This window comes from Mangifera indica, chromosome 6 (genome assembly GCF_011075055.1).
Source record: "Mangifera indica cultivar Alphonso chromosome 6, CATAS_Mindica_2.1, whole genome shotgun sequence".
In the NCBI taxonomy this organism is placed as follows: domain Eukaryota; kingdom Viridiplantae; phylum Streptophyta; class Magnoliopsida; order Sapindales; family Anacardiaceae; genus Mangifera; species Mangifera indica.
In genome coordinates, this window is record NC_058142.1 from 1,257,901 (window position 1) to 1,318,848 (window position 60,948).

The following is a 60,948-nucleotide window of genomic DNA, read 5'->3' on the forward strand; positions in this document are numbered from 1 at the left end:
AATGAGCAAAAAAAGTTAGAAGGCAGCAGAAGTAAAAAGTAAACTTACCTGCATAAGCTCTCAGCTAAAGCACGAGTTTCAGTTGATTCAAAAGAAGGAAGCAGCGGCTTCTGCCTGAAATAGCTAATATCATATTCAGCAAGTTCTCAAATGAATAGGCATTGTTCTAGCAGTTCCATGATTTGGAACAACTATTTTTAAAAAAAAAAAAACATAACAAGTGATAAAAAAATGAAAGTATCATATCTTCTAGTATTAAATCTTAGACTCATTAGACAACAAATAATATGAAACTGATAGCATCAGAAACGACTGGTTGACATTCTAGAATTAGCATGAAGTTTGTGAAGAAAAACTTTTGCAGATTGGTAAGAAGTGTCATAGAATCATACAAAATCAAAATATTAAATCAAGGGTTCTTACAGTATCCCATTACTTTCATTGGAGAAATTTCCATTCAAGTGAGCTGTGTTCCTGGCCTGCAACAAAAATATAAAACAAAAAATGAGCTCCTAAAGTAGTAGACAAGTCTTACCATCATGAAAAGATAAAGCAAACACAATACCTGGTTCTGGTACTGCTCATAAATGGAGATTTCCCTCTGACCATAGCCATTGGATGAGCTCCCATTAGAAACTGGCTTTTCAGTGCTTTGACCGTTTTGAGATGATTCTGTTGGTTTCTTTCTCCCAAACTTGGCATCATAACAAATTTTAAAATCGTATAGATAAACATAGTAGCTTAAAAGAAGCGCACATCGCAGTGTTTCTTTTACAAATTCATCAATTACATCACAATGCACTCAACCAAAAAAAAAAAAAAAATTGTCCAAGAACTTCTTTGACCAGTACACTTGTGCAAAAGCTAGTTAACTACCATCAAATAACTTCTAAGATTTCACATGAATAAAGACATGCATATCAGTTTGTTAATCACAAAGTTAAAAGAGACCAACGATTTTATCAGTCAGATGTTAAGAAATCAGAAAATAAGAAAAAGAATCCGAATTCCATCATCCAGCTCTTAAATTAACGTCATCCTAACTAAGCCAAACAGTCACACTCAGCTCAATATACTAAGACGATCTATTTCAACACTACAGAATTTGACTATCTTTTTCTCCTAAACTGTCGCAGAAACCAAACAAACAGGACAATAACCGATTTGAATCACACACGAACACAACAAAAAGAAACAAATAAAAAAAGGTTTAGAACCTGAAATGACCAGCGAGTGAGGGACGGTTCATCCGCCATTGCTGATAATTATTGAGAGCAAAGCAAAAGAAAGATCTCAAAAAAACTCCCTCTCCTTCGCTTTCCCTCCCGCTCTCTAGTCAGTTGATTGCCAGTGACAACTCGTACGAGATTCTACACAATGCGGAGCACAGAAGATTAATAGTAGAAAAATAAGGTGTTTTTTTTTCTTTTTTTATGTCATAAGTTTCTAAAAATATGCCAATAAAATTGGATACTGAATATGTATATATAGTTAAATAATTTAAATATAAAACTATTAATATGTTTTTATCAATATTGTTTAAATTATTAAAAATCTAACAAACTTTTAAATATTATATTTTAATCATTTTTCAAAGTGTAAAAATATTTTTTTTAAAATTATTAGAAGAAAAATTAAAATTTCAAAAAAATCCATTCAGATATGATTATATAAATGAAAGAAGGGATCTGCATTTCTATAATTTGAAGTCCAGTCAGCTTCTTTTAACTTTTTATTGTTTTTTTAAAATTGAGATGTAGAAGAATCTTACAATGCCAAAAATTGGAAGAAGGAATCTGATTTATTACGTGGATTCCTTTTAAGCTCTGACAAGTCACACCCAAAGATGGATTGCAACAGAACTAAATCCAAATAATATCAAACTTGAGATAGCCTCGAATCTAAATATCTCAATTTTAAATTAAAAAAATAAAATTTAAATTCAATTCATCCAGTCTATATTATAATTTAAATTTAAACGGTTTGAATCACATCAAATTATACTCACATGTCATTATTATTAACTATAGTAAAGATGCAAATTCGAATGTGGGAATTATAGAGTGCATTCTATGAATTTTTTTTTTTGTAAAAGAAAAAAAATCATATAGAAAAAACGCTAATTTCATATTTTACGAAGGAGAAAAAAAATACATTTTAGGTTCAACTTTAACCATAAGAGGGAAATGGGCTTTCGGTGACAGGAGAATCTGTGAGTTCCAATTAAATTTGGGGCGTCAAAGCACATTCAATTATTCGGGCCGCCCGTGACAGAATTGTGGGCTTAAAAAATGGGCTAACAACTTCTTCTTTAAACTCATAAACCATAGATTTTAAACCAGATCAAATCAACCCGTTCGACTAGTCCAACAAAAATTTGAGAGCAAACCCAGTCCAAGCCCCAATTTTGGAACAGGCAATTGAACCAAGGTGAATTGCGGTCGCGGCATCAAAACCATGCCAGTTCAACCATCGGATTAGCTGGGTACACTGATGTCGGAATTTTTTTTTTTCGTAAAATTTTGTAATAATTAGGATTCAAACTTAACACATCGCATGTGAAGATTGAGATGCTTGACCATCAGAATACATTCAAATTTTAAATAAATGTTATTCAAATTTATTTAATGATTATAAAAATAAAATTATTTTAAATATTTAATTAAATAGTGTAGAAATCTGATTGTTAATCAATCAATTCAATAACCAATTAATCAAAATCGGTCCCTTCATTGTATCAATAACAAAATCATGTCTGAAAACATCATTTACATGAATTTAGTCATTTTGTAATGTCAATTTGAGGTGGTCAAAATCCAGACATCGCTATTTGCATAACTGTGAACTATTTTAATGAATTGATAAATATAATTTTAAAAATAGAAAATAGTGAAGAACAAAACATAGAGTGCACTATTGTGTGGTACATAATAAATCGGACACTTGTACGTCCCAAAAGACAGGGCATTTTATATGGAACATTTTGATTCTTATTGATGGTTACCTAACAGCAAAACCAGGTCCCGAGGACCGCTGCCTGCAAAGTATTGTTGCGCTCCATCACAAACACAGCTTGACCCAGTTCTTTCCAGATGACTGGTGTCTTGGTGGGACTGATTGCTTATTTTCTCATTCAACTTTCGTCTTTTTCATTGCTACTTTTTAGCCCTTACTACTTTCTTTCATGAGACAAACTCTAGCCCACATGACACTGATGCATGGCTCCTTTTTCTTCTGCGTCTGCTTCGTCTCCAATGTGGATTGATCCTTTTCTTAGATGTTGTACTGTTTCTAAAAGTTTCTAAAGGTGGATCCTGTATGATAATTTATTCCAACAAACATAATTCAATTTGATCCACATGATCAATGCATTGATTATTAAATTTTGAATTATATTAGGGATTATAGGATTAAATGATTAAGTCATGGAGCTCTTAAAATTTTCATGTGTTAAAGTGATTATCTTCCTCTCCTTAAACATCTATAAATGATAACTTTTAATGAGTGAAATTATTGTGTTATGGTTTCAAAGAGAGACCTAATCAATATATATTAAATTAAACTCATCATTAATGTCATCTAGATCATTATATAAAATATATTGAGTTTATCCTTATTGATAATTTAATTGCGTTCATTTGTAAAACATCATTCAACTATTCAATTAGCTAGATTTATTATACTAAAATTATAATTAATGTTAGTCCATATTATAAAAATTTCTAACATATCTTATTTGAGTTGGCTCTATTCGAACAAATTGATTTCAAGTTAAAGTTTAACTTAGATTATTTTGTTCATTCAATGATACAACTCATTCTACCAAAGACACTTTTTACAATAAAACTATGTGAATTTACTTTTGAGCACCCAATTAAGTATTTAGATGATATGTTATTATGTGATTGAATGATTTTGAATTAAGGACAAAATAATATCTAATCATGTGATAGACATATTATCTAGGTATCTAATCGGGTACACACAACATTATTTCACTTTTTATCCCCCCATGACGTTGTTTATCCACATTAGCTAGCAATCCTCTTGTGACATTGTGATGAATTTAACTAAACTCATAATTGAGTATTATATATTTGATCTGAACTTGAATTGATTTAGACTCTTTTCGAGGCTTGTAATGAATCCACCCCGCAATTTTCACATTGTTTTGACCAAAAGTAAAACTATTATTATTATTATTATTATTATTATTATTATTATTATTATTATTTTGTGTTCACATTGAACTAGCTACCAGTTCAATGAACCTAGCAACCGAAAGAAATGGCAAAATAATCAAAGTGAGAGTGACAGACGTCCAATACGAATAGTTTTAGTCACTTAAGAGAGACCAAATCTTGGAAGAATGCCGAGTAACCTGATTTATATATAAAGAATGCCAAAAAGTCTTGTGTGACGATACGAACTGCAGGGATCAATGTGTTTTTTAGGCAGAAGATAAATATTTGCCATTGAAAACAACCGTCCATTTTCATCATCAGAATATATATACATGGCGCAATCTCTTGCGTACGCACCAACTTATTGACGGAGGACGTGATGGGCTGGGTGGCATCTCTCGGGTTGCTTTCAGCCAATAACAAACTGCCCAAACCAGTGCGATATATCTTTTTTTTTAATTTCCTTAAAATAAGAAAAAAAAAAAAGAAGGTAAATTGGAAAGTTCCTTTCTTTGATTTGATGTTTCTCGAGAAGGGAATTTTTCTTTCTAGTGATTTCTGACTAAGACTAATGCTGGGAAAGTGACATTTCTAATAGAAAACGGAACTCCATCCTTTTAATCTGTCTACAATTTGCCTTATTATTTTATTTCTTATATAAATTGACACCGGTGAAAAAGAATCGTATTGATATGGGTAGCAAATGAGAAGAGTGTAGAAAGTGATCGGTTTCATTGTGAGATCAGGAGTAGAAAGTTGTTCCACGAGCCATATGCGTTATCGAGGGAGAATTAGGTCATCCACACACAGACCGATCGGGAATTGAAGTCCCTCTTTCGATGAGCTCAAAAAAGAAAAACCATCGACCTTAAACGAACGTCAGGCTAACGCTCTCAAGAAGGAGTCGGGAGTGCCGCACGGACAGTTTCACTGTATCAAACCTTTGAACCCTCATAAAATTCACTGGAGGATTCTATATTCTAAGACCACTGACATATATATAATATTGCCCTTTTTATTTATTTGGAGCAAAGAGAATTTCAAAGGCAGCAATGGCATTTGTCCTTATCATATGTCGATGCTTTTCATTCTGATAAAATTATTGCTTTAGGGCTCGCGGGCAATTCTTCATCATAGTAAACCAGCCTCCAATCCAAACGAAGTAGAAAACTTTATGGAAATGGTGTTAATATGTTTACAAACATGTTCCATCTGGAGGGTCCAGAATCAGTCAAGTTTACCTGCAGAAATGTATACATAAAATCACTCCACGTGAACTTGCATAAACCCTACTGCATCTGCAAAAGATATTCTGTAATGTCGCTGTTTATAAATTGTTCCCAGCATCCTGGGAACAATTCAACTGTTTTCTCTTTGTATCTTCATAACTGTGCTTCCATTTAGGTAAAAGAGGCTCATCAGATAATTAATAAATAGGGTACCTGTGAAGGGTTAGGTTTCGTGTTCCCTGATTCTGAACTGACATGACATATTGGGTACCAAATCTTCAATTATTTTATGAACATGAGGGCATTGATCAGACGCCTGTTTATCAGTTTTTGTCTGTGCTTCCATGCCTTGGCACTTACTATCATCTAGTTTTAACCATGTTTGAATGAAAGCTTTTGAACTTTGGAGTTCAATATCATATTATCGGGTCAATTCTGCTCCCCATCTAGATAGATTCTAGTAGATTTCTTAATAATTTTGATCTATTGTTCAATCAACAATTTTGATAAATAGATTTGAGTATATATATTTATATCTTCTTATGTAATCGTATTAAAGTAAAAAATAGTACGATTAGTCTCTCCAAATTTACGAAATTGATTATTGATTCTATCTCAAACGAGTGATTAAGCTTTACAAGTGACTCATTTTAAAAAAAACTAAAAGTTTCAAATTTTAAATTACACTTGTGATAATTTTTGTGTGATTATTTTGACAAATCCCTTGAACTATATTGATTCAAGGGTTTCAAATAAATCATCATCACAATTTTTTTATTGAAGGTTAACTTTCTCTTCTCTAATCAAATGTTGTAAAAATTTCTACTTAATCATGCATAATAATCTATAAACATCAATCTTGATATAAATCACATGATCATGAAATGATTATCACACAAAGAAATTTAAGTTAATTTGGGATACAAAAAAAATATGTTTGAATCTTAATATGAAAATTTTGAATCTTTAAACTAAAACTTGAATATGTAGACGGATAATGAACTCTTGATGAGTCTTCCTCTCTAAAAACTTTTATTGTATATCGGCTTTCAATAATTAAAGTTGCTTATATGAGTTTCTCATAAGAGAGAAAGTGGATACATTAATATTTAAACCCATAAAACTAACAATAAAATTATATGTATAAATAATATGTACAAACAATAATGATATATTTTTATGTGATTTAGTATTGTTTTATTTCTAATTTAAAATCATCAAATCATATGATAATATATCAATATTTGTGCATATGGTTTGTGTGTATAACATTACTCTAAAACTAATAAGGGATAGGTGAATTACAATGTTAAAGGAAAAAAGGGAGAAAAAATGAAATCATAGAAATATCCAAATTCGGAGCTGAAAAATGTAACGGAAGGTCATTCATGTCTCAAGAGGTGCTTCCTACCACCCAAACAATATCTTATAATAAAACATTTATGGACAAGGATAAGAGATTCATGGACAACAACAGAATGACCATGAATCGAAGGCCCGCACCCGAACTCATCGACACCTTCTTCATCAACACCAGACATTTTTTTTTTACAGATTTTCTATAATTGTCCAAGCATACTTGCTAACTCAAACCGACGAAGTACGTACTTTCAATTTTCAAATATACAACTATAAATAACCTCCTGTTCTTCTGCTACCCCCCTGCATTCTCCTTGAGCCCGAAGGGTATTTGAGTGCTAAAAGTTGAGACATCCATTCAACAAACTCAAAATGTGATATATAAAATTAAACTCTTGAATTTTTTGATGAAGATAGTCATGGACTGTTGACCAATCTCACTTGACTCAGCCTTTCACGTGTTTGGCATAACTGGTTAAAGTCTAATTAAGTCAAAAATGTATCTCCTGACTGCACATAAAGAGAATGGACCGACTCAAAGTAAGATTTGTTTTTAAAAAAATCAATGAACAATAGAAAAAGTTGAATGAATGTCTCTACTGTTTTTTAAGGAAAATTTGCAAAGTGGCCCACCACAGATAGAAGGATTAATTAATTCATGAAATTTCAAAGAGGTCTGGTCGTGGAAAGGCCAAAGGACTATTTTCCACCCAAAATATTTGCTTATCTCAGGTATTTATTCTTTAATTTTAAAAATTTTATTTTTCATTAATAAAAGTTAAAATTAATAAAACTCTAACTCTTTAAAATTTTATTTATTTTTTCTTTCTTAAATCCTAAAAACTAATTATTTCTCCTATAAACCAAGTTTTAAAAAATAATTTTTCTCCTCTACAATTTAATTTTCAAACTCTAGTGCTATTCTAATGGCTTCTCCCCCCCAAAGCTTTCTCTTTCTCTGGTGATCTCTCTCCTCTCAATTGGATGTTCGATCGGTGTCAAATGAGCTGAGAAGATGAAGAACTTTGACAGAAAGATGAAGTTCTTTATTTTTCCAAAAGAATACGTCTAGGAAGGTGAAAAACTTCATCTCTCGACAAAGTTTTTCATTTTTTTAGACAAGATCTTTATTGATTGGTATTCCAAAGGAGAGGAGAGAGACTGTTGGAATATAGTGATGAGACAGAGAATCTTCGTCAATGGCGATGGCGTCGGATTTGTCGCCAAGAATTGAATATTAAACCCTATGGGGGGAATGTCATCTTTTAAACTTGTTTAGAAGACAAATTTTTAGTTTTTAAGATTTTAAGGGAGAGAAAAGAAATTAAATTTTAATTTATTTTTAATATTACATGTAAAAAGATGATTTTGTATTTAAAATTAACAAATTTAAACTTTCATGATAGATGTTTGAGATTTTTATAGTTAAATGATAAAAACTTGAGAAAATAAAGTACTTTGGTGGGAATAAGTCCTTTGGCCTCAGGGAAATATTTTGCAGAGAAAATGAATTTAAAGCTATTAATGGTGAAGGGTGCAATTTGCAAACTTTGAATTGACATAATAGTTTTATGTAAATTTAAAATTAAAAGGATTTTTAAAGATTATGAAAGTCGATGTAATAGACAGAAAAGAACGTTGAAGTGACATGTGAGAATTGGAACGGTCGTGATGAAATGCTGAGAGAAGAAGAGATGGTAATGGAAGTTGGTGGGTCAAAGCAGACTCTTTATGAGACTGACTTTAGTTGAACTGGCTGGCTGCTCAACTCCAAGTAAAAAATGAAAAAAAGCTTTCCCTTTCAGAAATTTCTGTGGGAGCTGCCTTACCTTACCATCAAAACCATGAGACCCCCTCAATTGCTCCCTCTTTTTATTAAGTTTTTCTTTCACACCCACAACAAGTGCCAATTTGTGTTGACACAGTCTAAAGCGTGACCGACCAGCATTATCACTTTTTTTAAAAAGCATATCGGTCAATATCGATAATTTTATTTTATGTATCATATTGTTCTAATATGCATATGATTTTTCGTCTGTTTTGTACATTTAATAGCCATGGATGAATACATTTTCACCCTGATATATCATAAAAGGACAATTCCACCCATGGTTTCAGAAATACCCTAAGTAATTGTCCTTTATTTGTGAAAGGGTGTAATCTGGTCAATTCATAAAGTTACTTAAGGCTTTCAGTCTCTACAATTTATATATGTGAGTTGACTTGACAACATTGCCTTTTCATGAGTATGTTTAAAACATGAATTTGAAAAATAGAGCAATTTTGGACGTTTCCAAAACTAAAGGGGAAAAGTTTCATTGTGATAGATCGGGGGCTAGAATGTTAGTTGGCCTTAATGTGGAAAATTTGCAACTCTTAAAATTAGCAATACTGACCCCCACCCCACTAAGCCTATTTCTTTTCATTGCATTTTCCGTCGGAAACTTTGGTTAAAATGTGAAGAAAATCAATCAAATTGGAATAAAATTATGAGGTCTAGTGGGCAATACAATTCAATATGTAGAGGGCATTTAAGCAATTTCACATATAAAGAGGAAGAAGTAGACTTAAAAAAGAGAAAGTACAGGCTATATTATATTCCATCCCAGCTACGGCAAACTGAGTCAACTATTAAACCCTAATTTTTGCTAAAATGGGGAAATTTGGTTTTGGTCAAACCAACATTTTTCTCAAACTGGCCAAGCCTATAATCAGCCAATTTGGACTTATAGGCTGAATATTTGTATTCACTCCAAGTAAATTCCTTGTACAAGCAATCTTCTTCCTTTGAAACCAGAGATGGCAAAGGCACTATCTTTTCATTCAAAGGCGGCCCTCCAAAAAAAATCATTGAAATCCTTGATTTCATCGAGTCATCAGCCAACACTCTGTGTTTAACACTTTGGAATCTCCCATTAGTCATTACCTACATCAAAATTTACAGAACTTTTTCATTTTTCAGTGGTGAAAAAGATTGAACTATAAAATTTTTTACCAGTCAAATCATGTTTACCTGCAGAGCATCACCAACAATGAGGAAAAAGGAAGAGTGATCAGGTGGGACAGAAACCCAGGTGTCATCTCTTAAACAGATTTGAAATCCTGCAGTGTTGTTGGATCTTAGCACAGAAATTATCTGAGGGTCTGTGTGTTCCCCAAAGCCAATCAAATTTGTTCCAGTTAAAGTTTGCAATTCTGGGCATGGTGGGTAGTGGTTTAGCCTGAAACAGGAGTCACTTTTTTCATCCCTTATTAGCTTACTCAACACAGTCCTTGGCTCTATTTTTAGCCCATCAGCCATTAATTCCAACACTTCATATGCCATTTTCTTCACTTCCGCTATGTACTTCTCCACAGCATTCCTATACCAAATACAATAAAAATACTTATATTTCAATACTTGCTTGATACAATTTTATGAAAAGAAAGCAAATTTGCAGGTTTTACCGGAAATTTGGTGGGCTATGTTGGAAAACGGCGAGTGTTTTCCGGGAAGTGATTTGGGGATTGGTGTTGAGGAGGAGAAATTCAATCCAGCCAACATCACCATTGAGGCCGATTCTTTTGTTGCCATAGCCAAAAGGGTCAGCAGGTCCGGCTTGGTCTTTGTCAGATTGAGGGAGGTTAAAGAAGTTAACAGCTTCGTCTTCTAAAGTGTCGATGAACTCCGATGGAACATCGTGATTAATGAGCTTGAAGAAGCCGTATTCTTCACAGGCTTTTATTATATGGGACTTGGCTTCAGGGTGCTTGATGTCTATCACTGGAATTCCAGGGAATAAGCAGCTTGAAGACTTGTAAGTTTTGATTACAGGGAAATGTTCTAATGCTGATTGTGACAGAACCACCATGGTTGGATTTAGTTCTTGTTAACACAACACAGACGAATACACAGAGAGAGGAGAGGAGAAGAGAAGCTCAGAAGTGAGGATGATTTGCCGAGATTGAAGGGTTTAAATGGGCAAATGGGAGAGGATTTGGCAATGCATGAGAGAGAGAACAGAGGCGTTGGTAACTATAATGAAGCTTTGTGCTTATGCTTGGCATTTATGCAATCGAGAAAGGGAAGAAATTGCTTCGACTTTTCCTAATTTAAATTAATATTTTGTAAAAAGAATCAATAAAAGAGCTACTTTAAAATATTAATTTATACTTACCAAATTTGATTTTTAATTAGAAATAAAATAAAATTTAATTTAATTATATAATAATATATTCTCATTACTATAATTATTATTATTTATATATACAATATCATTTATTTTTAAATTATTATTATTAAAAATATAAATTTCTTATTTTTTGTTTTAATAGAATCGGTTATATATAGATAGTTTGATTATTCTATAAAAAAATATTGATAGTTTACTAATAAAATTTTGAGACCCTTAAGAGATTTTTGATTCGACATCTCTAAGAAAGTTGTAAGTTAGTTTTTCTTTTATTTTTTTGTGTTTGAGCTTCCTAACGAGGTATAATCATGTTAAGCTAATATCGTTTAACAATTATAATAGCAATCATCCTTTTGATGATAAGCAAAGGCTGAATGTCATAACAACACAAGTTAATAGGGTTTTCGTTCAAGATATACTAAAATCAATACTTCATTCGTTTAATAGAACAAAAATTATTGATAATGAAAATTTGAATAGAAAAATATAGAAGAGCAAAGGGGACCATAACTCATTAATTATCCAATGTCAAAGAGATCAATTCTTGATTCCAATCAAAGGACCCATAGAAAAAGAGTCACAATCATTGAAAATTTAACCACAAGTGATATGCATATTCTCCTATTTTCTTAAAATTTCTTATCACATATGTATTTACCTCATTTTTCCTATATCACATTAGCTAGGCTTATCATAATCGAACTATTTATATTATTTAACACTAGAAGATACGTATATATGTATTTGTATACTTTAAGGATTTTAGGTTATGGGAAAGGAGAGGTTAGTGCAGAGGATAAAAAGTGTAGAATGGAATCGTAATGGGAAACTGTGAGTAGTCTTTTCCCAACTATATTTATATATGAATTAACGATTATGCCTGGAAACTTCTTTCATCATTTTTATTTTTCTTCTATTGTTATTTTATTTGTTTAAGGGCCCTAGAAGCTTTTTGAAAATTCTTTCTAGATCTTGTAGGTCGTTCAGAAATGAGAGTTGATTTTAAATGTTACCAACTTTAACAATTAAAAAGAAAAAATATTTCTCTTAAACCAATGTTATATGTATACATTTTTAATACATAATTTAAATATATATATAATATATAATTATATGATTACGTGTTATCTTAACTTTAATTCAAAATAATCTAATCATATAATAATATATCATCAGTATAAATAAATTATATACCAAAAGCGTGTACGTATATTTTTATTATTCAAAAAATATTTTATCAAATACATAGTTTTCATACTTGAGTTGAATATTGACATAATATAATGGTTGATCATGGTTAAGTAACACTTGAATCGTGAATTGCTTAAATTATAATTTTAATTATTTAATCATTAAATATGAAATTCGAATGATATTTACATAAAAGTAAATTAGGTTTTTTGGCACACACTATCTCGATTGATAAGGTGTTGGTTTGAGTCCCAATAATTGTTAAAAGAATTTACTAATTTGATAAAAGTTTGATTGAGATAAACAATTGATTAAACCATAAATTAATGGATTTATGATGGTTCGACCTTGGTTCATCTAAGTTCAAAGTTCTTATTGAGTTTAAAACACTCCCAAACCGTATCAACTCTTGGTTTTCTATCAAATCACCTGGTCTGGTTCAAGTTTAAACAACCATGATCAAATATGTCAAATTTTAGGGTATGAGAGCAGCCATTGATTCACAAAAAATGAAGTGCATTTAAGTTATCACCGTTCTTATTGCTACTGCCTTTCAAAGGTGATGCAGACCTCATTTTGAATGGTCATTCTCAACCCCTCATAATCAAGTGTTATCAATGAAAATTTTAAAAATGAATATGATTTGATGATATAGAAGAACCCTCAAAGCGAATCGACAGATATCACCACCTCTGTGAATTTTTTAATAATGTTATGCGTAAGCAGTTTTAGTACTTATTTAAGTGTTTATACGATATATTATAATGCGATTGAACGTTACTTATTTTTATTTCAAAATAATATAATCATATTATAACATATTATTTAAATATGCAATTAGACACATATAATTTTATTAATTTTTTCAGCAAAATTATATATACATATTTTTTAGTATACAATTGGATATATAAATAATATGTTATTAAATTATAGATAAAATAACACACAATTATACGATAACACATCATTACCTAATTGTGTATACATAACATTTGTTTTTTCTTCTCTTTTCTATCTCCAATTGAAATTGATTTTCAAGCTATTTGATGATATATAATTCCTGTTAATAGTTATAATATTGGTAATTAATAATTGCATGATAATTAAAATGGAAGATAAACCATATATGAAATCCGTAAAGTAAGATAAAATAACCTAATTATCTCACTTAGAATGATTACCACAAGAGTTAAGGTATATGGAGATTAGCAATGTCATTATAGGACTGAGCTTTCAAAGATACAAAACTTTGAAAGAATGGTCGATAAAATGTCACATTAATAAGGACAAATGGTCAAATTTACTAGGATTATACTTCTTTAATTTCTCCTGACAAAGATTTTCACTTATCCATCCACATAGTATACAACTTGGAAACCTGATTCACACCTTATATAATAGTTGCCAAGCTTAATCCTGATAATGACATTATTAATAAGATATATTATATGTTCATATTCATTATCCTCTTTCTTCTTTTTCTAATTTTATTTACTATGGTTTTTTTTTTAACAAACATAGTAATAAATGGCATCGAATTATTTGTTAAACCTGATAAACCTACAAAAAGTTATCCGAAAGTATCTATTCTAAAAACAAATAAGAGTTCTGGTTTTTTAAACTTCTGCCTATGTAAATTTTTTTTTTTTTTTTTGCATGTAAATAAAGTAAAATTATAACTAGTTGATAAAATTACTGTTACAGTTAAAATTTGATAATGATATTATCCTAATTATTCTTTTTTTTTTCCCCTCACTTTATTACTATGAGAATTATTTTTTCAAACCAACTAATAAATCATGACAAGTTATCCAAAGGACTTTATTCAAAAGATGGGTATGAGTTCATGGTTTTTAGACTTGCGTCATGTAAAATTCGGTTTTTGCGAATATACGGGGTAAAATTTTTACTAGTTGGTAAAATAATTACGGCAAGTTGTACAAATTGATCATAGAGAAGGAGAAATTTTTACTTATCCAGCATCATCGAAAAGACTTATTTAGATTCTATAATTGACTTCTTTTTTTTTGGGTAAGGACAATTTTTATAAAATAATGTTGTAAAATATTTAGATAAAGTGTCTTTAGAAAGTTATTAAAATGCACAACATTAAAAAGAATAAGTTGCTTCCTTAGATAGATATGAATTTCTCTAAAGTCATTTTCCTTAGACGATATTCTTGCCAGGTAATCTATATATGCTTTGTCCAATTTAATTAGCATTTAAAAAAAATCAACTAAGTGATCTCCTAGTCAAATTAAGATCAAGAGACCCTTATGAATCAGCATGCTAGTGCGGCCTAAAATCATACATGACGAAGGCCAAAAATATATTAATCGATTAAGAAAAAGCCAATTGGGACACCCATTGCTTGCCCCCCTCGAAAACAAATTCAATGATTTGTAGATTCATATCTTTGAATCATTTCGTCAAAGTGCAATATTTTGAGAGACTATTATTTAACTTGGATACTTTTTTAACTTAGTTATATATGAATTAATCTAACTAAATAAGTAAAAATCTTAGGTTTCTTTCACGTTTAATTGAAATTATCTTTTTAGATATAGTTTGACATAAATAAATTATATCCAACAGGTGAAAACCTTAAGCCTATTATTACATCTATTATACCAATTTGTTAGAAATATTTATTTATTTCTTATATTAGACCTACATATAAATAAAGATATAAATTGTATGTTATCAACGTAATGGGTAATGTCATTAACACCCATTTAGTTGCAATCAAATAGTGTAATAAAATTATTGGGCTTTAGACATATATTATTAATATTATTTTGATACCAGTTTTATAATGTGTAGAGATTATATATATTTTATTATTTGCAATAAAGTAATATAAAATATAATAAATATAATATAAATAAGCTGAAGTCCTCAGTTTAAACCCTAATTTTTATTTACATCATATTTATATCTCATAACTTAATAATACTAATATATTTTCTATGCAAATAGGCTGTAGGCGTGGAAGATGGTCAACCACATAATTTTATGTTACAATAAATTTAAATATGCTTCTGTAAATATGGTTTTTTTTATTGATTTGACTTAAGAGCTTAATTTAGTGAATTTAAATTTATCTCATCATTAAATCTCTCACACAAATGAGCCAGAATTTTGATTTTCATATGTTTCCAATAAATTTTAAACACATATGTCCTCTTGCTTGGATGTCTCAACATTCATCACTCAGGCTATCTCTTGGGACTCAATTTCATCTGTTGGAGTATATAAGGTCGAAGTTATGAGATTATCCATGCAACATTTTTTCAATTAAAAGACTTTAATTTTAATAGGTTTAGTAATGTTTCATGCATATATTTACACACGATATCAGCTCAGCAAGCAAGGTTTCTTGCTTCAGTGGTCACCTCAAGAAGGAAAATACGACTACAAATTACAGCAAAAACAGCTAGAAAGTATATACACTACTAAAACAAGAGAAGGGTCGGTCTGGAAAGCCAATGCTTAAGGTTCCAAACCTGGTGAATAGCTAGAATTATTCTTCTTCATTTTCAAAGTACACAATAATTTCTGGCATTGCAGATGAAACGTGCTCCCTTCCTAACTGATGTGTAAAGATGTGCACGTAACACTGACAGTCCCTCTTCTCTGAAATAAAGGTTGAAGTGTTGCGTCAACATCAGAGTGGTTTGCAGAGATAAATCAATAAAAGTGAAACTGCAAATTCTGCTGCTTGCTGGCTGTATCTTGAGTGGTCACTAATACAAAACAAACTGCGTGAGATGTGACTGACTCTCCAGCCTCAGCAGACCAGACCTTTCTCTTTCAGACTCAGAATCTTTAAGACCATTTTACGCATAATAAAATCAACATGATGCACTCCAAAATTTCACCTGTTTGAGATAAAATTAAAAAAAAACATACATGCACTTCCATCTTCATCTTCTCCATTCTATGAGAAAATTATCACTAAATGGCTCAGAATTCCTTACATTCAAATGGGTAAGGGGCTGTGAATGTATGTGTAATATTGTAATCTATTATTTTACATCAAAGAATTTTGACCAAGAAATAAAATTATTATAAAAAATAAAGACGAAAGCAAGGAAGCCTCAGGATTCAGGAAGGCCACTTTCAGGCCCTTTTCTCCGTGGTCCCTGTAATTGACTAGTCAGCCTCACGTTATAATTCATTGAATTATCTAGTACAAACCTATTCAATTTTCATTTCTATTTTATTTATTTATTAGGTTAATCATTATTAAGATTGCGAAGAAAATCAATGTGGTTGAGGGTGATGACAGATTCAGTATTTGAGTTTGGATTTATATTTAATTTAAATAAATTAAATTCAAATTAAAGTTTTAATACAATAATAATCCATATTATAGATTTTTTAATAATATTATACACTAATATAATTAAAGTCACTTTAATTCAAATCTGTATCAACTAAAATCTTTAAATTCCTTATAATTTTAAAAATTAAATCAAATCGATTAGTTTGACCATCATCTAAAAAAAAGTAGTTGCATTTTATGGAAAAATTATTTTTAGAGTTAGAATAAATTGAATTGGTAATTCTAACAGTTAGACAAAATAAAACCCAGGTTTGAGCCTGTAAAAAAAAATTTATTTTTTAAAAATTATTCAAATTATATATTTAATAATGAATTAAACAAAACTGTTTTAAATATTATTTTTACATATGTAGTTAGTTTGAATACTGGTTTAAATTATTCTACCCTTGATTAGATTAAATATCTGTCTCTTTCAATAGATCGATATCTAATTCAGGAGCCTAAGATATATGAGCGTCAATAAAATTATGTATATTTATTTTAATTATATAAATATATATATATATTTATATGTGTTATTATGTAATTGAATAATTTTAAATTTAAAATAAAATAATATATAATTATATAATAATAAATATAAATAGGTATATATTTGTGTATATAAAATAAGTAAATATAGAGGCATAATACACGTGCTGAATAATTAAGCCGTTGGACCAGGGCATGGCCATACACGCGTTCGAGGGATGAAGAAACGTGGATGCTGAGGGCGCGTCGCTTTCACAAGGGTCTTGTTAGATAGTGACGTGGTCGCTTCTGATTCATTGCTTTCATTGTCGGTAATATAATATTATTGTTGTTACAACTGTTTCTCCTTTCCAGGCCAGGTTGGCCGATGGCCTTGATTTGGACGGAAATATATTCTCCCATGAAACGCAGCTGTCTGGCCCTGTGCTTCTCATCTCTATCACACTCCATCCACCTTTCACCAAAATTGAATATTGGACCCACCAAATGTTTGATATCATGATGGTGATGACGCGATTGACGAGTCCAGATGGTCCGGTTCGGCGTTGGAGATGAATAATCAATCATAATTGCGTATGTACTATAAATGTTGTGATGGAGGCGTATCATGTTAAAGCTGTTCTTCTTTTCTCTTCCGAGGTCCGGTCCGGTCCAGTCCAGTCCAGTTTCCCTCCATGGATGGACGAGATATGGTAGCTGGGTTTAAGACACTTGTTAAGAGTCAGCTCGAGTTCAGTTTATAAATATGAAACAATTAGCTTGATTTAATTGGAATGATAAACAGTAATAACAAAAAAACCAACAAATTATCAATAAAAAAAAGAAAGAGAATCATTTAAAAAGAAGCTAAATAAGAAGAAGATTAGTCAGATTTAAAAACTTTGATAAATGATTGTGGATGAGCCCTTGAATTTGAATCTAAGTTATCGAAGTTAGAGTTATAATTCGAATTCAATTCATTTGAGACGAATATTCATTTGGGTTCTACTAGTTATCAAGTCGTTAAACTGACAAGTCTTGCCCTGCCTGTGTCTCTTCTGACGACTACTACTTGAGCAGTTCAGCCCTTTTGGAGATCAATCTCCATTCTTGATCAATTGCCCGTTTGTTTACTTGCAAACTCATATTGCAAAGTCCGCTAATCCGACTTGCATGAGATGAATATAATGTGTTCTTACGTATAAAAAATTTCTGAACTTTTGACAGATGAAGGTAAAAAAAAGGGCTCAAGCCCATCATGTGTGTAGGCCCGGACGTCGCTTGACTATTGAGTGCGTGGTCACTGCAACCGGCAACGGCCTTTGTGGGGAACCTCATCGACTCTTATGCAAGGCACGAGTACGGTTTTCTTTCTTTCTTTCTTTGATTATTTCGTGAAAAGAAGAGAAAATGAGAGAAAAAAATAAAAAAGAATCGGAAATTGAAATGGAATTTTATATTCCTTATTTCACTTTTGTACATGCCATGTAAAAAACTCGTTACAAGGTTATCATATTTTGATTATACATTTTTTGTCTTTGCACGGACGAATTCGACTAATAAATATTTTAACAAGTCATAGTCTATGGAATAGTGTTCAAGATCAGCGTCTCCATCCATTGCTGCGAACTCTTTCCACTCCTTCGTTGCTTCCGGCTCGTTATTCAGCATGGTGTATATAATAGCCTGTTCACTATCAACTGTTAACAATTTTCATAATCCCACAGGCAATTTCAAATATAAATAACACTACGTGTACAAACAATATGTAAAAACGATAATATATCAATCACTCAATCATATGGTAATATGTTATTGTTTGTATATATAGTTTTATTATTCAACTATTAATCATCAGCAAAATTATCAAATGACTATAGTTTAGTTGCATATAAGGCAGTTTATGTTGTTGGTCCATGGGTGTTAAGAATCCCTCATTGATTTAGGATTAAGGTGGGTGTCTCAGCCCTTGAAACTCGAGCTACCTCATAGGTTCTTTATTTATGTCTTAGCAAATCCCTTTTTAACTAAGGGATAGTGGGTCTTTGTTAGTTCCTATATGTGGTGTGCAAATGTCTTTCCTATGGGATCATGAGTCTCTTTGTTAGTTTCTATTTGTGGTAGAAAATTACGTGGAATGTTGGTAGCAATTATGATTGATTTGACTGAAAATAAGGAATAGTATGCATTTTTTGTTGAGAGAGGCCGTATAAGCATTGGTCCAACAGATTCCAACCCCAAAAGACCTAGCTAAGGAGAGGATTTGATCCCTTCACTTTAGGTATATGAGGGTGAGGGTGGTTTCAATCTCTTTACTTGTGGTATATATTCCATCTTAGGGAAGGTGTCGATCCAACTAATTCCAGCTTTAAAAGGTTCATTTGGAGGAGTGTTTTAATCTTTATCTATTCCTTTACGTTGGGTATATATTTAAGCTTCAGGAAAGTACCATTTTGGTTAATTTCATCTCCAAGAGATCAATGGAGACCTAGTTGAGAGAAGGTTTCAATCTTTTGACTCTAGATATATAAGGGTGAGGGAAGTTTTGGTCAATTCCTTTACTTTTGGATATATATTTCATCTCAGTAATGTATAAGTGTAGTGTGAGAAAAAGTTTCATCACTTGAATTAGTTTTTGAAGTGCGAAACTTAGTAACACTTTTTGGGAGGCCCAACACTATGCTTATCAAAGTATGCTCTATATGAAAGTGCCATTGCCTCTCACACAAATTTGTATTGCCAGCAGCAGAAAAAAATTGCTCATTTTTCCTGCAAGAAAATGGAATTACAAACCTTGTAAAGTGGGAATCGTCCATCAGGCTTCTGGTTGCAATGTTTTTTCTTGAGACAGCTACAATTTGAGGCTTCTTCGTATTTTCCCTGTATAAGCATAGCCAACATTATCTAAAAGGACTAGGTTCTAACGAACTCAGTACGACTACTAATGGAGACATATTTACATACCTGCTAAATGAGAATTTCTACTAAAGCCATCTCTGCATTGTATGCAGACTCAGACTCATTTTTACATCTATGGAATAGATGTTGCAGCATTTTCACAGCCTCTTCGGGCTTCCCGGATTTCATTTTACGCAACGCTTCCATCTACAAAAATTGAAAGAAAATTGAAACCAATATCAAGGAAACAAAAGAAGGACAAATCACTGGACGTACCTTAAAGGCATTGATGTCTTCCATTGAAGGCCCTGGAGGCACATCAAATTTAGGTGGAATAAAAGGCTTTGCTTCACTCGAGCTTGAAGCCAGCTCCACACTCACATCCAAAAACGATTTAAGCGCTAGATTTCCGCCGAATTGTGGTTTTGACACTAACGAATCTTTCTGATGCATTCCATCTCCCTTTTTCTCATTTTCCTTTGATGGACCTGAGGACTTTTCCAGCTCACAAATCACTGCATTGAACTTCAAAACATGCCCAGGTGGCCACCGAGTAACATGAAAACCAGTTGACGGCAAAATAGAAGAATGACTGAAGCCAAGTCTAGATGCTTGTTTAAGTTTAGCGCTCTTTATGGAAAGATTTAGGTTTAAGGGAATGGCAGGTCGGGGAAAATAGCTTAGACAGAGGGTAGATTCCATTGTGAAATTCTAAGTTTGGTTATGGATGCTGTGCACTTCCTGGTCATGGCTTCAAATCAATATATAGTCATATTTACAGTGTTCTGAAGAAGTTCAAGCAAGGCATATATTTTATTTTTCCTTTAGACATAACCTATGGTAGCATAAAGAACTAACTTTGCTTGAAACACAGAGAGATTCCCAAAGCCTTCAAATTGAATAAATGTTGCACCCCAAATTCTAAACTCAATCAAAATGGAATTCTATTTTTTTCCATGACTTTATTCTAAAATAAAAGCAAATCTCCATATTCGTTACTCGTAAGTAAAAACAGTATATTTAAAAAAAAAAAAAAGCATATGCTGCAATGATTATTAAGGATAAAATACTTGCTTTACTTACGAGGAATGAATATGAAGAAAACTTACCGAAAAAATTATATTTTCAGTTTTTCCCTAATGATTATTGATTATAAAAGTAAAAAAGTCCTTATATTACAATATTTAATCAAGGAATTAACTATTATATTTATTTTTATTTATCGATAGCTCACTTTTTATCTTTATTAATTTGTAAGATAAATTTTTTAAATTAGTTAAGCGGTGAAAAATAAAACGAAATCTAGACTACATAAGATATCGAGTGTTTATATTCAATTACTTTTGGAATTATTAATTTTAAGGAAATTAAAAATTGTGACGATGAAGATTTACTTTTATTTAGAATAAAGTAATGGGAAAAATAGAAGAATTTGCGGCGTTACGATACACGTTTAAGGTTCTTTGCCCACCAAGCACAATGAAACTTATAGAAGGCCAAACGACTGTGTCCCACCCAAAGTATGCACATTTTTCAAGTTTTCCCCTATTAACTTTGAAAATCTCATTTACCCACTCATGAACTGTTAAAATTAATTAAGCCCTTTAGTTATATCATTCCCCCCCCCCCCCCTCAATCCTAAAAACTAATAATTTCACCTCAACCTAAGTTTTAAAAAATAACATTTTTTCCCCTAAGGTTTCCAATTTTCAGATTCAATTTTTCGACATTGTTTCTTCCTCTTCGACGACCTCCAAGCGATGTCTCTTTCTCTCCGATGCGGTCTCCATCCGGTGGCTCTCTTGGGACTGGTCATCGACGAAGACGAGTCGTCTTTGTCGAGAGTCTTCGTTGTTGACGAAGACCTCATCTTCGTCGATGACTACTCCCAAGAGAGTCGTCGGATGGAGACCATGTCGAAGAGGAAGAGGCGTCGCCTGGAGGTCATCGGAGAGGAAGAAACGATGTTGAAAAATTGAATCCGAAAATTGGAAACCCTAGGGGGGAAATGTTATTTTTTAAAACTTAAGTTAGAGTGAAATTATTAGTTTTTAAGATATAAAGGGGGGAATAAAATTAAATTTAAGTTTATTTTTAATAATACAGACAAAATTATGATTTTACTCTTGAAACCGTTAATTTTAATTGTCTATAGATAGATAAATAAGATTTTCAAAATTAATAGAGAAAATTTTAGAAAAACAACGTACTTTGGGTGGGACATAGTCCTTCGGCCCTTACAGAATAATAAGTGTGCCTATAACAGCATTTAAAAAAGCTTTTCTTCGAGGTTTCAGTTAATTTAATTCCAAATATGCACAAGTCTGTGAAGTATAATGAATTGTGTTATGAATTGTATGGGCATTATTAATAAAATGTTGTATAATATATAATATTATAATATAATTTAAAATAAAATTTTAATTCTATGAATTAAGAAAAATAATATATAACTAATCAAAATTATATCAAATTATAATCAGATCAAAACAGAATCAGATTAAATCAGATCAAATTAGAATTATATGAAAACATAACTAGATCAAATAGGAAAATGTATTTTATTTAACACTTTCATGTACTTGCAGTAAGAATTTTTAGAGTTATAACTGAAGATATAAAGTAAGAAAGCATTTATGAAACAACTTCTTAATGAATATATTTATACATTGAGAGATTGTAGACAGATATTAAAGTTGAAGAGTCTTAAGAGCAACCAACTCACATATGAAATATAGATTAATATCGATATGTCGAATGAACGCATGAAACGTAAGATTGACAGTTATGTAAAAAACTTGCTAATTTTTACAAAATATAAATGGAAATGAGTAGAGGAAAATGCCAAGCTTACGTAAAATATAACAAAGCCATCAAACTTCAAGAACCACATGTACGGGAGCATGATACTTGAACATTATACGAAAACAGGACATAACAATCTGTCTCTTACCAATCCAACAAACAAGGTTGCATTTATTTCAATATAATTTAATCTGATTTGATCTGGTTCGAGTTTGACTCGTTTGAAATAAATATAGATTCAGCACAAATCACAACAATCTGTAATGTAACAAATCAAATCAAAGAAATGATAATAGAATGTTCATTCTGATTTGATACATTGAGATGCCCCCTGTTCAATTGAGTACTTACAGGTTTCTGATCCGAACCAACTACATATTCGCCCAAACCCATTCTTCGAGTCAGTGCCCAACTCCAATAATATAGTAAAATGATTTCAATCTTATTTATAACCGATTTATTGCTATGAGATTTATATGTCTCTTCTGTACAAAAAAAAAATTTGACAAGAAGGAAACTAACAATTTCGTAATCTCGGTGACAGAAAGCACGCCACTAGTCGTCAAGTTGTTCAGTAGATAAGTCTTTCCCTGCCTGTCTCTCTTGGCCACTATTACTTGTGCCTTTTGCCTTTGGGGGATCAATCCATTCTTGATCAAATATCAGTTTGTTTACTTGCAATTTCATACTAGAAATGTCGAATACATACACAGATTTAAATACTAAATGTATTATTATATGATTAAATATTTTATAAAACAACTAAGGTTCAAACCAATATTGTGTATAGGTTTAGATGTGGTGACACTATTGAGTGCCTTGGCAGTGCATCCGGCGACGGCCTTTGTGGGGAACGCCATCCACTCTTATGCAAGCCACAAGTATGACTTTCTTTTCTCCTTTCTTCAATTATATCAAATGAGAAAATAGAAAATAAAAAAGTGAAAAAAAAAGGAAATTAAAATGAAATTATATATATTTTTTATTTCACTTACCTACATTCCATGGAAAAAATTTGTTCCAAAGTAAAATAATCAACACAAAATGATCATATTTTGATTATATTTTTTTTAATTGCCTAGGCTAAAAATAATGTCCTTGATCAAATTCTCCGTCAACTGTTTCTGCGAATTCTTTCCACCACGTCGCTGCTTCCTCGTTATTCAGCATGGTACATATAATAGCCTGTTCACTTTAAAATATTAAAAAATATTTCATAATCCCACAAGCAATTTCGAAAATTAATCTCCTCCAAAATTATCAAATCAGTATAGTTTAGCTGCATCTGAGGCAGTTTATGCTAGTTATTAAGCGTTAGAAATCCTATACTTGTTAAGAATTAAGTTGGGAGCAGGTATATAAATGTGAAAAAAAATCTCAACTCTTCGACATTTGAGCTACCTTGTAGGGTGGGAAAGACTCATTAAACATTTTTTAAGAGATCAAACAAGTGGTATCAAAGACCAAAGTTAATAACAATTCCATCACAAGGAATACATTGGTCTAGTTGATACTAGCTCTAAGAGGCTCGGTTGAGGGGAGGTTTTAATCTATTTACTTTGAGTATATAACAGTCAGGGAGTTTTCAATCCTTTTATTTTGGGTATATATTCCATCATTGTGAAAGTACTGATCCAACCGATTCAAACTTTAAAAAGCTTAATTGAGGGAAAGGTTTCAATCCTTTTACTTTTAGTGCATACGGTTGAGGGAGGTTTCGATCCTTTACTCTAGGTAAGTCCATCCCAAGGAAGGTACTAGCCAAACTTATTTTAGTTTCAAGAAGCCTAGTTAACTAGAGGTTTTGATCCCTTTAATATGATATATAAGGTTGATTGAAGTTTTAATCCTCTTACTCTAAATAGATATTCCATCCCTAAGAAGGTACCGATCCAACTAATTCTAATTCTAATTCTAAGAGACCCAGTTGACAAAAGGTTTCAATCCCTTTACTTTGGGTATATAAGAGTGAGGAAAGTTTTAATTGATCTCTTTACTTTGGGTTCCATCTCTGAGAGGCTTAGTTGAACGAAGGTTTTGATTATTTTATTTTGAGTAAATATTCTATCTAAAGAATAGTAAAGGTCCAACTGATTTCAGCTCTAAGGGACCCAGTTAAGGGAATATTTCGATCCCTTTACTTTAGGTACATAAGGAGAGAGGTTTCAATGCCTTTACTTCTAGTGTTTATAAGTGTGATCGAAAATCTCACATTTGAGCTAGTTTGTGGGTGGGAGAAGTCCAATAACAAGCCCAACACAAAGTTTACCGAGTATGCTCAATAAGAAAGTTCCATTGCCTCTCACACAAGTTTGTATTGCTAGCGTATCTCTTTTTAAGTTTCAAGCTGTACAGCAGCCGAAATAATTTGCTTGTTTTCTTGCGAGAAAATGGAATTACAAACCTTGTAAAGAGGGAATCGTCCATCAGACGCCAGGATGCGACGTTCTTCCTGGAGACAGTTACAATATGAGGCTTCTTCGTATTTTCCCTGTATAAGCAGAGCCAGCATTATATAATAAACTCAGTACGGCTACTAATGGAGACATATTTACATACCTGATAAATGAGAATTTCTACTAAAGCCATCTCTGCATGGTATGCAGGTTCAAGCTCATTTTGACATGTACGGTATAGATCTTGAAGCATTTTCTCAGCCTCCTCAGGCTTCCCCGATTTCATTTTCCGCACCGCTTCCATCTACGAAAATTGCAAATATCTTGATAGTAAATGACGGGTTTTACGGTGTATTTGGTTAGAAAGAAAAAGAGATTAGTCTGCCAATATATCTTTTACTAGCCCATAAAATTATAGTAATACTTTATTATTATTATTATTATTATTGTTAATCAAATATAATAATTATACTGATTTTTTCAAACACATTATTAATTTATATACATTAATAATCTATATAATTTTTTAGTTTTAATAAGAAAATATTCCCTCAACCAAACACAATATGCAAAGTGAAATTTACCCCCACATAATATCTTTCTAACTGTGCAACTTAATGAATAGACAAGGGTACAAAGAAAAGTTAAAAAGAAAAGTTAAAGCTATACTTAGAATAAAAAATAGGGATGAATTCGAATTGAACTAAATCCACATAAAGGCCAACTTTAGCTTGACTCGAATTAAAATAACTGATTTGCGTTAAAGCTCAAGCCAACTAGAATATTAAACAATGATATAAGAGAAGACTAAAATAGTAAACAGTGACACGGGAAAATAGTTGAGTTGCCGAAAAGAAAATTTTTTAGCAAACCATCAAACACGAGCTAAACTAATGAGGTGAAGCTTTAACTTGAATTTTGCTTGTTTAAACTGAATATGAGTTCGTGCTAAGTAGAAACAAAATTGAATCTAATATCAAGGAAACAAGAGAAGCACAAATCACTGAAATCTATGGTACTTGGACGACTATTAGGGATATTGATTAAAATAGTCATTTTTTTCTCTTTTGTACATATATATTCACTTTTTTTATTATACATATATGGTCTAAAATATAAAATATTCTTAGGTTTTGTATCTATCCAATCAAAACTCACTTAGTCAATACATAAAACTCACTCACTCGCCCAATCAAGATTAAAATATGAGATGAAATGAAATATAAATGTAAAATTTTCTGATAACTTTGATAGTGGGAAGATTGGTCGGGTGGCCGACCAGCCAAACACTCAACCAATCAATTTATTTTTAAAAAATTGATTGATCAACCAATTTATTTTTAAAAATTTAGTTAGCCAAGTGTTTGACCAACCGACTAATCCATCTAACCAACCCATCTATCTAACTCAAAATCTCATAATCATCTTTTTTGAAAGGGAAAGTCAACTTATTTATATAATAAAAAAAAATATGGTTATATATAAGTAAAAGGCAGAAAGAGTGGCTATTTTAGCCAATATCCCTGACTATTAATTATCACGTAGAAGAAATGACGGAATTTCAAGAGTACATAACCAAAATAAATGTAAGAAAATTTACTTAACACAGGCTATATCGCTTAAATGTGTAAAGCAAGACGAGAATTAATTTACCTTAATGGCATTGATATCTTCCATTGAAGGCCCAGGAGGCACATTAAATTTAGGTTGATCAAAGGGCTTTTCTTTACTCGAGCTTGAAGCCAGCTCCACACCCACATCCAAAAAAGATTTAAGCGCTAGATTTCCGCCGATTGTTTGTATTGACACTGACGTCGGGGGAGCTTTCTGATACATTTCCATGGGACCTGCAATGGCGGCCTTTTGATTCATCTTAGAACTGCAACTCATAATACCAACAACACAAGCCAAAACCAAAGATGCCCCCACCACACCTTTTAACTTTCTTCCATCTCCCTTTTTCTCATTTTCCTTTGACGGAGTTGAGGACTTCTCCAGCTCACTAACCACTGCATTGAAGTTCAAAACATGCCCAGGTGAGCGCCGAGTAACATGTAAACCACTTGAGAGCGAAAAACAAGAATGGCTGGAGCGAAGTCTGGTTGTTTGTTTAAGCTTAACGCTCATTGTGGAAAGATTTAGGTTGAAGAGAATTGCAGGTCGAGGAAAATAGCTTAGAGAAAGGGCAGATTCCATTGTGAAATTCTAAGTTTGGTTATGGATGCTGTGAACTTCTTGGTCATGGCTTCAAATATAAAATCATATTCAGAGTATTTTAGAGGAGTTCAAGTAAGGCATATTTTTTTTTCCCTTTAGACATAAGCAATGATAGCATAAAGAACTAATTAACTTTGCTTGAAATACAAAGAGATTCCCAAAGCCGTCAGAATGAATAAATGTTTTAGGTTCTTTACCCACCAAGCACAGTGAGATTTAGAATAATAAAGCTTTCCTTTGAGGCTTCAGGTAAATTTAATTCCAAATATGCATATTTTTCTCACAATCAGAAGCCTACATTCTCAAATGGAAAAGTTCTTCAACAGCTTCAGTATAAAGACTAAATATGGAACGATGGCGATGACAGTAACGCCGATCTTCATCTTCGGTAGTATTTATATTGCATGGGTTTATACGGCCCGTGCTTTGAACAAGAAGCCGAAGAAGGCCGTTCATGGTGTTCTTTCAAGGTCCCTGTCTCTTGGGGCTCTCCATGGAGGCAAATTGGCCATGGAGAGACTGCTCGATTATCAACGTGCCGTGGCGGATGCAGCAACTTTGGAAGCTGCTGAGGTTGATTTGAAGGCTTTACTTGAAGAGGAAAAACTTGATTTCAAGAGCTTGCAGGTTAGCCATGGCATCTCTATCAATTTAACCAGATCACATTTTTTTAGGCTTTTTTTTTTTTTCTAGTCTTGAATCCAGTTTGAGCCTTCTGTCAATACTTAAATATTTAAGCTAGGTAAATTTTCTTGTTGGATAAAATATAAACATTTAAAATGTAAATCATGTACATTTACAACCTAAATTATACTAGGAGATAATAAGTAATACCAAATGTTCAGAGATTGATCTTTGAAATTTTCCCTTTCAAAATCAATTAAAATTTTCACCTAATTTCAAGTAGATAATAATTTTGAGTCAAATTAATAATCGGGGATTATTGTTGACTGCTTTAAGGTCTCCAAACGTGTTACTCAGGGTGGCAGTTTTCACATTTTTATCATGAACTATCCTCAAAGTTCATAATTAGGATTTTCAGTTTGTTTCATTGTGTTTTATGTTCTCAGCTTAGGTTTTTGGGATAAGAGATCCTCGGTCATAACCCAATCCGAAATAGAAATCTTGTTAAAATTTTCAGTCTTAACTTGAATTGAAAATTTTTTGGATTGATTTGACACAACCTCAATGAGCATGAATTATCCAACAGATCATGTCATATCAAAATTAATATTTAACATAATATGCTATAAAATGACACATTTGTCAAAACATAACCGCATGTAAAAAAAAAAAAAAAAAGTAATACCTTTGAGGCAATAAACTTAATATAAAAATCATCACAGAAAATCTAAACAAAATTGACAAGTTAATGTGTATGTTGGTGTTGCATTGGCACTGAAAAGCGCACAGTTGCAAAGCTGGAAATGAGCGGAAAAGAAGGTGATGCAGTGCAAATATTACAGAAAGCATTGGAGAATGCCCGAGGTCGAAAGAAAGGACATGAAGCATATGAACTTGAAATGTTGCTTGTGGAATTACTCATCTACAAGGTAATACTAAATTTCGTAACTCTAATATGACAATTCATACGTGGTTTTATAATCTTCATCGTTTTTGTTTTGCAATTCACAGGGAGATTTTGGAAAGGCTTTAGCCTGCAAATGCTTGGACAAGGAAATTTCCGACGCTCGTCGACCACTGTATAAGGTAGGAGGATTCGGAACTCCTGGAATTTGATTGTTCTGAAATGAATTGTTTTTGTGAACGTTTAAGAAGATACTGGATGCAGGCAATTATTCACATAATGCTGGGGCCCCAGAAAGAATCATCAGCAGTCTTTTGGTGGAAAGAATTTGATGAGATGCGGCAGCAATTCCAGTGGCCACCAAGTTCGGAAGACAATCATGTTCCTGAAGCCATTCAGAATTTTGATGAATTTAAGAAGATTGTCAAGTTATTAAAGTCTGTCATCCTGGAAAAAACTAAGTGACAAATTACATCATTTTCATAGATCATGCATTCGAAACCATTGTTATTTGAACAGAATGTAATGAATCATTATAATGCTGTTGAAATTTCACATCTAATTCTAAACTATTTTTCGAAGTTGCATCTTGAACCTCGAAATATCACACACTAATGCATTCTAATTTATCTGTATTAAGATGTAAGACCTTGACTCGAGATGTACTAGTTTGGTGGTCTAGCTCCATCTCGAGGGTACTCCATATATTAGAAAAGTCTATTTATTCATACTTTGAACCGATTAAATTTTTATCATATAGAAAATTATTTTATAAAATATATATTCATATAAATGTATGTTTTACTGGGTGCACTTAATATATTCAAGAGATTTGCAGAAAATTTTTAGAATTAGCAGTATTTTCAGGGAAAGATGGTAACAGAAAAGATTCAGATTCAGATTGAGATTGAGATCGAGATCTGATTGAAGGAGAAGAAACTCGTGGCAATGATATTTTATGGGGAAAACCAAGCTCACTTGCAGAACTCCCTTGTAATTCCAATCAAGACTGCTCTGTTTTTCTCTGATCTACCTCTTCACCGTTGTGTTTCTTGCTCTTTACAACGCTCTCGCTTCAAAGAGATCTTAGATTTGTGTCGAAAGTCTTCTGGTTTTACCCGTGTTGAGGTATATGCAGGGAAATGCCTCTACTTTTGGTGGAAATTTAACTACCCAGAAGAGATTTTCCTTTTTTGATCATTCAAATGACAATGTTGAGGTTCCTTGTGGCTTCTTCAAGAACTTCCCCATTCTTCATTCTGGTCAGTTTATATTGATAAGCTTCAACTTCAGTTTACATGTACTGCAAATGATCTTCTCTTCTCAATTCTGTGTGTATTTCAGATTGTGTTACCATGGAAAACTTAAGAAATAGTTGTAGTTTCAGCCATCTTCAATTACCATGACAAAATCCGGCAACCCAGAGGACTTGGGTTCAAAAGACTAGATTTTGTACATTTCTTCATGTTTGTGGACGATGTAATGACAGGTGATGAAACCAACGTCCTTTCACAGGGAAAGCTGACAAACAATAACAGGTAGGCAGATTATCAGTTCTTGGTCAGTTCATCGGCCATACTGTTTCCATCAATAAATTCATGTCTATTTATTTTGAGTACATAAATATATATACATTTATATATATATTATGATTAGATAATTTTAAATTAAAAGTAAAGTATCATCAACATCTAATTATATGATAATATATATAAGTGTTTATACGTTTATATACTAAATATATATAATATTACTCTGTAACACAGTCCAATAGCCCACTAAGATACACTTAACACAGTCCATCAGGGTTTGTTTCTGTGCTTTGAACCTAAAACGCGTCTTAACAGTTAAGTAGCTCAAATTTTTAATTCTACCACTAAAATGTTTGGCAAGTAGCTCGTATAGGACTGACTCGTTTCAGATTCATTCGAACAGAGCTCAAACTCGAGTTTGAAGAGGCTCAATTCGAATCTAACCCTACATTAAACTAATATTAAGTGTGTTGACTCAAAGTGTAAAAAAAATAAATTTCATAAATAAAAAAAATATGAATTTAAGCCTCTTTCGACAACGATTTAACCATAAGAAAAAAAGTACACACTGATTTCTTTATACATTGTATATACAAATTTTAGCTAAAATGTCGGGGAAGTAGTATAATAACATAGTACTATTAAATTACTTGCCCAAAATTAATCATATCATAATTAGACAAAGTCACAATGGTAAGGTAATTACACAATTATGTCAACAAATCATACCCTAATTAATAAATTAAGGTAAGATCATTATTATATAATGCTAACTTTTTTTATACAAATTTTTTACTAAAGTTTTTTTCTACCTTGGCTTAATTTTGTCATGCTTTATTATTAAATTTCCTTGTTCCTCTTCTTGCTGTTGTTCCATTAACTAAAATAAATAAGGCTGCCAATACTAACAATTTATATAAATATAGGTATAATGTTGATACATCATTATATAATTAAATAATTAAAAATTAAAAATAAAATAACATTCAGTCATATAATAAAATATTAACATTTCATTATTAATACACATCTTTGAATTTATTTTACATTACAAAGCCACCTAATTCTTGTCTCTTATATTTGCTTTACCATGTGCAAGACTTTAAAGAAATTTAAGAAAAATCAAACAATCTAATGGAGGGCAACGTTTACTAATCGGTCTGATTGAAAATTAATGATCAATCCAATTTAAATTAAAACTAAAATTCGTTTTAGTTATTTAATAAGATTAATTTAAAGTTAAATCAATCAAATTGTGTTAGATTAAGATTCAACCGTTAGATCATATTAATTAAACAACATTATTTATCTACTTAAAATTAATATTGAGATTGAATAAACTTAAACCCGGTTGAACCCAGGTGTAGGGAGTACCAATTCCTCTAGTGGGTATTCATATTCCATAGTTCATATTTTGCCTGAAGCAACTCTAAATTCAAAGAAAAGAAAAATATATCTGTCAATGCATGGCCCTTCAAGAAAACATGTTTCTTTTTCAAGAGAAAGAACAACATGATCTACTATAAAAACATGTTGCTTCATTAAAATATGTCTACCAACTTTAACCATAGAATTGACCCATCAGGTTTTATCACAATATTCATTTTCTTGCTCTTTATAAGAAAAAACAAATGGTAATTTTTTTTTTTTTTAAATTTTCAAAAGAGGATAATAAGAAAATCTTGTTGAATTTTGAACTCAAACAAAACACAAAGTGATAAATTGCAGATCAAAGAGCTTTTAAAGCTCCCTTCTTATATATACATATAAAAGGCGATGAAACTTATGTAACTGATAGTCTTTATGGGGAAGCCAGCCCCTTCTACCAAGACACCTCTGCTTTTTCAATCAAAGCTTCTCTGTTGCTCTCTGTTTTACCTCTTCATAGCTCTCTTTCTTGCTCTCCAAAAATCTCTTTCTTCAAAACCATGCATCTTCAAATCCTCACCCTTTCACCCTATTCAGACCTCTCTCTTCTCTTACAATTCCTCTTATGGAGAGCACAAATATGCCCTCTCTACGCAACACTCTTCTTGCTCCTCCCCTGTCTTTTTCTCAGGTTAATTTTTTTTTCTCTCTCTTTTCTGCTCAATTATCGGTGATGATGATTGTAAGTATGATTTTTGTGTAACTTCTTTTGGTTTTTGTGATCAGATTACAAAGTGGTGTTCAATAAAATTCAGGATTTATGCACGAACTCTTTGGCTTTTAGCCCGGTTTTGAAGTATATAGAGGGAAATTCTGATAGTTTTGGTGGAAATTTCAGTATTCAGAAGAGGACTTCTTATTTTGATCATGCCAATAATAGTGTAGAAATTCCTTGTGGGTTCTTTAAGAAGTTCCCAATTAGTAATTCTGGTAAGTTCTAATTTTGATGGAATCTTTATGAACTAGCTGAGGGAAAAGCTTTTTCTTTTCTCTTGATTTATGTTTCTGTTTGTATTTCAGATAAAACTACAATGGAAACTTGTAATGGAGTTGTTGTAGTCTCAGCAATCTTCAACAACCATGACAAGATTAGGCAGCCAAGAGGACTTGGATCCAAGACCTTGGAAACTGTTTGTTTCTTCATGTTTGTAGATGTTTTAACATTCCAAGGACTTGAAGATTACCAATTGACTCCAGGGAAATCTGAAGAGCTCAAAATTGGGGCATGGAGAATTGTTAAAGTTTCAAGCAAGAATCTGTATGAGAATCCTGCCATGAATGGAGTGATAGCTAAGTACTTAGTTCACAGACTTTTCCCAAACTCGAAATTCAGCATTTGGATTGATGCTAAGTTGCAGCTGAATGTGGATCCACTACTGCTGATTCATGCGCTTGTGGTCTCAAAAAATGTGGACATGGCAGTATCAAAACATCCATTTTTCATTCATACTATGGAAGAAGCCCTGGCAACTGCAAGGTGGAAGAAATGGCGCGACATCAATGCATTGCAGGCGCAAATGGAGACATATTGCGAAAATGGATTGCAGCCGTGGACTCCCAACAAGCTCCCCTATCCCTCAGGTATCTATCTATACATTTATTCATGGTCAGAAATTTATCTTTTCAATTTGTTTTACAAGGCTTTTTCTAGATTGACACATAAAGTTAGGATGACAATGGGGCGGGGGAGGGGTAGATACCCTGATCCGCATCCCAGAGTCTCTATCCCTTCTCTGCGGGAGGGATATAGAGGGGAGATGACAAAAACCGAGGAGGAGGTGGGTCATGGATTATCTATCTCATCCCCTCTCCTGTCCCCGATTACAGGGATTTCAACCTTAATCTCATCTCCCAATATTAGAGAATGAATGAGCAAGAATTGTCATGTTTTATATGAAGTTTATAATTAAGGAAATGAAAAGAAGCAAACCTACCTATGCCTAAAGTAAAAGGAAAAAACAATTATTAACCCAAAGTTGTCTTAATCTATGTGATTGATTTTGATTTTTCAGTTTCTATTTGCTTATTAATTTCCTAACAAACCCCACTAGAAAGGGGCAGGTAAGGGATATTACAAGAGGCATAATCTAGACTGGAAACCATTTGTATTAAGAATTTTAAATTTAATTATCTTGTTGAAGTTGTCTAATAATCATCTTTCACCTGACCATTACTCTCCAATCCCTTCAACAAAATAAAAAGAAAAGCTTGTAGTGTTCTTTCCTATGTCTTATTAAATAGACCTAACTTTGCTTGCCAGCTACCGCATAAGCTTCAGAACATGGCTTGTATTAAACATAAAGGGAACTGTGGACCCTGCAAGGCAGGAAAACTTAGTTTGAATTGAATATAGAAGGCCGAAAGACTATTGCCAACTAAGGCTTATTGAAATGACAAATTTCCATATTTTAAGTTTTGAAAAATCAAATTCTCGTTGATTTAGTGATTTTTATCGAATGAAAGTCATTTTACATAAATTTTTTAATTATATTTTTCTTTCTCAAATGACATATATTTGGGATAAATTATAATTTTTTAAAATATTAGAGATATTAAAAAAAATTTATGTGGGGTTTTAAAAATTTGAAAAAGTTTAAAGTTATTTTTAAAATTTTAATATGACATTTAATAGTTTAAAAAATGACAATTATACTCCAAAAAATTGAACAAAGCATAATATTTTAAGATTAGTTAGAATTATGATATTTTTTATAACTCCAAGTAGTAAATTTTGAAATTGGTAAAGATATATTAATAATTTGATATTTTTATTAAATATTAATGTTAGTTTCGTAATTTCAATAAAAGAAAAAATAATTGTTTTTGAGAAAACCAAATAAAATTTACTAACAAATAACAATAACGGTAATTTGGTTTTTTGAAATTTAATATATAGAAATTTGTCACTTCATTGGGTAATAGTCTCCTGGCCAATATAAAATTATGCGTTGTTTCATGCACATATATAATATTATATATGTGTATTATTGAAATCATTTTAACTTAGTTTTTCAATACTTAATTAAATACTTAGATTTAAATATTATGTTATTTTGTGATTAAATATTATTTTATTTTTAATTTAAAATTATTTAATTATATAATAACAAATCGTCTAAATAATCAGTTGGATACTCAAATTGCATAGTATTGCATTGGCAGATGTACCAGATAGTGCACTGATTTTAAGGAAGCATGGACTGAGGAGCAATCTGTTCTCTTGCCTTTTGTTCAACGAGTTGGAGGCGTTTAATCCAAGAGACCAACTGGCTTTCGCCTTTGTGAGAGACAAGATGATCCCGAAGCTTAAATTGAACATGTTTGAGGAGGAAGTGTTTGAGAATATCTGTGTGGAGTACAGGCATAATATTAAAGCTAAAGGCGTCAGTGAAAAAGGCTTCAATTTCAAAGGCAACGAAAGAGCAAAGCAAGATTTGTTTATGAGTAATGGCAGCAATTGCCAGAAGTATCTTTTCAAAATGTGGGAGGGGGAATCCCATTATTGATCTTGTCTGTAATTAAGCCTTCATCGTAAAACCACAACTCCGGCAGAGCTTAGCACTTCATCAACTCCACAATGTTGGAATGAAACTTATTTTCACAATGGAAAATATATGGGGCAACAAATATATAGGAATTATTTACGAAGACTGGCGTTCAAAGGCAATAATATTAAGATAAATCATGTTTGTCAATATAATCGCTCAATCTTCAGATTGAAATTGAGCAGATTGTTATTTTCACCCAAGGTTTGATGGAAAAACGGGCTCATTCTTTGAATTCAAAAATTACAAAATACCACCCAAAACTCAATTTTGTTAAAAAAATTAATGATGGAAGATCATAAATGTTATTTTATTTATAAAATTTTCAAAACATAAAGAATTAAAAAATAAATCCAATGTCCCATCACAAGGTTGCAGTTGGCAAATGCCATCCAATAAGATTGTATTTTTTTTTATATGATTTTGATATAATCACACTTAGATATGTGATTCTTTCATATTGTATTATTTAATATAATTTTGACGATTTTGATAATTGAAATCGTGCCCAAAAAAGTTTGATTTCGCATGAATTGCATCTAGTAAGGTGTTATGTGATTAGATCGCAACTTAAATGTGATTCTGACTATCGAATCACATCAAACAACAATTAGAATTACATAAAAAATATATATTTAACCAGGTCCAACAAAATTACAACTTCATTAGTGTGATATAATAAGATTGCACATTTTTCATGTGAATTTAATTGTTGGATTAAGGTCAAATTGCTAATGATTAAGATGAATAATATCATCAAATAGATAAATAAATTTGTTAAAAATGGTGAACAATATCAACACCAAAATGGATAAAATCATAAGAGGGGTAAATAAATTAAACTCAAATCGAATTAAAACCCTAAGTTCTAACTCAAGTTTAACGTATTCAGACCGAATATGGATTCAATCCATATGACCTTCACTCAAATCCACCGTGGATTCTTGCACAAAGTATACCGTAACTTGTTGCACAAATTTTGGCTTAGTTTTTTAAGCATCGATCGTGCCCACCGTCACATTGTTAACCTTCAAACACACAAATAATATCAATAAAAATATACTTCATGTTCTATTTGCTTTGATTTTTTATGCATGTAAACTGATCTTGCAGATTCACATGATTAAATAAATTCATATCATGCCCAGATTTAGATTTATGAAATTACTTCTAAACATTAAAAAATATTATTCGAATTTATTGGAGTCCAAGCAAAATGTTATGCATGTGACAAAGAGATTGAAGCCCATTTTGGTAATTTCACTTGCTAAGCAGGCCCACTATATAACTCTCACCACCCCTACTCGGAGACTCGCAGAGGTCAACAATTTCATCGAAGTTCAGAATCGGCTGAAGAAAATGGCGACTCAACAGTTGATCGCTGAGAACAAAGAAGGCGCCGAGATCCACCATGGCGCCGATATTTGCAAGCAAAAGTGTCATGAGCTTCTCGTGGAACTCAACCTTCCCAAAGGTCTTCTCCCACTTAACGACATAGCCGAGATGGGCTATAACAGCAGCACGGGTTTCTTGTGGCTCAAGCAAAGCAAACGTTACGAACACAAGTTCCAAGGCATCGGACGCACCGTTGCCTACGAGACTGAGTTGACCGCGTTCGCCGAGAACAGGCGGATGCGCAAAGTCAGCGGAGTGAAAAGCCAACAGCTACTGATGTGGGTGAAGATTGCTGAAATGTCTATCGAAGAGCCTGGGAAAGTGAAGTTCACTAGTGTAGCTGGTCTTTCCATGTCGTTCCCGGTCTCTGCGTTCGAGCTGGAAGAGAAGGACCACAAGTAAACAAAAAGAAACTGTTGGGGTTTTTTAATACTTCAAATAATTTATGATCCGCCTGTCTTTATCTTTCGTGTCTGATTTCAATTTCAATCTCCAGCAACCAAAAATAAAGTTACTGTTACAGTATCTAACGATTTATCAAGTTTGATATATATAATTTCAATAAAACTCTATGTACCTATTTTTGGTACACAATTTATATACACAGATGAGGTGTCATTATGTGATTGGATATTTCTTTATCATATGGTAACACATATTTTAAAATCACCTAATTACATGATGACACATCATTGTGTATATGAATTGTATATCAAAAATAAGTACACATTATATTGTTCATATAATTTATATTTGAATTCCATCTAAATTAAATTCAAAATCTTAATTTAAGATTTGAGAAAAGAGAAACGCACTCACGTTTCTTGCACAAACTCTATTGGATTGCCTTGACCTGCTGCATAAAATTTGCATATTTTCTTATGCATCATGCTTCTCATCCCCTTCTTCGTCCAACCATGTATACTTTCGTAAAACTCCATGCAGCTCCACTACTTTTATATAATACACATTTAACCCTAAATCTAACGGACGCGGATGAATTTTAACAACATATAATCTCTTAAAAAAACTATTCTTCCCCTTTTTTTTTCTAATTTTTGTGTTTTTTTCCCCTTTGAATTAAATATTAAATCAAGTTAACTAACACATTATCAATAATGATATTAATTTATATAATAATAATAATATATTATCATATGGTTTAATGTTTCTGACTCAAAATTATTATTAACAAATAGGGTCAAACTTGCACACACAAAAATTTGGGACAAAAGATTAATTTATGTGTTGAATCCAACCCAATTACAATGTTAAATTTTGCATTATTAGTTTGAAGTACCTCAGCTTTGGTTGAATCCAACACTAATAGCCCATGAGGTATGGGAAGCCATAATTTTTTTCACTTTATTGATAACCCTCCAAATAATTCTACTAATAATAGTGTGGAATTTGATGCAAATCTAATCTTAAATAAAACTCAATTGAATTTTGGTTTGAAGAATAAATTAACTTTGAATTCAATTTAAACCAATCTGAACTTGAATATATGAATCAGATAAACTCGTCTTATCAATAAAAATAAATCCAATCTAGTAAGTTTAATTTTTATTTTAAACTCAACTCGTTACAAGCCTTTTAATATATGTTGCCTTTTGGGTAGGGTTGGATTCGAGCCGAGGCCTTTTGGGTAAGGCTGGATTCGAGCCGAGCCGAGCTCGGCTCGTGGCCAGCTCGAGCTCGGCTCGACTTTTTAATGGTCGGCTCGAGTTCGGCTCGAGCTGACCTCGGCTCTGCTGGAGTTCGGCTCGCTTTTGGCTTGGCTCGGTTCGTTTTTCATATCAAAACGATATCGTTTTGTGTATATATAAATCAAAACGACGTCGTTTTGTATAAAAAATTTTAAAAAAAATCAACTGAACCAACCCGAGCCAGCTCGAGCTCGGTTCGAGCTCAATCGAGCAGAGCTCCAGCTCGAGCTGGCTCGGCTCGAATCCAGCCCTACTTTTGGGCATAATATCTCATATAAAACAAGATGGGCCGAAAATTAATAGTGGGTATCTTAGTTTGGGGGCTACTAGATACCCACACCTTCTAGTAAATGAATTTTGCAAGCAAAACAAGTAGCACGCGCCCATCGTGTTCATTATGCGCATCTATAAACTAATCAAAGCGAACAAATAAAAAACGTGAAAGAAAATTCGAAATTAGAGTCTTCGTTATTACAATTTCGTCCGGTTGATAATTAGATTCACTGAAATTAAATTCAAATCAAATCAAGTTATTTATAAGTTAAATCCGGTTTCATAAATGAGCTTACCTTCTTAGCTCTAGCTTGAGTCACGTTTAATATAAACAAAAATAAATCATATTGAATTAAGTCGTGTAAGCTTTTGGAATGATCTATCTCCGTTTGAGTGCAACTCTGCATACGAGAGTTATGCCAAAGAGACGTGTAACGATTACAAATATTAATATTCTCAATTGTAATTTTTTTTTTGGGTTTGGGACAAAACAAAGTCACGTGACTATGGGAGACCACCTAGTGTTGAACATGTAACAGCCAAACAAAGCAGGCCCATTTTCGTAATTTCACTTCCACCGCAAGTTCGCTATAAGAAGCGCCACCCAGTGACTCTCATAATCACGCAAAAACTAACGAAGCTCATCGAAACACAGAAGCTAGAAGTCAGCAAAAATGGCGACTCAACAATTGGTAGCAGACAAGAAACAAGGAGCCGAAGTCCACCACGGCGCCGCCCTCTGCAAGAAAAAGTGCCATGAAGTTCTCGCCGAACTCAACCTTCCCAAAGGCCTTCTCCCACTCGACAACCTCACCGAGATGGGCTACAACCGCGCCACTGGATTCATATGGCTCAAGCAAAGCCAACCTTACGAGCACAAGTTCAAAGCCATCAACCGCACCGTTTCCTACGACACCGAAGTGTCAGCTTTCGTTGAGAACCGTCGAATGCGTAAAGTTACCGGAGTGAAAAGTAAGGAGCTTGCAATGTGGGTGAAGCTTGCCGAAATATATATTGAAGATCCTAATTCTGGCAAAGTAACTTTCTCCAGTGCGGCCGGGCTGTCGAGGGCCTTCCCTACCTCGGCGTTCGAGCTGGAGGACAAGAAGGACCAAAAGGAACAAAGAGAAAACTGTTGGGGTCGTTTCAAAATTTTAATATTTTAATAATTTACGGTAGATGCCTGTCACGTTTTTTTTTTTTTTTTTTTAAATTTATACAGTCTGTGCGTGGGTCAGATGTATGAATAAGCAACTTTTATATCAGTTGATAATAAGAATAGAAACTTTTGAGTTTTTATATTTTAATATATAAAATTTATTAATATAATTGCTATTTCTTTAATGGCTATTATCAGCTTGAGCAGATAATTAAAAAAGATTAACGGAGGACAAACAAATAAAAACAAGTTGAAAGCATTTTAAATTGAAATTATTAATTTTATACATTATTATCATTATAAACCATAACAATAGATAAGAGGTAGTTGTGGAATCAAAACAATTAAATCTTTATTGAGTTAGTTTAAGTTTGTTTTCTAGCTCGTGTTAGACAAGTTCAAGTATATGTGTTTTACATTATTGAGCTCGAATTTAAGAGTATTTAATTCACTAAATTTGCAGAGTTTAAAAAAATTTTATTTTAATCGATTAAAACAATACATGTCAAATGATCTTGTTTTGATCAATTTTGATTTAATTATAGTATTTTGTTGACCAAACTTGAACTGATTTAAAGAGAGCTCATAAAACGCAAGTATAGACTCAAACTTAACTTTTTTAATCCGAGTCTAACTAGAGTTAACATAATCTCAAATTTGACTCAAATTAAATCAATTTCTAATATAATATGAATATGAACTAGTTCAAATTCAATTTAAATTTAGAATAAATAGATGAAGATCAAGTTTTTCGAGCTCAATTTACTTGAATTAACCATTTAGTAACGCTAAAAGGCAATAAGAATTGTCTTTAAAATAAAAAAGAAAATTCGCCAAAACAAAAGAGAGAGGTATTGTTAGAGAAGAATCATCACCAATGAAGGAGAATAATCAACACTTGTCTTCAAGGCAGAAGCATCTTATTTTTCTGTTGGTAGCCACTTGTAATTTGAAAAAGGCATTTCCTGTTGCTTTAAGGGTACAAAACAACAGGCGAAGCATCATATTGGCTGGCTATGAACATGATGAGGAATCGCATATTAGTTGGGGCAGGTGGAAGTCCTACGATGCCAGAGGCGCCACATAGAATAATCATTCGGCTGATTTAAACTAATAAACCGGATCTTCAACTTGAGTTTTATTTTTTATAACTAGACATAAATTTAAATCTAATCTAAACCAGCTAGATTAGAATTCAACGTAAAATTATAGGAAGTAATCCCTTCAAACTTGCATGTATTACCTTTCGAAAAGAAATTTTAAGGGTTTCACTGGTTCAAATTTTTTTAATTTTTTTTTTAATCTTTTATCTTCATACAATTTAATATGTAGTTAGGCATGTAATTTTATTTACTATTTTCTTGAAATTAAAAAAAAAAAATCATGTTTTTTCCATTTAAAGATAAAAAAGAAGAAAAAACAATTCTTAAATGATTTTTTCCTTTCAAGATTCTTATCAATGCTAGAAAACACCTTCTTAACTGATTTTTTAAATTTAATCTCTTAATAATAATAATTTCACAATAATAATTTCACGAAGCTAATTTTGTTTGATTAATCAAATCGGTTCATCAATGGTTTCAAGTACGATGGTCCTATTGATAATCCTACATATGTGTACTCACAAATGATTTTAAAAAATAAATAAATTATGTATATCTATTTTGAATATATAAATAAGTATATATTTATAAAATAATATTTAATCATATAATAACACATCATATATATATTTATTTATGTATACAAAAATAGACACGCATAACATTGTTCTTTAAAAAGCCTAGCAAAACCTAAAGAATAGAAAATATAAAGGGAATAACCAAGTTCTTAACCAAGTGAGGCTCGAGAGCACGAAAGATATACCGGCATAAAGGGAATAACCAAGTTCTTAACCAGGTGAGGCTCGAGAGCACGAAAGATATACCGGCATCAAGATAATAAATGAGAGAGAGAAACTAACTTTATGGGTTCACAAACAGATGAAGGAATAATGCCACAAGGATGTGCTAGACTAGAGTACATCATCATCCATTAAATTAAAATACAATGGTTGAGAGCTAAGAAAAATGTTAACCCAACACTAAAGCAGTTACCTGAACTGTTGCAAACTCCCACATATGCCATAATGCAGAATAATATTTACATCTCTTTCAGATGATGCATAAAGTCCAGCAGTTAGATTATCCAAATTACCTGGAGAGAAAGCTGGGTAGATGTGTCTCATAAGTTTTCGCCTTTGATTTTTTTTTATCTTCCAATAACACAATCACTGTTGCATTATAGCTCATTTTACTGGACCATATCATTCAGCTTCTCAACCTCCTTGTGCATGCATGATGCATGCAGTAACAAACTACCCCTGTTGCCTCCTGGGATTTAGGCTGAAACACAGAACGGTAACACATATGATCAGCGAAATTTACAAATTACCCTATTCAATACTTGCCTATAAATAGCTCTATATCTCCCTCTTCTTATTATATCGGTTTTTTCATATTTCCCAGGGATTAGCCTATAGAAAAATAGTTGAATGTTTTATGATGGCTCAACTGATTGAGAATCACAGAGATGCAGCTGAGATTTACCATGGTGAAGCTCTCTGCAGGCAAAAAGTTGGTGAACTGCTTGAGGAAATATGTCTTCCTAAGGGCCTCTTTCCAACAGCTGTTGTAGAAATTGGCTGTAACAGATCCTCTGGATTTGTTTGGGCCAAGCATAAGAAGCAAGTGCAGTACAAATTTAAGCGCATTAACAAGACTATCTCCTATGATGTTGAAGTTGCAGCATTTTTTGAGAAACATCGCTTGAGAAATATAACTGGTGTTAGGACTAAGGAACTGTTACTTTGGGTCAACATCTCTGATATAGTCATCAACGATCCTTCTTCAGGAAAGATCAAGTTTCAGGTCCCCAATGGCATGTGTCGTATGTTACCTACTTCTGCATTTGAGCTGGAAGAGAATAAGGTTCTTGGCCAGGAGAAGTAAAACCTGAAATATGCAACCAAGTGTCAGAAGAAAATAAATTTAGCATAAAACTTACACGGTACTGAAACTCCTAGCAGTTTTGTTGGCTAAAGTATTTGTAAGAGAACTGAAAAACCAAAAAAAAAAATAAAAAAGGAAAGAGGAATTGTAATGTTAAGACCAGCTGTAATAAGTGAGATTTAATCAGATTCAAAGATATCTGATAGTTTACCTTATTTAACAGCACCTATAAAGCATCAACTAATTAAAATCCAACCTAGTTGACTCACAATTACAGGCATGACATCTTTTTACTAATTAACCAATATACAGAGTATCCTTTCTTGTGTTGCCTTATCCAATATTATCTTCCAGAATCTTAAAGCATCCATTAGACAAGAGTATGGGGAAAATTTGCGGTTTCAAGTACTGCATAAGACCGGATTCTTCATTATATTGCAGGGGAGAAATAAGGGTGTAACAATCTAAACCTGCAATAACTGATCTGACAATCAGATTATATGCATTAGAGGAAGATGGAGTTAGAAGCTGAGCTTGGGTTATTCTAAACATTCAACTGGAAATGAAAAATTAACGACAAAGAAATACCTTCAACACTGATCCATTGCAAAAGATATAGAATACAGTGATGAAAATTCCAATACATAAATAAGATATCAATGTGAATCAACTGCCGACCCTAATGAACAAAACAAACTTCTGACAAATCATTGTGTAAGCTGATATGTACAATTCAGAAATCTTGACAGGGTTGTGTCCTTCCATCACCAGACCTACACAGGATATCAATTTGGTTATGGGCGGTTGAGCTTCTTATCTGAAAACAATTCACAAGAAAAACATACAATTATAAAATGCCATTTGTACTTTTACTAGATTTAAAATCTGAATTGTGTTTGATATAGTATTGAACCAAAAAAAAAAAATCTTAAAGTTACAGAAAACCAAAAAAAAAACTGTTTTTATATTTTTCACTAAATTATAAGATGTGTTTTAAAAACTACTTAAATTTTTGAACCAAATACATTTTATAACTCTTCTATATCCCTTGTTTTTACATATAAAAATTGCATCCAAATTCCAGATCAAATGGGACGAATTACAAACACATTAAATTATGCAAATCCATGCAATCTGAGAACACTGAAGCCAAGAAGTAAAAACTCAAAGGATATTAATGTTTATAAAAGAAGATACCTAGTTAAGGATATTTGGAGTAGTCTCCATAGAACTCAGAGAGGTTGAGCTCCATCTTCATGCTCCTCTCTTGGAAGAAAATTAGCAGTCCCCAGTGAATATCAATTTCTTCTTGGTTTCCTACTCTATACCCTTAGACATGAGTGTCATCTTAAAGAATTGTGCGTGTCAAGTTCATTGATACCAAGTGTGGAAAAAAACAATAATTTTACATTGATCTTTATGTGTCTACAAATAAAGACTTATTTGAGAATTTTCATCAAATCAACATAGAACTTAAACCCAGGCTTCTTTTGTTAGCTCCTTACAATTGTCAATTTGTACTTTTCTGTGTCTGATTATCTGCTTCAAACATAGAAATCTCATCCCAAAGATTCTTCAAGTTAATTTGTAACACCTGACAGAACATTTTGGGGAATTTTCTATCCCACATCATCAATTCTGCCACTTGTTTTAGCATTTAATACATAAATAGTTATCTCAAAATTTTGTCTAGTTTGGCCAGTCTCCCATATCAACATCTTCATTTAAACTGAGCAGATATCACAGTATTCAATCCATTAACTAAATGCTGAACACTCAGTGTAGTTAGCTACCTACCAAGATAGTATTCTTGTCAGGAGAATGGCCAACACAAGCTTCTATCATGGTTGATAATCCATGAAGTTTGACTCCAGAAATCATAACAGTCCTCAAAGAATACAAAGTGCCCCTTCTATTTTTTCTGAATCATCTTTTAATACTTTATCATCACTAGACTGATATCTCCAGACTCCAAGTGTCTTATAATCCCACACAATTTCGGATATCTCATCTTGAGGCAAGCTTAGGCCATCACGTTTTATTGACTTACACAAGTCACAAAAGAATTTTGGGTCTTCTAGTCTGATATACTCATGCAATATTCGCTCATGATCTGGGATCCAGTTCCTAGGGAATGGTGTGTAATCGCATGAAGGAATTAATGACATGTGTGAGAACTGAACACCTTCAATTGCATCAACAAGTCCCATCCTCAAAAGATCAGAATACTCAGGTGCAGAATTGTTACTGCTCTCCCTCAGTGGATGGCTAAGATCACGAGAAGCTATCTTGTAGACTTTGGCACGAGATTTCAGTCTATACCTTGCAGCATAAAGTTTAGCCAAAGAACTACGTATCACATAAGCACAAAACCCAACAATTTTCCTTCTATTATCAGCAAATCGATACCAATCAGCCATTGTTTCAAGAAACTTATTCATCTGCGAATTACTATGAGCTTGACTTGAGTAAAGCATAGGATTACAAGGCAACGGCTCAGGATCCTTATCACCCTTGACCAACTGAAGCAACCTAAATCGGCGAATACATTGCTGTAAACTAGCAGTAACTGAAAGCAAAGTTCCCACACCCTTCTCACTCACAATTTTGCCCCCACTCCCTGTGTACCTAAGTGTAGGGTGTATCACTCTCCTGCAAATTATATGATCCAAAAACTGAATTCCCCTAGCTATATGTTCAATCTCCACCTTTGTATTATCCAATCTTATCCCAAAATTTCTCTCACAGAACTCAATTATTTCATTTCTGATTACCACAGCATCCTCTCTGGGACCTCGAATACCAATAAGAAAATGACCCCCATATCGAATATAATCCATTTTCCGTGTCTTCTCTTTGCCACTTGATGGAACAAACTCTGGCCAAGCAGGGTTATGACAACCATCATTAATTGAATCTTTCCATATTGAATCAAGCTTATTAGGCCGAAAAAACTCAAGTATTTTTTCCTCCATCATTTGATCCAATTCATTAAGGCACACATTAGCAAGTAAAGGACTCAAAATCCCACAACGACCATAAGAGGGTACCTTAGCTGCCTCCTCTGGTGCAAAATTAAAAAACGTTCTTAACCAATACGGGTCTGGTTTCGGCTCATTGTCTTTCAAAATCTTCTTCTTCGTAGCACCCTTTTTCTTCTTCTTCTTCTTATGCAAATCTTCATTACTATCATCACGCCTAATTCGATAATTATCAGATTCTTGAAGTCCCAGTTTGATTAAACTCAAGATTTTCTTATCTTTGACAGCCTTTTCAACACAACTTAAAATAACATCGGATGGAACGTAAGTTAGAAGCTCAGTTAAATCACCTCTCAAAAACCACAAGTAACCAGCAAAGTTACTCCTAATAGTTCTTATAACCGTATGAGCATTTCTTCCTGGCCGAAACGCATGAGACTTCCGCGAAAATCGGGGCTCAAAAACCGGTTCAAGCACCATAAGCAAGACCTCCTGCACCACCCGGTCCTGAAAACATGGCTCCTCCGACTCCAGAATAGCTCTAAGTTTCGTTTTCGAGATGGGTTTCGTAAACGGGGCGTCGTTAGGACTCCGGATAAGTTGGTGAGTTTTGTGATGCCATTTGAAGGATGAGCGAAGCACGGATCGTTGAAGAGACAGGAGAGACTGAAGAGTGTGATAGTGAATTGCATTACGAGGAGGGAACGTGCCAGTCACGTGAGCGCAAGCTCTTTGGTAAGCGAGAAGCCAGAGATCGAATTTGGAGAGGAAGCCTGAGAGGTTTCGAAAGGAAAAAGAGAGCGGTGAAGAGAATGTTTTGACCCAGAGAGAAAGAAGAATTTCGATAGGGTCTTGCTTGAGGAGAGTGTACGGATCTTGTAGGTGTTGGGTACGATGGTTTTGGATTTGGGAAGTGGAGAGTGAAGCAAAAGAGCGAGGGAGAGCGAGGGAGTAGATGCAGGGAAGGTGTTTGATGATTGGTCTCAACAACATTTTGCTAGGTGACTGAAACGCAACATGGATTTTTGAGTCTACCGTAGAAGAACATCCTTTGTTTGTTCGCAAAAGATTTGCCCTCATAAGGAGAGCCCAGACGCAAGCGGCGAGCCTGGAAAATTGGCGCTGAGATGGGGATGAGTCCGGGTTTTTGGGCCTGGTTTTATTCTTATTTGAAAGTTACAAGCTCAAGCCTTTCTCATGCCATCAAAATTCCCCGACCCATGGAAAAAATGGTTCGGCTAAAGTACTTTACCTAAGTTATTTTTAAACTATTTATATCCTTCCCTCCTATACAAAACCGTATACAACTGTGTCTATTTAATTTGGATTATATAATTGAATATTTAAATAATATATAATTTTAAATTAAAAATAAAATAGTATCTAATCACATTATAATATATCATTTATATATCAAATTGAATATTTAAACTAGATACATATAATATTGTTTTTCATCAAAAACAAATAAGACTTACTTTAATATAATGTAATATAATTATATTAAAGAAGTAATTAATTGAGTGAAAAATATATATCAATTAATCATATTATCTATACTTAAACTGACTTAAAATACTAGTATAATTCATTCTATCGAAAAAACAATGACAATGAAAACTTTTGATAGTTTTGACTATTTTCATTATCTCTTTAATATATCATATCATTATGATTTTAATAAGATAATATCATCAAAATTTTCATTTAGATATCTTAGATTCAATGTAATAGAATCTTGATATATATATATATATATATATATATATATATATATATATGAAACCATTCTATTATCATTTTTTCTCATCATGTAAATAGATATCATAAAAGGGCAAATAGATAAAAATTTTGCAATTTATACTTATTACTTTGTCAAATTTTCACTAGATTTCCGAGTAGCAAAACAAACTTCCTTAAAAACCTTACCTTATTCTTAATTACTGGTCTAAGATCATATCCCTCATACTGTGTTCTTCTTGTTAGGGAATTTATATAACTTCTTCAAAATTTCTTTCTCTTCCAAAACAGAAAAACAATGTGGAGACCCTCGAAGATTATAATAGTGTTTTTGTATTTGACCAAACAGTGCTACCCAGTACCTTGCATGACATAGATCCTATTTATTGATTCGTGTAAACAAATTACAAGAAGAGCTAGCTAGCTAGCTTTCCATCCATATATACTACAACATTGCATGCAATGGAGTACACGCTACGAAAATATATATGCATATTTAAGCATAACCCATGAAACAAGAACCCTGCAAACGATGCAGTTTCACATGCCTTATGGCCAATTTTTTCGCCCAAGTCTCCCGCAAGATCGCCACATAACAAACATCTCTATGACACATCTCCATTCATAGGCTACCCATTAATCAATGCATTGAACTTAGATTTTGAACGTAAATTGTTAATCATCTTGATCATGATGGATTGATCTTGAATTGGTATTAACTGAAACAAGATTCAAGAAAGATAAAAAACTCAATGGGTAATCTTCATTTTCAGTCGTCTGTATTAGTTTTTTGTTATTACTCTTTAGTGTACTTTATTACAATATCGATCAACGAGAGCTTTTTTGATCAGTTTGCTTTACAAAATCACCGAGAAAAGAAGCCAAAAACACCAAGAGGATGAGCTAATGCATGATCTTGATCGTTGGAACTAGGGTTTTGGGGTGGAGAAATCGCAGTAAAAAGTGACGGATGAATCAGGGTTCTTGTTATGGCATGGAGACGACCCAGAAGGGGGGACAAAACCCTTTGGAAGCATGACTGAGAAAGGCCTGGTGTTGAAGTTGTTGGCGTTGTGTTTTCTCTTCATAGTCTTCAATCTCTTCTTTCTGTTCTTGTTGAATTCTTGATTGTTGTTCGACGAGAACGGCCTGGTATTCTTGATGTACAGAACTTGGTACTGAGTGGTGGGTGTGTTTGAAGAAGAAGAAGGAACTCTGGGATAGATTTGATCAGAAGAGGAAGTGCAAGAAAAGATAATCAGGAAGAAAGAGAGAAGCATTAGCGAGGTGCAAAAGCATTTCAAGTTTTGATATCGACTGAAACCCATGAGAGCTTAGAGGTTTTCGATTGTGGTGACTTTGCAGTGTGAAAGAAGTGGAGACTTATATAAGTACCAAGATTGATAAACTTAATCCCATGAGCTCTCTTGGCTTGAGAAGGGATTGACAATTAAACGGGGCGTCGTTAGGACTCCGGATAAGTTGGTGAGTTTTGTGGTGCCATTTGAAGGATGAGCGAAGCACGGACCGTTGAAGAGACAGGAGAGACTGAAGAGTGTGATGGTGAATTGCATTACGAGGAGGGAACGTGCCAGTCACGTGAGCGCAAGCTCTTTGGTAAGCGAGAAGCCAGGCACATATATCAATTGTTTTCATTATTTTTTTCTTGTGGGATTATTTTTCCTATGTAACCCGTATTTTTACCACAAAACAATTATCTTCAATCATTCTCTTGATTGAAGAATTAATAAAAAATGTAATAGGGTTTTAGGTGTATTTTTTAAATCTAACTACAACAATATAACTTTTCCAAATACAAAATTGTATAAAGATACAAGAATAACAAATTATATTTATATATTATTATTCTATCCAATTTTTTTCATAATTATCAATAATATAATGGTAAGTATAAACTTCTAAATAATAAACTAAACCATTTTATTTTCATTGCTTATAATAATGATTCTAATTTTGTGTACTTGTCTTTGATGAAATTTTTAACATTAATAGCATACCATATTATTGTATGCCCTTTCATTTCAATTTTCACTCGCATACTCATGGTAAAGAGACCAAAGGAAAGTTTTATATCCAAGGTTAGATTTTAACTCGTGGGGGGATTTGAACACTAATGTTGAAACAGTCAATACTATAAACAGCTCACGTTCAAAACACGAAACGACAATGGGTCAAGATGTGAAACGACCCGCAACTCTGGCTACGATGTGTTTACCTTTCATTGACTTCAAAAACGAACCTATATGTAATTCCCGCGGATCATTTCCCCGCTAGAGATAATTTTCCCTCACTTTCTCGGGATCAAAAATTTCCGTCAAAACTTCTGATCCAATTGAAATTGGATCAGCGGAATTAACGCTCTCATTTCGTGCCGTCTTCGCTCTGCTTCTAAGTGAAGCAGAGCAGATCGACAAACAAACCCTAGCTTGATAATTTAATCGAGAATGTCGAAGCCTCTGCCGTATTCAATAAAAGATGTGCATTACGATAACGCCAAGTTTCGTCACCGATCTTTCAAGGTTAATAACCTGATCTTGATCTTCGTTTATTGATAGGATTTTAGAAGTGGAGTTTGATTTAGTTTTTGATTTAGTTTTTGATTTTTATATTTGGTTGATGATTGATTGAATTTTGTGAATTATGTTATTGTTTTAGCTTAATTTTGATTGTATTGTATGATTGCAATCGGTGAATTTTGAATTTGAGTCATTAAATGCCGTGTGATCCATCGTTGAAACAATGTGAGGTAATGGATTTTATGGATTTTTAGATTTCAGATTTTGATTTTTGTCCGGATGAATTAATTATCTATCTTGCTCTTGTTCAGGAACTTGAGTTTGTAATTGTTAAGTTAAAAGTAAAACATCTCCAATTATGTGAAAGCATTTCAGATTTTGTTTTTTCTACGGCTGAATTAATTATCTATCTTGCTCTTGTTCAGGAACTTGAGTTTGTAATTGTTAAGTTAAAAGTAAAACATCTCCGATTATGTGAAAGCTTTTCTCAACGTTCAGTGTGCTGTAAAAGTTATTATAAACCAACAATATTAATAAGCTCTAGATATCTTTCCAGGACCTTTTGAGCCCCATTTTGGATTTTAAATAGCTGCACCTCATAATTTTTTTACTAAGATATGACTAAGTGGTTCTAAGCCTACTGACCTTAATGCTATAGTGTGTTTACCAAAGCTGTTGTTGCTACTTTTAAGCCAGGCATTAAGTCAATTGGTCATCAAAGGGCATGAAATAAAGGCACAAATTGCAAACAAATCCCCAAAATATGAAGGATTCTTTTAGCTTCCCTTTTGATGCTTTTTATCTTTTTTTTTTCCCTTAAAAAAGTCACTGCTATTGTTTTGAGTTATTTGCAATAGTTTAAGGTTGTGTGATAATTAAACTTTTTTACCTTGATATGACTTGTCCCTTTTATTCTTCTGTTTTTAAAAATCCCAGGTGATCACTCAGAGTTTGTTTACCAGTAACTTAAGGCGCGATTCTTTTAGTTGTAGTACAGGAAAGTTTCTAGTGGTATTAATGATTTTTGGTTTAGCATATCTTATGCTGACACATACAAGTCCTGCCATCTCTGTTTCAAATCAAGGAGGAAAAGGTATTACAACCAGTGATGAATACCATGTAACAGTTGGTAGCACCAGATTTGGAAGATTTTGGAGAAAACCACCAAGACTTCCTCCACGATTTTCACCAGATGATAAAGGTAAGACTAATACTGCAATCGTGGGGTCAGAGTGGACAGATCAACAGCTCAAAGTGAAGGAAGCTTTTGTTCATGCATGGTCTGGTTATAAAAAATATGCAATGGGTTTTGATGAGCTGATGCCACTGAGTAAGCAAGGAACTGACGGGTTAGGAGGTCTGGGTGCCACTATTGTTGATGCCCTTGATACTGCAATGATAATGGGTCTTGATGAAGTGGTTTCTGAAGCAGGGTCATGGATTGAAAAACACCTTTTAGATAGAATTACTCAGAAAGGCCAGGTTAATTTATTTGAAACTACCATACGTGTTTTGGGTGGCCTGTTAAGTGCATATCACTTAAGTGGGGGAGAGCAAGGGCTGAATCAGACCAGTACAGGACCAAGACCAACCGTTTATCTAGAAATTGCGAAAGCTTTGGCTGATCGTCTCCTATCTGCATTTACTTCCAGTCCAACTTCTATTCCCTATAGTGACGTTGTTCTACGGGATTCTTCGGCACATCCAGCTCCAGGTGGATTGAGTAGTACATCTGAAGTCTCCACATTGCAGCTTGAGTTTAACTATCTCTCTGCTGTTTCTGGTGACCCAAAGTACAGCACAGAAGCCATGAAGGTTATGGAACATATCAAAACTCTCCAAAAGGTAGAAGGCCTGGTTCCTATCTATATAAGGTATGGTCAACAACTTTTAAGATTTATCATTACTAATCAATTCACTATTTTTATAATTGGATTCGCATTTGTTATTTCTTTCTATATTATCTGAGCAGTCTTTTCCAGTTTTCCATTGTTATCAATTCAATCATATCTAACTTTGGATCTCTTCTAGAAGTATCCTGTAGCAGTTTTCAAACTATATTATATTATAGAATTAGACTACTATTCAATCTAATGTTTAATGCTTTATCTATTATGAATAACTGTTTCCATTTCTTTCTTGAGGTGCATTTTTTTATTTAATGAAAATTTTTGTTTATTGACTCCAACACTTATGAAATGCAGCCCTCAGTCTGGGGAATTTAGTGGAGAAAATATTAGACTGGGATCTCGTGGTGACAGCTACTATGAATATCTAATCAAAGTCTGGCTTCAGCAAGGAGCTAGTCATAACAGTAATTTCAAATATCTACATGACATGTATGAGGAAGCAATGAAGGGTGTCAAACGCCTCCTTGTCCGAAAATCAATCCCAAATGGATTGGTTTTTGTGGGGGAATTGCCCTATGGATCAAAAGGTTCATTCAGTCCAAAAATGGATCACTTGGTAAGTGCTTCTTAGTATATAGTTATTCACCTAGCTGATTAGTTCTACTACCTATACAGTAATCCTTTGAAATTTAAAATTACAAGAAGATGGCTATAGTCATTCTCTTATCGTTAATAGGCTCTGGTTTGTGAACTCATCTTGAAGTACCTAGAACTGATGTGAATTTGCTTGAAGCGTTCAGGTTGGTGCAACGTTTTTAGTTGTAAGGTTAGGAATATGCAAAAGAGTTTTATAGTGTTACTTTACTAGAAAGGGCTTTGATAAATGTGAACAAATCCGGTCAAATGTATAAAATGGAATAAGGATAATTTTTAAATTTTAACACTTTAAATAAGCTCAAAAAAAGGTTATGAAAAAAGCTCAAATTTTGAGTTTTACCCATAAGTTGTAAAATAACTTTCTTTAAATCCTATTAAGTGCTTTTGAAATGTTACTAAACAACCTAAAAACATTTTCAAAACTGCTTATGGCTCTAAATAAGCTCTTTTGACCGGTAGACAGTCCAACCACATAGGCTCTTAAGCAAATGGCAATTTCTCAGCCATAGGAGATAAGCTGTAGCTTGTACAATTCCAAACATGTTGAAGTTATGTATATATAATAGTTTCTGTTATCACATATGTCTGTGTTAATGTATACACACATACGCATGGACACAGAAGATATCAGGACATGAACCATGGTGTAGCCTTCCCTGCTCCTTAGAACAGGCTGTCCCAGTGAGGTGGGGTTTGACCTAATTATGTGGTTAGACACCAAGAGACCTTACCAGTTAAAGCAGCTGGCTCCTTCCATCAGTTTGTCATATATATAACCGATAGTATGCTTCCTAGATCTTTACCTCGCTGTTTCTCTGTTACTGATTTTACAAATTGTCTTCATCATGATTTTTAAAGTTCTTTATAGATCTAAGATTGAGCAGCTGCAAATTGTTATAAAAAATTTGTTATCGACAGCCTAGTGTTTTTTTTTTTTCAAAAGGTTTTGAAGTCTCTGATCATTGTTACTCCTCTGTGAAAGTAACCATACACATTTTTTTTCTTTTTTCCTTTTTTTTCACATTTGAGATTGTGAGAATAACATTTCTTGGTTGCCATTATTAGTGGTTGAATAATATCAGAATCTAAAGTGTAGTTGCATAAGCTGCTCTTCTTGGAGTGGTTATAACAAAGATGTAAGTGAAAAACAAATGCAGATGACAAAGCAAAAGGTTGTTTCACCACAATTTCATAGTTTCGTTACATTTTGTTCATTGCTAAGAAGCTTGAGCAATAAATTCTCCTACAGATGAATAAGTTTTGACATCTACATTGCATCATATTGTTTGTAAAATTATAATACATTTTTAATTTGAGGAAACAAACTTTTTGGTGTTATAGAATCTATATTTTTCAAGTATGGCATGCATAATTGTTCCCATTTTATGCCGATACATTAAAATGTGTATGTGATTATTGTTGGCATTGTTGGTAAACATGGTACGTGTCATTGGAATGAATTGTAACCAAGTGTATGCCTTACCAATGTAAAAATTTCTATGGTCCTCTTCAGGTGTGCTTCTTGCCTGGAACTTTGGCACTTGGTGCTACTAAAGGCATCACAAAGGAAAAGGCTATGAAAGAGAATTTGCTTACTTTTGAAGACCTGGAAAATTTGAAGCTTGCAGAAGATCTGACCAAGACCTGCTTTGAAATGTATTCAGTAACCTCCTCTGGCCTTGCTCCAGAAATTGCTTATTTCCACACAGAGGTTAGTTTTATATGCGTAATTTTGTTTGTTGTAATTGTGTTAAGATCTTGTTGATATCCATATGCTACATGAATCTTTATACCTCTTCTTTTACAATTTTGAATTACTTTCACAGTTTCTGATATCTGATTTTAAATATATCAGGAATATTATGAGGGTGGTCTTGACGGTGGGAATAAGAGCTCGGAGTACGTGAATGATATAATAATTAAATATCTGGACCGACATAATCTATTGCGTCCTGAAACTGTTGAATCACTGCTTGTCTTGTATCGTATAACAGGAGATCAAAAGTATGTTTATAAGATTCTCAATCAATACATTTTCGTATCGTATTCAATAGATGTTGCACACCACACCGCACACGTTATCGAGTTTGTCTGTATATAGGAGGGGTTTTATTTGAATTTCATTAATATTTTTATTTAAAATAAAATTTATGCAGATACCGAGAATGGGGTTGGCAGATTTTTGAAGCATTTGAGAAATACACAAAGGTGGGTTCTGGTGGGTACACCTCTTTAGATGATGTCACTGTACTTCCTCCTCAACGAAGAGACAAGATGGAGACATTTTTCTTGGGTGAAACACTTAAGTACTTGTATTTGCTGTTTGCTGATAGTTCTATCATACCTTTGGATAAGTTTGTTTTTAACACAGAAGCTCATCCCTTTCCAATTAAAGGCACTGTTTAGTGGGAATGGCATACCCACTGCTGCTGAAGCTTTCATGTGCGTGCACAAGGTTGAGTGTGTGTCATACCTGAACACAGACATAACTGATATTTATGGACTCACTGCTGTTTCTTTACATGGTCGACTTCTTTCTTTGATTCCAGAGGCCGCCAGACTATTCAGAATGCAATCACACTTCTGTAAAGCACCAGTGACTTGTTTTGCCCTCAAAAAGCCTCTGGAAAGAAGTTTTATAGACAACTGTTTCCGCATGGCCCAACAGATATGATGAGACTGTAACATGTATTTTGTAATAATTCTTTACTGGATGTTTTCATTAATTATACGTGGATGAGTTTTCTCATCCAAAATATTGAGTTAAATAACAACCATTTGTAATTGACTTCTCCTTTTTGTAGTATTATTGACAGTTCCATAGAACTTATTGATCAACTTATCAAGTCAATTTCCTTTTATATCTTTATGGGTGTACATGAACTGAAAGTTACAAAGCTTTCTGCATGTCTGCATTATAGGCTTTCAGTAGTGTTATGTCACATCATAATCCATTTCCACAGACTTGCTGAAGGAGAAACAGATGATCACCATCTCGAATGACACATGTATCATCTATTTCTGCATTCTCGGCATCGAATACTTTTGTAAATTTGTAGCCTCCAAACTTTTCACCTGCAGTTTTACAAGGATTTGTCATGCAATGGTTAAATGCTTAAGGAAAAAAAAAGGAAAAGATGATATGATGAAAACGGTTTGTTGATCCCACTTCAAGGTTGGAAATCCTGCTTATCTTGGTTTCATTAGTTTATTCTATGTCTATTGAACTTGAAATTGATTTATAATTATTTTTCCAAATATTCAGGTCTATCTTCAAGTGTTCCTTCAAAGTCAAGCAGTGCTTACCGGCAATTCTGAGGAGCTCATCTATTGAATCAGGTAGGACAATTAACTTGCCAGGCCACTTCTGTGATGTGCTTGTTCTTTGGCATTGCATGTGAATAGTGACTCTCTTCTTATTCAATTTGATCACTTTGTCACTTGGACAGCTAGAAATGCATGAGTCAAAGTGTATGGGTTCTCTTTTCAAGTGAGAATTTAAAAAACTAGGTCCCCCTTGTCTTCTGTGTTTGTTTTGACTATTTATGGGGTTATCTGCTATTTCTGGTCCAATGATCTCTACCCTATGTTCATCTGGTGATCTATTTTCATAATTTAGTAAGAGGTCATATATATTTCTGTTCCCTTGCTGTTCTGCTAGAGCTTTTGGAGAGCACCCTCTGGCATCTGGTTTATTTATATTTGCTCCTGCTTCCAGCAGGAGTTTCACCATTTCAAAATGCCCCTTTCGAATTGCAGAATGGAGTTCTGTTTGGACATCTTCAACTTTTGGATTTATATCCATGGCATATATAGTGCAGTCTTGACTTTTGTTTGCTCCATTCATTTCAGTAGCTTCTGATCCCAGGATATTGAAGTCCCCTACTTCTTGCAATGATGAATCTCTGTTTGGATATTCTTGGCATACAGCATGTAAATTGCTTCCTCCCATTAGGCCTCCATCAAGCCATTCGTTGAGGATTAATCCTGGACCTGTTGTTGGGTATTTAAGGCCGATGCTTTCTAGCTGTTTCAGTTTCTGTGCATGTGTACACAAAATGTCAACTCTTGTCATTTGAAAATGAAGTCGAAACCAATAGATTATCATGTTACTCTAGAAGCTGTTCAATGTTACACATACCTCAGAAAGATTGTTCATTACAATGTGTCCATCTTCAGTATTTACTTGAATGGTGTTGATCAGTGAAGTTCTATTCATTCGTAGGATTTGAGAAAGTTCAGTGGTCCTCACTGTGAAGGGCTGTGGCCTATAACATAAAACTCCAATCTCCCCGAATACTTCTCCTGCGACTGCCTTTCCCAGGACCTGCATAGTTCATGTTGAATTGTTAAGCTAGGTTTGTTCTTTGTTTTTCTTTTTACAGTAGTTTGGAAGGAAATATATGAATATTACAATTATACATACTTGATCTTGCCCATCAACATAGTGTATGAATTCCTGCAACCAACATTTATTACAGAAACAAATTTTAATGTGCTAAATTTGCATCTAATTTGAGTTTATAGAAAAATTTATGTTAGAAAACTTGAGTGTTCTCACCACTGTTCCTGAGACCAGTATATAAAGATCTGTTGGAGCTTCATTCTGCAGAATAATGTCTTCCTTTGGTGGAAAATACTCAGCATCCATTTCTGAAACCTTTTAAGAAAAGAGCAGATTCAATATTGGCTTCTGAAGGTAATATGCACATCAATGCTATAGAGAAGGAAGATACATTCATTTATAAGTTTTGTTGATGTAGTACCAGTTGAAAAAGGAAATCATGGGAAACCCCTTGGAAGAGATAGGCATTTTGAGTGATGGGAAAGAAGAGATAGTGTGCAATGCTTGAACGAATGGCTTTTGGAAGACCATTCAAGGTTTCTTGCTGCTTTAGTCCTTCAGTTTTAAACCTCAGGCATATGTGTGACAACATTTGATCCTGTATGCGATGGGGCAATAGATTCCGTGTTGCAAATTCTGAAGCAGCTCTAACCGTATCTCTCTATAATACCAAAATCCAGATTTTTTTCATTAGCAATTTAGGTTAGAAAAAGCGTCCTCTTCTAGAAATTTAGAACTCAAATGGCTAATAAAGCTCCTGTGAACTCTGCATTAGGTGCTATACTGAAGGGTTATATTCATCACACCACCTCAGGCATATCTGATTACTTTTTTTTTTCAGCTTTTCTTTAAACCTTTTAGCATGTGGGGTAGGCAGACTATTTTTCCAAAAGATTAAAAAAACCAAAAATAAAAAAGAACTTATGAGTTTTTTTTCTTCTTTAATAATGGGGTTCTTTTAACACTACTGTTCAATTTGACTAATAATTTGTTTTGAAAAATCTATGTTTCTTTGTTCCTTTTCATGAAGTCCTTTTGGTGTGAGTCTGATATATGGAATTCTTTAGCAAGTTAAAAATTTGGAACAAGAGGAACGAAAGTGAAAGAAAGCATACAAAATTCCTGGTGCGGCCGGTCCAGTGAACCACAAGGTTGGTCATGTTTCCAATGAGGTAGGATGTCAATCCCAAGTTGAATAGCATATAAAATATATCAAACAGCATCTCCCTGGGGTTCTCAGCATGCAAGTCTCCGTAACCAGTTGTTGTCAGAGTTGTAATAGACCAGTACATTGCAGTTATATATCTGTTCCAAAGGCTTTCATCTTTGAAATTTGGGTTCACTGCACCAATCCAGGTTTTCTTTGGATCAGGGTATCTATCTGCAATCAGATAGTTAAAGCATCCAGCACAGTGTACTGCAAACAGGGTTACCTGAAGTCAACCAGAAAGCGAATAAACCTACGATTCAAATGACTGAGAGTAGTGAAGAATTTCATCTTAAAAAGGTAAAGGAATCGAAGTTTTTGATGGCTTACAGCAATAAGCTTTGTGCACCGTGTCCAGAAATAGTTGAACCGAATGTCCTTCTCAAGTCTGAAAAAAAGCCGACTGGCTGTTAAGTATAGCGATTCTTCCCCATAACATTTCAGAATTTTTTGGGGAAAAAAAAAAGAAGTGTGTTTTGATTAGTTATCAACCTTGCAAAAAGAGAGCTGACTCTTCTGAGACGCCAGAGTCTAAGCATGCTGAGAAATCTAAGACCAAGTTCACTCGTGTGATTTGTGAAGAGGAAGCTCAGAGACTGAAATGGTGTTGTCGAACAGACATCAAATATAAACCAGGTTGATATGTACCTGTAAGTTGGATTTGATCATGTTAAGAAAGCTCAGTTTCCAATAGAAACAGATGTTATTATCATATTTTTCTTTTGCATTTGTTTAAATGAAGAAATGATAGATTAAAGGCTGCAAAATCCTTAATCACCTGATTGCAATTTTCTTGGGATTGTCAACAAGAAGATATGATTGGCCATCAAGGTATGCAACGAAGAAGGTGAGAATGATATCAATGGCAAAGAAGCCATTCACAATGTTATCAAAAATTAAAAGGGCATCTTTCTTGTAAGTTAGAAATGCAAACTCGAATGGACATATCCAAGCAGAGTAAAGGACTAGAACAACCAGCCAATTCTCCCAGGCCCTGAAATGAGTCGTAGGACATGAGGAGCAGGTATAATACAGAAAGAAATATCTGATTAAACTATGAAAAGGATCATCACCTATAATGGGGATTGAAAGGGGATATTATGTGTTTTCGTAGCTTGGTTGACTGGTTTATTCTAGCTCCAAGGGATGGCAGTAGATCGCTAGAGAGGAAACTGCCATGACTAACACTCTCCATCTGGAATTCATCAACACAGAATCGGTTGAAGAAGTTTCTGTAACCAGAAAATGGCATGTTTGGTTTTTGGGTTCTTCAAGAATTCAGTAGTGTATGTTGAACTTTGGTGGAGTTTTAGAACCCTTGAGAATGACTATATATATATAGGGAGAGCCTCTGACCAGTGACACGAGCTGAGGTGCCTTTTGATAATCTTTATCTCAGTATCTTCCTGACAATGTTTGAAACAATTGTGGAAGATTATGCAACTAGCAATTCATTAAGGATGTAAATGGAAGTATTAAAAAGGTAAACAGGGAATCTCTCATCTTGTTTGAACGAGAAAAGAGACAAGACACGAGAAGTATACAAAAAAACTAGAAACCAGAAGGCAGTGGAAGTGGCAGACATGAATCTTGTACAATGCAGTTGCAGTGATGAATTTACGAGAGAAAGAGAAGATTGAATAAAGATGAAAAATGACAATGGTGGTATAAGTGTAATGGTGCTTCTGGTGGGAGCTCCATATCAACGCATGTGGAGATGTGAATGATATATAGGGAGAGGGGTCTGATTTGCTTGGACGAATTTGAGTGAAAATGTATGAAAATGGTCCAGACATCTCTTAAACTTGGTAGATTTAGGAAGCAGATTTCAGTCATGGTTGCCACGTGGACCAATTGCACCTTTGGTTAGAGGTATCACACTTTTCCTCCTTTTAATTATATTTTTATTTAATTTTTATTTTTATCATGAAACTCTCCAACTGTCCCAACAAACTCAATTTTAAGTCATCCTCTTTTCTCTGTTCACAGTCAGTGAAAACCAACTTTGTTTTTTCTCGAAACTCAATTAGAACCATGAGTGCGAGATGGATTCCCTCCATATGTCCATCTAACCGTATCTCTCTTCCCCACCCTTTCCATATGATTAAACCAATACTTTATTCTTTTCAATTTCATCGACTTCTCTTTGATGGCCCGCTGAGCTTACTTATTAGATTTGGCTTGGTATCAGATTAGCTTCTTTTCCTTTATAGAATGGTCAAGTAGATTGATGATATCTTCCCCTTTTTCATTGCCCTTATTATCATTTCCTTTAACTAACACGTCTAGATCCCAAGACAAAGTAATTTTGCAGGAATATAAATTACAGATGGTGTATTGTAATCAAGGTTTTATGTGAATAGGGTAGCCTAGAAAAAGTTCTCATTTAATTTACTTGTGAACAATTTAGGACCCAAGATTCTGAGGTCTCCTGAGGTTTCCCTTGAAGATTCTTTCCGTGTGTAACTCATGTTTATGGATTGGCTAGTTTTGTCCACTTGCTGCCGTTTGAAAGTTTTAAATTCATTGAATTGTTTCATGAATTTCAAACGGTGAAAATTGTGGCAAGGGTGGGGAAGAGATTTGCATGATGAGCACATATAGACATGACCGACATACATAGACAGTGTTGTTAGGCTGAACAGCGTTTAGATATTTATGTAATGTTTTGTCGCTCTTTCATATTCAATTAAGAGATAGGTTTGTTTTAAGGGAAATGCTATTTGTGCTTATATAAGTATTAATTAGAGTATTAATGATAATATATCATCATATGATTGAATAATATTTTATCTTTAATTTAAAATTATCTAATCATAT

General features: G+C 33.2%; 11 protein-coding genes across 23 annotated transcripts in view; 6 read left to right on the top strand and 5 right to left on the bottom strand.

Annotated features, from left to right (window-relative positions):
• Nucleotides 1-1,437, bottom strand: part of LOC123218087 (katanin p60 ATPase-containing subunit A-like 2) — a 5,902-nt gene extending 4,465 nt beyond the window's left edge. The window contains exons 1-4 of one of the 4 annotated variants that reach the window (XM_044639304.1): nt 1,218-1,429; nt 566-721; nt 424-479; nt 49-114 (exon numbers count right to left, since the gene is read on the bottom strand). In XM_044639304.1, coding sequence (XP_044495239.1) covers nt 49-114; nt 424-479; nt 566-721; nt 1,218-1,256 — 317 coding nt within the window. In that variant the 5' untranslated portion in view covers nt 1,257-1,429. Of the gene's footprint in view, nt 1-48; nt 115-423; nt 480-565; nt 722-1,217 lie in introns of all 4 variants that reach the window. The other 3 variants (XM_044639303.1, XM_044639305.1, XM_044639306.1) reach the window with 3 other exon arrangements.
• A 7,851-nt stretch (nt 1,438-9,288) lies between these two features.
• LOC123218572 (gibberellin 2-beta-dioxygenase-like) lies at nt 9,289-10,797 on the bottom strand. Its single transcript, XM_044640063.1, has 3 exons — nt 10,220-10,797; nt 9,786-10,134; nt 9,289-9,698 (listed from the first exon to the last, which is right to left on the bottom strand). Exons 1-3 carry the CDS (start codon nt 10,621-10,623, stop codon nt 9,411-9,413), a joined length of 1,041 nt encoding a protein of 346 aa, XP_044495998.1. The 5' UTR covers nt 10,624-10,797; the 3' UTR covers nt 9,289-9,410.
• Nucleotides 10,798-18,376: 7,579 nt separating this feature from the next.
• Nucleotides 18,377-27,264, bottom strand: LOC123219503. Of its 2 annotated transcripts, none has more exons than XM_044641491.1 (4): nt 26,689-27,264; nt 25,199-25,339; nt 19,730-19,816; nt 18,377-18,622 (listed from the first exon to the last, which is right to left on the bottom strand). In XM_044641491.1, the coding sequence occupies exons 1-4, from the start codon at nt 27,229-27,231 to the stop codon at nt 18,458-18,460; spliced, it is 936 nt and encodes a 311-aa protein (XP_044497426.1). In that variant the 5' UTR covers nt 27,232-27,264; the 3' UTR covers nt 18,377-18,457. The 2 variants fall into 2 exon arrangements, with proteins under 2 accessions (XP_044497426.1, XP_044497427.1); XM_044641492.1 differs by lacking the exons at nt 18,377-18,622; nt 19,730-19,816 and adding exons at nt 23,598-23,824; nt 25,044-25,130.
• Nucleotides 27,265-27,489: 225 nt separating this feature from the next.
• LOC123219556 lies at nt 27,490-29,358 on the top strand. 2 transcript variants are annotated; one of them, XM_044641566.1, is made up of 4 exons: nt 27,490-27,879; nt 28,659-28,805; nt 28,888-28,962; nt 29,032-29,229. In XM_044641566.1, the coding sequence occupies exons 1-4, from the start codon at nt 27,520-27,522 to the stop codon at nt 29,110-29,112; spliced, it is 663 nt and encodes a 220-aa protein (XP_044497501.1). In that variant the 5' UTR covers nt 27,490-27,519; the 3' UTR covers nt 29,113-29,229. The 2 variants fall into 2 exon arrangements, with proteins under 2 accessions (XP_044497501.1, XP_044497500.1); XM_044641565.1 differs by having other exon boundaries at nt 27,492-27,879; nt 29,045-29,358.
• A 2,662-nt stretch (nt 29,359-32,020) lies between these two features.
• LOC123218342 (probable hexosyltransferase MUCI70) lies at nt 32,021-35,388 on the top strand. The gene is made up of 4 exons (XM_044639762.1): nt 32,021-32,371; nt 32,467-32,670; nt 32,761-33,321; nt 34,903-35,388. The coding sequence occupies exons 1-4, from the start codon at nt 32,116-32,118 to the stop codon at nt 35,244-35,246; spliced, it is 1,365 nt and encodes a 454-aa protein (XP_044495697.1). The 5' UTR covers nt 32,021-32,115; the 3' UTR covers nt 35,247-35,388.
• A 1,118-nt stretch (nt 35,389-36,506) lies between these two features.
• LOC123218854 lies at nt 36,507-37,082 on the top strand. The gene has a single exon (XM_044640507.1). The coding sequence runs from the start codon at nt 36,507-36,509 to the stop codon at nt 37,080-37,082; it is 576 nt and encodes a 191-aa protein (XP_044496442.1).
• A 2,208-nt stretch (nt 37,083-39,290) lies between these two features.
• LOC123219475 lies at nt 39,291-39,963 on the top strand. The gene has a single exon (XM_044641460.1). It carries the CDS (start codon nt 39,337-39,339, stop codon nt 39,826-39,828), a length of 492 nt encoding a protein of 163 aa, XP_044497395.1. The 5' UTR covers nt 39,291-39,336; the 3' UTR covers nt 39,829-39,963.
• A 1,770-nt stretch (nt 39,964-41,733) lies between these two features.
• Nucleotides 41,734-46,998, bottom strand: LOC123219242 (nuclear intron maturase 1, mitochondrial). Of its 6 annotated transcripts, none has more exons than XM_044641075.1 (4): nt 44,009-46,998; nt 43,542-43,584; nt 42,410-42,814; nt 41,734-42,205 (listed from the first exon to the last, which is right to left on the bottom strand). In XM_044641075.1, exon 1 carries the CDS (start codon nt 46,870-46,872, stop codon nt 44,701-44,703), a length of 2,172 nt encoding a protein of 723 aa, XP_044497010.1. In that variant the 5' UTR covers nt 46,873-46,998; the 3' UTR covers nt 41,734-42,205; nt 42,410-42,814; nt 43,542-43,584; nt 44,009-44,700. The 6 variants fall into 6 exon arrangements, with proteins under 6 accessions (XP_044497010.1, XP_044497009.1, XP_044497008.1 ...); XM_044641074.1 differs by having other exon boundaries at nt 43,542-43,628; XM_044641073.1 differs by having other exon boundaries at nt 43,400-43,628.
• On the top strand, nt 42,365-42,811 carry LOC123218855. Its single transcript, XM_044640508.1, has one exon. The coding sequence runs from the start codon at nt 42,365-42,367 to the stop codon at nt 42,809-42,811; it is 447 nt and encodes a 148-aa protein (XP_044496443.1).
• A 2,749-nt stretch (nt 46,999-49,747) lies between the features above and the next one.
• LOC123218754 (mannosyl-oligosaccharide 1,2-alpha-mannosidase MNS3) lies at nt 49,748-55,439 on the top strand. Of its 2 annotated transcripts, XM_044640362.1 has the most exons (7): nt 49,748-50,072; nt 51,006-51,943; nt 52,274-52,535; nt 54,090-54,287; nt 54,432-54,580; nt 54,733-55,031; nt 55,126-55,439. In XM_044640362.1, exons 1-6 carry the CDS (start codon nt 49,998-50,000, stop codon nt 54,980-54,982), a joined length of 1,872 nt encoding a protein of 623 aa, XP_044496297.1. In that variant the 5' UTR covers nt 49,748-49,997; the 3' UTR covers nt 54,983-55,031; nt 55,126-55,439. The 2 variants fall into 2 exon arrangements, with proteins under 2 accessions (XP_044496297.1, XP_044496296.1); XM_044640361.1 differs by having other exon boundaries at nt 54,733-55,439.
• LOC123218753 (potassium channel KAT1-like) lies at nt 55,407-59,890 on the bottom strand. 2 transcript variants are annotated; one of them, XM_044640359.1, is made up of 11 exons: nt 59,202-59,890; nt 58,907-59,122; nt 58,621-58,776; nt 58,459-58,516; nt 58,037-58,354; nt 57,343-57,582; nt 57,138-57,236; nt 56,991-57,035; nt 56,718-56,903; nt 55,883-56,615; nt 55,407-55,651 (listed from the first exon to the last, which is right to left on the bottom strand). In XM_044640359.1, exons 1-11 carry the CDS (start codon nt 59,378-59,380, stop codon nt 55,521-55,523), a joined length of 2,361 nt encoding a protein of 786 aa, XP_044496294.1. In that variant the 5' UTR covers nt 59,381-59,890; the 3' UTR covers nt 55,407-55,520. The 2 variants fall into 2 exon arrangements, with proteins under 2 accessions (XP_044496294.1, XP_044496295.1); XM_044640360.1 differs by having other exon boundaries at nt 57,003-57,035; nt 59,202-59,889.
• Nucleotides 59,891-60,948: the final 1,058 nt, after the last annotated feature.

Excerpts from the sequence above, each read along its gene's own strand:
- LOC123218572 (XM_044640063.1), bottom strand. The coding sequence starts at position 10,623 with ATGGTGGTTCTGTCACAATCAGCATTAGAACATTTCCCTGTAATCAAA. Across the intron at positions 10,135-10,219 it reads CATAGCCCACCAAATTTCCG|GAATGCTGTGGAGAAGTACA; the intron begins GTAAAACCTGCA and ends TATTTGGTATAG. Across the intron at positions 9,699-9,785 it reads TTGTTGGTGATGCTCTGCAG|GTAATGACTAATGGGAGATT; the intron begins GTAAACATGATT and ends ATTTTGATGTAG.
- LOC123219503 (XM_044641491.1), bottom strand. The coding sequence starts at position 27,231 with ATGGAATCTGCCCTTTCTCTAAGCTATTTTCCTCGACCTGCAATTCTC. Across the intron at positions 19,817-25,198 it reads TAGAAATTCTCATTTATCAG|GGAAAATACGAAGAAGCCTC; the intron begins GTATGTAAATAT and ends ATGCTTATACAG. Across the intron at positions 18,623-19,729 it reads GACGATTCCCACTTTACAAG|GCTATTATATACACCATGCT; the intron begins GTTTGTAATTCC and ends GATAGTGAACAG.
- LOC123219556 (XM_044641565.1), top strand. The coding sequence starts at position 27,520 with ATGCATATTTTTCTCACAATCAGAAGCCTACATTCTCAAATGGAAAAG. Across the intron at positions 27,880-28,658 it reads TTGATTTCAAGAGCTTGCAG|CGCACAGTTGCAAAGCTGGA; the intron begins GTTAGCCATGGC and ends GGCACTGAAAAG. Across the intron at positions 28,806-28,887 it reads TGGAATTACTCATCTACAAG|GGAGATTTTGGAAAGGCTTT; the intron begins GTAATACTAAAT and ends TGCAATTCACAG.
- LOC123218342 (XM_044639762.1), top strand. The coding sequence starts at position 32,116 with ATGGGGAAGCCAGCCCCTTCTACCAAGACACCTCTGCTTTTTCAATCA. Across the intron at positions 32,671-32,760 it reads GTTCCCAATTAGTAATTCTG|ATAAAACTACAATGGAAACT; the intron begins GTAAGTTCTAAT and ends TTTGTATTTCAG. Across the intron at positions 33,322-34,902 it reads CAAGCTCCCCTATCCCTCAG|ATGTACCAGATAGTGCACTG; the intron begins GTATCTATCTAT and ends TTGCATTGGCAG.
- LOC123218854 (XM_044640507.1), top strand. The coding sequence starts at position 36,507 with ATGCATGTGACAAAGAGATTGAAGCCCATTTTGGTAATTTCACTTGCT.
- LOC123219475 (XM_044641460.1), top strand. The coding sequence starts at position 39,337 with ATGGCGACTCAACAATTGGTAGCAGACAAGAAACAAGGAGCCGAAGTC.
- LOC123218855 (XM_044640508.1), top strand. The coding sequence starts at position 42,365 with ATGGCTCAACTGATTGAGAATCACAGAGATGCAGCTGAGATTTACCAT.
- LOC123219242 (XM_044641075.1), bottom strand. The coding sequence starts at position 46,872 with ATGAGGGCAAATCTTTTGCGAACAAACAAAGGATGTTCTTCTACGGTA.
- LOC123218754 (XM_044640361.1), top strand. The coding sequence starts at position 49,998 with ATGTCGAAGCCTCTGCCGTATTCAATAAAAGATGTGCATTACGATAAC. Across the intron at positions 51,944-52,273 it reads CTGGTTCCTATCTATATAAG|CCCTCAGTCTGGGGAATTTA; the intron begins GTATGGTCAACA and ends TATGAAATGCAG. Across the intron at positions 54,288-54,431 it reads TTGCTTATTTCCACACAGAG|GAATATTATGAGGGTGGTCT; the intron begins GTTAGTTTTATA and ends TAAATATATCAG.
- LOC123218753 (XM_044640359.1), bottom strand. The coding sequence starts at position 59,380 with ATGCCATTTTCTGGTTACAGAAACTTCTTCAACCGATTCTGTGTTGAT. Across the intron at positions 59,123-59,201 it reads CCTTTCAATCCCCATTATAG|GGCCTGGGAGAATTGGCTGG; the intron begins GTGATGATCCTT and ends GACTCATTTCAG. Across the intron at positions 58,777-58,906 it reads CCCAAGAAAATTGCAATCAG|GTACATATCAACCTGGTTTA; the intron begins GTGATTAAGGAT and ends TCCAACTTACAG.